Source organism: Staurois parvus, unplaced genomic scaffold (assembly GCF_062004578.1).
Source record: "Staurois parvus isolate SC_StPar_1 unplaced genomic scaffold, SC_StPar_1.0 ptg000258l, whole genome shotgun sequence".
NCBI classification, from domain to species: Eukaryota; Metazoa; Chordata; class Amphibia; order Anura; family Ranidae; genus Staurois; species Staurois parvus.
In genome coordinates, this window is record NW_028318054.1 from 5,998,455 (window position 1) to 6,070,543 (window position 72,089).

Here is a 72,089-nt window from a genome sequence, read left to right on the forward strand (position 1 = left end):
GGCCAATGTATGAAATAGACTACATGTACTATTTAATGAAGACATATTCAGCTTCTCCCTAGTGATTTGAAGTGTACTTTGCTCTCTTGCCCACTGATTGGTGAACAAACTGGCTACCTAAAGGGCAAAAGCACATAGTATAGTCATTGTCACAATGGGGAAAAATGCCTTTGTTGGTATTCATTGCTGCAGTGCACATGCCCATAGGAGGGGAGTGTCAAATATTGGGTTCACACTCATTTGTATATATTAAAGTGGTTCTAAGGGATTTTTTTTTTTTGTAATCTTAATACATTCTCTGCATTAAGATAAAAAAACCTTTCAATAGCATCTTCCCCAGCACCATCACCCCCCCCCCCCAAACTTGAGTCCATTTTCAATCCAGCACTGTCCTGTCTGCAACAGCTCTTCTTCCCTCTTCCCTCTCTCACAGGCTATGTGTCACATACCTGATGGAAGTCTGAACTGACAAGGTCAGCCTCTCTTGTATCTCCAACCCAGGCACCACTGAAGGTGGAACAGATGGTGCAGAGGGACAGGAGAAACACGAGTGCCTGTGGGTATTAATTGTAGAACTTGTGGCTAAAGGTGTTGCCTCGGTATATCATGCAAGGCATCTGGCCAGGAACAGAAGAGATGCTGGAACAGCCAGCTGAGGTTAAAGAGGCTCTCCACTGGAACTGCAAGATCTGGATGCGTGGCTTGCCGGAACTTCTGAAAAGCGTGAAGCCAGAACACACTGTGACAACCGGAATGGAAAGCCAGGACAAGCACTCGGCAGGACTGTAGAGCCGAACTGGAGCTGGAAAAGTAGTCAGAGTAATACCCAGGGTCAGCAAAAAGCAGGCGATGAGGTACCCGAACATCAGACAGGGACAAGGTCAGATGGAAGCCAGGATCAGAAACCGATGAGCAGAAGCATAAACAGAATCCAAGAGTGGGTCAATGGCAAGCCGGGTCGGTAACGGATACACACAGGATACAGTAGGACACAGGGAATTAGCTGAAGACCATCCAGCACTGACAGAGAGTAACAGCCTCCTTTAAATAGTCCGTCTGGCGCCAGAAACTGTGGGCACGCTCCCATGTGCATGCATTCTTGCGCGCATGCGCAGGCCTATGCTCATTTCTATTAGCAATGCACCCGTGCTCATTTCTATGCACTATATTGCGCACATGCGCATTTCTATGTGCCAGTCGCCGTACAGGAATTCCCTTACACTTTGCTGATAGCATACCATTGGATCCTGCTGCTGTCAATCAAATCCTGTGAGGAGGGAGTGAGGTCGGGGCTGAGCCGTGCTGTGTGTGCGTCTATAGACACACACAGCCCACCTCGGGAGCATGCCTGCAAGCATTTTTCTACGGGGGCACTTGGGAGGAGAGGAGAGCGTCGGCAGGGAAGGAGATTCAGAGCAGCTCTGTGCAAAACCATTGCACAGAGCAGGTATGTATAACATATTTTTTATTTTAGGAAAAATATTAGGTTTAGAACCGCTTTAATATTGATCTTGCAATTGGAGTGTCTAGAAATGTAAAGCTCTCCATGATTTTACTTACAGTAATTAATACGGATAAACTCTTCACCAAAGAAATTAAATAACTGATGTAAGCTGCAGTTACTTAAAGCAAAAAAAAATGCTAGTACAAAAAAACTGAAATTTGTGACTGTGCTATCCTAATAAACACCAAAAATATACCTCTACCTCACATATGCATCAAATTCCCATCAAACAGTGCGATCATAAATGATCAAATATAAATATACATATTACAATCAATTCATCAATGTAGAGGCTTTTTTCACATATTTTTTGCCTGTCCAGCTAATGTTCTATACTGGAAAAGTGTGCTTGACGTTATCATCTCCTCGGCACAGGGACACCTCACTCTTACGCCTTGGTATTGCCTGTTGGGCCTCACAGAAGACCTGACCAATACAGTGACCATAGGGACTCTTCTAAGCCTATTGCTTTTTTACACTAGGAAAGCTATTACCAGTGCTGGAAAAATTCCTCTCCCTCAGCCCACGGTCCACTTTTGGGTGCAAATAGTTAAGCCCAACCTTACTTTATACCAGGAAACTTATAGTAGCAGAGGTTGTCCCAAGAAATTTCAGAACGTTTGGAGAAGCTGGCTGGATAATCCCTCCACAACCACTTCTGTGTGTGCGGAATGCTTGTGTTTTCTTATGTTTTTGTACACTGTCAGTATCAAAACTATTTTTAAAAAGAGATGTTTACAAAAAAATCATCAAGATACTACATATAACAAGTGTTTTTAAGAAAAAATGTATTGTGTAAAATTCATCAAGTAGTATAATATTATAATGTGTGTGTACTGTTGCAAGAAAAAGTATGTGAACCCCTTGGGATTACGTGGAGTTTTGCATGAATTGGGCATAAAATGTGCTCTGAACATCATCTAAGTCACAACAATAGAAGAATACAGTCTACTGAACATAATACTACACAAACATTAGATGTTGCCATGGTTTAATTGCACATAACATGGACATCAAGGTGTAGAGTCCTCCAGAGTCTTGCAACTGTTCATAAACCTTCTATTCGGCCACCAATAACCAATGCTCACAAGCAGAAACGGCTGCATTGGGCAGAAAAATACATGAAGACTAATTTTCAAACAGTCCTGTTCACTGATGAGTGCCGTGCAACCCTGGATGGTCCAGATGGATAGAGTAGTGGATGGTTGGTGAACGGCCACCCTGTTCCAACAAGGCTGCGACGTCAGCAAGGTGGTAGTAGAGTCATGTTTTGGGCCGGAATCATGGGAACAGAGCTGGTCGGCCCCTTTAGGGTCCTCGAAGGTGTAAAGATGACCTCTGCAAAGTATGTGGAGTTTATGACTGACCACTTTCTTCCCTGGTACAGAAGGAATAACTATGCTTTCCGTAATAAAATCATTTTCATGCATGACAATGCACCATCTCATGCTGCAAAGAATACCTCTGCATCAATGGCTGCTATGGGGATAAAAGGAGAGAAAGTCATGGTGTGGCCTCCATCTTCCCCTGACCTCAATCCTATTGAGAACCTTTGGAGCATCCTCAAGCAAAAGATCTATGAGGGTGGGAGTCAGTTTACATCCAAACAGCACTCTGGGAGGCTATTCTGACATCTTGCAAACAAATTCAAGCAGAAACTGTCCAAAAACTCACAAGTTCAATGGATGCAAGACTTGTGAAGCTGCTATCAAATAAGGGGTCCTATGTTACAATGTAACGTGACCTGTTAAAATGTTTAAAAAGTCAAAATATTGTTAAACGTTTGATTGAAATAGCTTTTGATTTCAGTAAATATGCTGCAAACACAACAAATGACAATTTTCAGTTCTTTACAACCTATAAAGTGTTTTGAAACTTACTTTGCGTAATAATTTGGAACACTGCATTGTAAGTTTTTTATGTTTAAAAAAAATACTGTTATCATTAGGAGGTTTGTTCAATAAAATGTGAATTGTACTCTTAATAGTTGATAACATGAGAATTATGCTGACTGTTATTTACATCAATTATTTAGGTAAATGAGAAAAATATCATTTGCATAATAATTTGGAACAGGGTGTATATATATATACAATATTTGGGGGTGAAATTTTATGGGAAGAAAGTGTCAGCATTATTCCAAAATAATGGGGAAAAGAGTACGGATGGGCCCATGGAGGCTCCTGTTTCACAAAACAGAAATATATGAGCTGCCCAGTATAAAATGTTCCTCATGCCATATCTATTGAATACAGCCAAAGGGTTAATTCCAAAGTATTTGGAATAAAAAAAAATCCTAGTATAGAGAAATGGATTGTGAAAGTAGACTATATTTGTTACATGGAAGAAATAATACATACATATGAGGATACTTTGGGTAAGTTTGTAGAAGATTGTAGAAGATATAGACTTTTTTTGATTGTTGAATGATGTAATAGTAAATTGTTTGTAACTTGGAAAATAATAAAGAAAGAAAAAAAAATTATATTGTTGCATTGTATGATGTAACAAATGAATTTGGAAATATTTTTCATACTTATTTGTTGAATCTGTATCCCTGGGGGGCAGCCTAGAATGTCTCTGGTTTTTAATCTGTTGTAGTCAGCTACTGGGAACTGTAAATTGTGGCTGACAATCAGATTATCTTCAGGAAAGCCTATGTCAACATTAGATTGTTAGATAAGATGTCCCCAAACCTAACAGAAGCACAAAGTAACAAGTATACATTTAATATACACTGCTCAAAAAAATTAAAGGAACCCTTTTTAATCAGAGTATAGCATCAAATCAGTTAAACTCCTGGGATATTGATCTGGTCAGTTAAGTAGCAGAGGGGGTTGTTAATCAGTTTCAGCTGCTTTGGTGTTAATGAAATTAACAACAGGTGCACTAGATGGGCAACAATGAAATGACCCCCAAAACAGGAATGGTGGAGGCCACTGACATTTTTTTTCCTACTCATCTTTTCTGACTGTTTATCACTAGTTTGGCATTTGGCTAGGGTCAGTGCCATGAGGCAATACCTGGACCCTACAGAGGTTGCACAGGCAGTCCAAATGTTCCAGGATGGCACATCCATTGCCATTGCCAGAAGGTTTGCTGTGTCTCCCAGCACAGTCTCAAGAGCATGGAGGAGATTCCAGGAGACAGGCAGTTACTCTAGGAGAGCTGGACAGGGCCGTAGAAGGTCCTTAACCAATCAGCAGGACCAATATCTGCTCCGTTGTGCAAGGAGGAACAGGATGAGCACTGCCAGGGCCCTACTAATTGACCTCCAGCAGGCAACTGGATTGAATGTCTCTCACCAAACAATCAGAAACAGACTTCATGAGGGTGGCCTGAGGGTATGACGTCCTCTAGTTGGCCCTATGCTCACTGCCCTGTACCACAGAGCTCGATTGGCATTTGCCATTGAACACCACCATTGGTAGGTCCGCCACTGGTGCTCTTTACTTTTCACAGATGAGAGCAGGTTCACCCTGAGCACAGACGTGAAAGGGTCTGGAGAAGCCATGGAGAATGTTATTCTGCCGGTAACATCATTCAGCATGACCATGTTGGTGGTGGGTCAGTGATGGTCTGGGGTGGCATATTCATGGAGGGACACACAGACCTCTACAGGCTAGACAATGGCACCCTGACTGCCATTAGGTATCAGGATGAAATCCTTGGACCCATTGTTAGACCCTACACTGTGCAGTGGGTCCTGCATTCCTCCTGGTGCACTACAATGCCCAGTCTCATGTGGTGAGAGTATGCAGGCAGTTCCTGGAGAATAAAGGAATTGATACCATTGAATGGTCCCCATGCTCGCCTGACCTAAATCCAATAGAACACCTCTGGGATATCATCTTTCGGTCCATCCGAAGCTGCCAGACCAGGTTGTACCTCAGACTGTCCAGGAGCTCAGTGATGCCCTGGTCCAGATCTGGAAGGAAATACCCCAGGACACCATCCGTCTTCTCAATAGGAGCATGCCCCAACGTTGTCAGGCATGCATCCAAGCACGTGTAGGCCATAAAAACTACTGAGTACCATTTTGAGTTGCTGCAATGAAATTTCAGAAAAATGGACTAGCCTGCTGTATAATTTTTTCACTTTGATTTTTCATTTCCATTGGGCATCCTTACATTCATATGAAAAAATAAAATAACAGCGCAAAACATAGACCTCTACATAAAATCAAAAAAGTGCAAAAAAAATTTTTTGTAAAACAAAATACAATTTAAATGGTGCAGTCCATCAAATTCTTATATAAATAGTGAAATCCATCAAAATAAACTAAAGTTCAAAAATATTCAAAAATATATGTGCAAAAAAAGAAAAAAAAAAAAAGAAAGAAATCTTTTCACATTCTTCTTGTAAAGAAACTTCCACCTTCCACCCGTGAAAACCAATATCAAATGCACTCACCAGATATAGGTGAATAAAACGCCTTTTAGGAATTTTATGGGATCCTACACCCTCTTTCGTATCCACTCTATAGGAATCCTCTCCTCCAACATGGGCTCCACCATCCGACCAGGGAGAAAAAAATCTCAAATAGTGTGATATTGTAAGACACCATTTCATATGTGAAATCAAGGATTAAGGCCACTCACATTAATTTCACTTTAAAAAGGCATATTTATTAAGGCAAGCTTCTCTCCAGATGAACAGTAGATGCAAGGTAACCTCTCACAGAATCTCACATCACAGTCCCAGGTTCCAGCAGAAGCTCCACAGAGACCACACATATATAAATCCCACAAAGATGGCCGCTGGAACGCACCACTCAGCGTGCGCTCCACTCACCGGAAGTGACGTCGGACATGCAAAATAAAACCGGAAATGCGTCAACGCGTTTCGCCCCTCCCACAGGGCGTTCTCAAGACCTGTGGTCTTGAGAACGCCCTGTGGGAGGGGCGAAACGCGTTGACGCATTTCCGGTTTTATTTTGCATGTCCGACGTCACTTCCGGTGAGTGGAGCGCACGCTGAGTGGTGCGTTCCAGCGGCCATCTTTGTGGGATTTATATATGTGTGGTCTCTGTGGAGCTTCTGCTGGAACCTGGGACTGTGATGTGAGATTCTGTGAGAGGTTACCTTGCATCTACTGTTCATCTGGAGAGAAGCTTGCCTTAATAAATATGCCTTTTTAAAGTGAAATTAATGTGAGTGGCCTTAATCCTTGATTTCACATATGAAATGGTGTCTTACAATATCACACTATTTGAGATTTTTTTCTCCCTGGTCGGATGGTGGAGCCCATGTTGGAGGAGAGGATTCCTATAGAGTGGATACGAAAGAGGGTGTAGGATCCCATAAAATTCCTAAAAGGCGTTTTATTCACCTATATCTGGTGAGTGCATTTGATATTGGTTTTCACGGGTGGAAGGTGGAAGTTTCTTTACAAGAAGAATGTGAAAAGATTTCTTTCTTTTTTTTTCTTTTTTTGCACATATATTTTTGAATATTTTTGAACTTTAGTTTATTTTGATGGATTTCACTATTTATATAAGAATTTGATGGACTGCACCATTTAAATTGTATTTTGTTTTACAAAAAATTTTTTTTGCACTTTTTTGATTTTATGTAGAGGTCTATGTTTTGCGCTGTTATTTTATTTTTTCATATATTTGTGTTGTTCACATTGCACAGCAGCAGGATAGTACCTGTAGTAGAGTGTCTCACTAGGCGCAGGAAGATATCTTATAATCCTTACATTCATAACACATTACCCAGTCCATATCATAGATATCCAGCATGGTATTTTTCCCCATTGAGATCTGATGTGTTTTCTAAGTGTTCCTTTAATTTTTTTGAGCAGTCTATCATTATCCTTACTGGCTGATTTAATTTCTTAAGTTGGATGGAATTAAATTGCTGATGAATAGAATAGAAGCAATAAGCAGTGCTGGATTTCCCTGCAGGCACTTCTCTGCGTGATACCTGAGATTAACTAACACTTTAGTATATAGGAATGCTCTTCTAGAAATCTCATATCACCCCCCTTCCCCTCCTGGTGTATTTAGGAGCCGTGTGTTATTTCCGGCTACTGAAGCGAAGTGAAAATAAAGGATCACCTGAAGCCACAAAAGATCACTAAGCAATCATTGTCATTGTGTTACAGATAAAAGGGTCTAGTCCAGTGACACCGGGTGCGTCAGAGAGTAGGAAATTCCAGCTGGAGATTTACTGTAAAAGTGTAACAATGACACACCCTCTATGTAAAACAGATATGTTCACTGTATGGCTTAGAATGTTAATTAAAAGCTTATTTTCCATAATCCCATTTCACAAATTCCAAAATCTGTTTCCTATAATGATGGTTATACATTGAAAGCTCAGACTACTTGACAGAACTCAGGTTCCATGTTAAAGTGGCATGAAACCCAAAAAACTAAAATTATTATATACTGCAGCTTACCAATTGTTAGATGTGGTGACTGCATTAAGCTTGCCAGACACTAGACACTAGAAGAATTTTGTTCAAAAATGTCAAATCAGTGTTTTAGACTACAGTGACTGAAAATGAAGCAGGATGAAACATTTCTCTAACAAATTAATGAATGTGGTTTTCATTTGGTTAGTCCATTCACTCCAAGATCAAATGCTATAAGCAAATGGTTTTTGAAGTACTTTCAAACTACATTTTTCATATCGTTTACTACAATTTACAAAGCGCTTTACATACACTCGCTGGCCATTTTATTAGGTACACCTGTTCAATTGCTTAGCCAAAATAAATTGCTAATCAGCCAATCGCATGGCAGCAACTCAATTCATTTTGATATCTAGATGTGGTGGACAACTTGCTGAAATTCAAACTGAGCATCAGAATGGGGAAGAAAGGGAATTTTAGTGATTTTGAACTTGGTATGGTGGTTGGTGCCAGACGGGCTGGTCTGAGCATTTCAAAAACTGCTGATCTACTGGGATTTATACATGCAACTATCTCTACGGTTTACAGAGAATGGTCTGAAAAAAAGCAAACATCCAGTGAGCGGCAGTTGTGTGGACGAACATGCCTTGTTGATGTCAGAGGTCAGAGGAGAATGAGCAGACTGGTTTGTGATGATCAAAAGGCAACATATGTAAAGCGCTGCATAAATTGATGGCGCTATACAAGTACCTTAAATAAATAAATGACAGTAACTCAAATAACCACTGGTTACAACCAAGGTATGCAGAATACCATCTCTGAATGCACATGTCAAACCTTGAAGCAGATAGAGAACCTTGAAGCATAAGACCACACCGGGTGCCACTCTTGTCAGGTAAGAACAGGAAATGGAGACTAAAATTTGCACAGGCTCACCAAAATTGGACAATAGAAGGTTGGAAAAATGTTGGTTGTATGAGTCTTGGATTCAGCTGCGACATTCAGACGGTAGAGTCAGAATTTGACATAAACAACATGAACGCATGCGCCGGTATTGTCACCTGCTGCTGCTCTGTGGAATATCTCTTTAACGGTGAACGTTTAGGAGATAATAATTTTACTTACCTGTAGCTAAAAATATACAAAGCAACTTTACTGCCACTTTAACAGCTCATCTTCTTTCAGCTGTCAGTTTGTAAAAATATTTGGTGCAAGCCAACCTACGTTTGTGTAATGTACAGTAGTGATGGTCATCTACATTTAGTGGCTGATGTGCAAACTTAGCACTTAGTTCAATGTTAGCCCACTAGAGTGCGCACATGGGAAATCTCCAGAAAGCTGGAAGGGGGGCTCCAACGTTCCAATTGCCTAGGGGCTGCCAGGAGTTTAATTAGGCACTGGAAACCTGTCAAATGAGACTGCTGTCAGAATACAATAGTGTACCGAGAGAGATTCCTGCATCTACATCGCTTGAGTTGAAGCAGGGATTTCTATGTTTTTTTTTTTTCATTCAACCCACTGATTGAATGAAAAGACCTATATTTGTATATCTTGCTTTAGTGTGGTGCTGAACAGAACCATCGTGGCGCTATACATTATCTTAACCAGTTCAGCCCACTAATTCAAATGAGTTTTCCATCTGTATAGATGATAATCACCTATTATTACAACAAACCAGGATGTCTGTTGGCACCACTGGGCTGCAGCAGACATCCCCAGCAAATCAATCTCTGGAGAAAAGGCAGCTTGAATTATTTCAATAGACTATTGTTCTCTTGATTGGGGTGATAAGAGCGGCACCAGTAATATCTGAGAACACCTGCCAGCATGCCTACTTATGTGCTGCCTTGTCTAAAGCTGGCCATGCACTAGTAAAATTTAGTTGAAAAATGAGAAAAGATGTTAAATATTTCTTGAATGAACAAACTTCCACAGCGCCATGGTAGTTCATTGAGAACTACAAGCCTGCAGCCGCTAAGCAATGTGAATGAGGGACGCGGCTAGGTGGGCGGAGCACCACATCGCCATGTTTTTTTTACATTTGACAGAGAAAATACCCCGCTAGCTATCAAAGCTGGGGAGCAGGAGCTGGTGATATACTCTGAATATGCGTGTAACATGGACCTATCCTTTAATGAGGCAAGATAGCATTGAATGGTCTGGAGAACAACTTTTCAGAATTTCTGCGTGAACATTCAACAAAATTCTACTGGTTTATGGCCAGCTTAAGCCAAGGATGGGTAGAAATTCAGAAAAATTGTTTGTCAGGCCATGTGATAGCACCAACAGTGAGTCGACAAATTTCATTAGAAGATAAATTTTGTTAGATTTCCATGCCAATGATTTGAATTTTTGCATTTGATTTTTGAGATCCATGGAGGTGATGTAAAATTCATGCCTGTGACCCTACCACATATCCATACAGAAAACGAGCAAATCTTACTAACAGACAGTGGAAGTTCTCTTTCTGGATCAAACTTTACCTGCCACATTCACAGTACAATGAGTACAATTTTCCCCAAACAGAGGATTCCCCCATCCACCTTGAATGTGTAGATGGGGAATTCAGGTAATTTAATTTGTTTAACCTGCTGTTGAACAAATAAAAATGAATAATGTATAGGCTGGTTTAAGATACATTTTACAGGGGAAGTATAGAGGTTTTGTATATATTAGGTAGTTATTATGTAGCCTTCCATTCAGCCAGCAGATGAGGCTATTGGCTGTTTTTCCTGTTTTCCTCCATCTCAGTGTGTTTACAAAGCTCAATAACTCAACAGACTCAAATCATAAAGCTTTACCATAAGAATAATGATCTTTATTTTAGCTATGTGTCTCATTTTCAAATCTCTCCATACTCAACTGAAAATATCTCTTTTATTTTATCCTTATCATTATGAAAGAATGTGATTTGAGCCTAATGACTTGTTTTAAAGATGCCGGCTCCAGTGCTGTCATGCTGAGAATTTCTTCCTTGCCTGGTAATGTATTGACTGAAAAAAAGGCATGAAATTACCTTAGTGGGTGTCTTGTCTGCCTCTTCCTATCCAGGATCCTTCAGATGAAAAATCAAAGAAACTGCGGGGAACATTGTTGGCCGAACAGCAGCTGCATCCAATCAGATACAGTGTATTCTGAGAGCCACCACTGTCAATAGCCCAGAAGGGGTATTCATCCATCTGTGCTGTTTAGCGTGGATGCAGGAATCTGTTATATCTTCTCCATTCAGATGGTAAGGTTTCATGCATACTGGGCATTTGCCCAGCCCTCCTGAACGCCTTTCTCCTAGGAGGAGAAAAGCCGCATTAAAAACATGCCTAAAGTTGTGTTTTTGTAAGCGTGTGTAGGCGCATTAAACGCTTGGGTGTTCATTAATTGAATAATTTATTCTTGCCACTGAAATTAATTAATGCTCAAGATGTGCATAGCATGCATTTGAACGTGTTTATGTGCATTTAGGAATATCAAACATGTTTTCTGCCAAAAAAATATGTAAAAAACATTTTGCGCCGCTACTAGAAAAGATGGGACTATTGGGACAGCAGCACACACCTGGCTATACCACTAGCAAAAAACAACAAACAGAAAATTGATGTTGCGCTAAACAAATAATGAGATGAGAAGACAATAGATAATACACCATAATATAATCAGTAAATGGACGGAATATGGGAGTGAAGGGAAAGGTGAAATAATAAAGGTCCAAAATGAGGACCAAAAGGTGTAACAGACAATAAACCATGACAATAGGCAAAACGCATGGAAATGATCAGGGAAAAATAAAATATTAACTAAATCACAGTAATAGTGGGACATATGAGTCCGTCATAACATAAATGAAATACCATGAATACAACTGATGAGAAAGTGGAGCAAAATGTGAAAACTACAAAATGAAGTGCTTAAATATTAAAAGTGGACAAAGCACTTATCACAGAAGAATGACAATAACAACTCACAGTGAGGCCAAAAAATGTGACTATGCGACTAAAGGGTCATAACACAATGTGCATGAAAAGGCCATGTGACATAAAACGACTAATAAGTGACCATATAAATACCATAAATAAATGTGGCAAACATACCTTAGATTGTACGCTCCTTGAGGGTTAGGGACTGATGTGAATGTAAAATATATATGTAAAGCGCTGCGTAAATTGACAGCGCTATATAAGTACCTGTAATAATAATAATAATATATAGAGTGCAACTAATATAAAACAGAAAATGATAATACAAACGCACAGTGAAACCAAATTAATGTATTACTGTGCAGAGTAAAATACAATAACACAATAAAGAAATAAATAACATGTGACTAAAAAAATATCATAAATGCGGCATAAAGTCCATGTGCAAAAACGTCCAACAAAAATGCATCCGAAAAAAAAAAACAACAATGTGGATAGGTAAATGATTAGTGAATCCCACACCGACTAAAATGGCTCCTCACCTCCATGCCCAGACCCCAAGGGGCCAAAAGGCTTTCAGGACACTCACTGCAGGGGCCCTTTAAGTGGAATCCCAAACAACGATTTAGGGATGATATCTCCCTTACTGGTGGACCATATTGTTCAGCGGTGGTAATACCTTTAGACACGGAAATCAGCCAGCGCACAGAACTCCTGCCAGGGGTTCATTGGACCAAAAAAAGCAGCCAGCTCATAGCACTCCCAGGGAGACAAGAAAAAGTGCTTCCATAGTGTAATATTGTAAATGAATCAAATTTATTGTAAAGATAAATGCGCACTTACATGGGAACAGATCAAACGAGGCATCAATCACGTGCTGATATGGGTGTACTGGGTGTACCAATATGGCTGTGGCCGTTTGTGTCGGAAATGACGTCACCACATTCCGCTCTCCGACCTACGTGTTACATCACTGTCACGTGACTTCATCAGGGTGATGTTTTCTGCCAAACCGCTTCTGCTCCTGAACGCGCTGGAGTTCTTTTTTCTGTCTCTAAACGCCCCGCCTTTAAGTGTGTGTAAATATCTATAGGCTAACATTGAGGGGCATTTAGAGTTTAAAAAAAAAAGTCAAATGCTCCTAAAAGTGGCGTTTTTAACACTCATTTTACATGAAGCCTAACATTGTATAGCTAGCATTATACTTTGTCTATACGCTTGATTCCAGTCTCCCTAATCAGGATGCCAGCTCTGAGTTTTCTCCTTTTTAAATACATGAAATAGAAGACATGAAAGAGCGGTGTCATTACCACTTTGCCATGCATTTTTCTGCACTTCACGATCCATTCCAAAAACAGTGAAAGCGAAAACACATGGTGACACGTATTAGCACAACATGCATACATATTATAAATCACAGCCAATATGTGGAGCTTCCCATTTTTCCAACACAGTAAGGTAAAACACTTTGTAACACATAGTTAACACTTCCACCAGTGTCCATTTATTATGGTACTGGGAAGTTGGCTGTAAATCACAAGCAGCATCTCACCATGTTGAATGGGTCTTTTGTGATGAGTACTTCTATAATCCTTGGCTTGCAGCTGTGAATGTGTCTGTCCCCTGTCTGATTTGTGCTAAAGATGCTGCCATTTTCATGCAAATTGCCTTCATAGCATAGGAGACCATTTACTGCAAATGCTAATATTATTTCCTAGCAGGCTTACAGTATATCATGCCATGTTACAAGAAGACAAGCATTTGTAAAATTGTTTGATAGACTAGAATATATATCTGTGGAGCATCACAACACCTAGCATTTAAAACAGAGGAGTAGCTTGAAGCTTGCCGGCCCTAAGGCAAAACTTGACTTGCCAACCCCCTCCCCCTTACTATGCCCCGCCGCTTCCACTGCTTGCTTGTCCCATCACCCTGTGTAGGTAAAGCAGGAAACTCAGAGGGCCCGGGAAAGGTCTGGTGACACTGCAAGCGGTTTTCCCCAGCAACACAGTGTAAATCAGGGGTAGGCAATAATTTAACTAACAAGGCCTAACTAAATAGTGAAGAAAACCTAAAAGAATATAATAAAACAAATGTTGTTAAAAAATAAAATTAGCCTACCTTAAAAGTGGACAGTGTCAGTCAGTAGGGCAATGGACAGTGTCAGTAGGGCAGTGGACTGTGTGGACGGTGTCAGTAGGACAGTGGACTGTGTGTGGACAGTGTCAGTAGAGCAGTGGATGGTGACAGTAGAGTAGTGGACACTGTCACTAGGGCAGTGAACAGTGTCAGTAGGGCAGTGGACGGTATCAGTAGGCAGTGGACTGTGTGTGGACAGTGTCAGTAGAGCAGTGGATGGTGACAGTAGAGTAGTGGACACTGTCACTAGGGCAGTGAACAGTGTCAGTAGGGCAGTGGACGGTATCAGTAGGCAGTGGACTGTGTGTGGACAGTGTCAGTAGGGCAGTGAACAGTTTCGGTAGGGCAGTGGACGGTATCAGTAGGCAGTGGACTTTGTGTGAACAGTGTCAGTAGGGCAGTGGACGGTATCAGTAGGCAGTGAACTGTGTGTGGACAGTGTCAGTAGGGCAGTGAACAGTGTCAGTAGGGCAGTGGACAGTATCAGTAGGGCAGTGAACAGTGTCAGTAGGGCAGTGGACGGTATCAGTAGGCAGTGGACTGTGTGTGGACAGTGTCAGTAGGGCAGTGGACGGTATCAGTAGGCAGTGAACTGTGTGTGGACAGTGTCAGTAGGGCAGTGAACAGTTTCAGTAGGGCAGTGGACGGTATCAGTAGGCAGTGGACTGTGTGTGGACAGTGTCAGTAGGGCAGTGGACGGTATCAGTAGGCAGTGAACTGTATGTGGACAGTGTCAGTAGGGCAGTGAACAGTGTCAGTAGGGCAGTGGACGGTATCAGTAGGGCAGTGAACAGTGTCAGTAGGGCAGTGGATGGTATCAGTAGGCAGTGGACTGTGTGTGGACAGTGTCAGTATGGCAGTGAACAGTGTCAGTAGTGCAGTGGACGGTATCAGTAGGGCAGTGGACTGTGTGTGGACAGTGTCGGTAGGGCAGTGGATGCTATCAGTAGGGCAGATGACAGTGTTAGAGCGGTAGACAGTGTCAGTGGGGCAGTGGATGGTGTCAGTCCGTAGAGCAGAGGATGGTGTCAGTAGGGCAGATGATGGTGCCAGTAGGGCAGTGGACGGTGTCAGTCAGTAGTGCAGTGGATGGTGTCAGTAGTTTTATTTGTTTATTTTTATTTTGTTTTTTTATTATTTTTTAAATGGGGAACCCCTTGGAGGGATAGAGAGAGACACCTGAAGCTGGCGGCCAGATGGAAAAACAAAAGGGCACAGTGCCTGTGAAAAGCCGATGCAGCTGCCGCACTAGTAGATGGAGAAATTCCCACTGGCACTGCATGGCACTGAGATGGGGAGCACACATGGGGGGCCCAGGCAACAAGAGGAACAGGGACAGGGTGGGCAGCGGTGGCATTTACTAGACCTGCTCAACTGCATTTTCCTGCAGCAGCTGAAAGCTGGCGTCTCCTCTTACCTCTCCTGCTGGCTTTCAACTGCTGCAGGAAAATGCAGCCGATCAGGTCTAGTAAATGCCAAAGCTGCCCATCCTGTCCCTGTTCCTCTTGTTGCCTGGGCCACCCTGAAGCATGAGTGGGGTTGCCAGTGTGATCCCTGCTAACCCTATTGCTATGCTCATTATTAAAAAAAAGTGGTTGATGACATTATCAGTGTGTACAACCAGGTGTTTACATGCCCTCTAGCACTTCATATATATATATATATATATATATATATATATATATATATATATCTATCTCATGCATGTAAAGCCCAACTACAGCAAGTTTCACATTTTTTTGGGGAGTAGGGGAGGGAGTGGGGAAGGGCTAGTTTCCTTTATCAAGTTTTTATTGACATCTGTGTCCATACTGGGGCTTGCTATCATCCCCAATCCATCAATCTTTCCTCCGACAAGGTTTTCATATGAATTTCTATTCATATTGTAAATGTGTGCTATGGCCCCATTCATTACCATACAGTAAGTAAGCTCTAATCCAAGGAACTATTGGAGGCTACCATGAGTATGGCTTACCCATAGGAATAAATATGGCCGTGACAAACAGGAGGGACCAGATAGGATCATTTGAAAGGAAAAATCACTAAGGGCTCATTCAGACGAATGCTGAAACCCCTCCTGCATTCTGAGTTGCTGTTTTCTACGGCTGCATCCACATTGGATCTGCACACAGGCAGCCTACAGAAGTGGATACTGATGTAGCAACTGCACGGACACAGCCGTTTGTCAAACTTTGACACGCGTCCAGGATGCACGGATCCAAACACACTGTGCATATTCAAATTTGTGCACCTTCTCCTACATGCATGTCAAATTTTGTGTCTGTGCAGCCACTGCATCTGCATCCACTTTTGTATGCTGCCTGGGCACAGCTCCATGATGGATGCAGATACAGAATATAATGGCTCAGCGTGCAGAAAGGGTTTTAGCATCCATCCGAATGAGCCCTTAATCAGGGAGGTAAGCATTATCCCAAACAGGTTGCATTCAGGGAGGTTAGAAATTTAATGAAGGATAATTTCACTAAAGTTGAAGTCTTTTAATCACAGACATTTTCCCATTTGAATTGTATAGTGCAGGTGAGCTACTGGATCTACAGTAGTTCTGGTTCTATAGCACTGCTATGGCAATGTCCCCTTAAATGTCTATTTAACTACATTATTTAATTGGATATATTCTGCATTATGCTGAGTTGTGGTGGCCCAAAGAGGAATTATTTTGACATAGATGGCCAGCTTGAACATACTGTATATTGTCATATTAGAAAAACAAGAATGCTATATGTTTACTAGAAGTGTGTTAGGTGTATAAAAATTTTCGGGATTAACTGAGCATATAAGACGCTAATATGTGGTCACGCCCTGTAGCACCTGTCTGGATTCGTATGGTGTTTTAATTTGAGCACTAACATTTTTTTAATTTTATATTATTCCTCTCCTCCCATTTATCAAGATTCACTTCAAAGTCTGGAGATAGGTGCAAAGAAAATAACAATTATTCTGAAAGGATGGTAGAAAAAAAATTGTATTCTGGTATCACTGTGGTTTTTAGCCCTGTGTAGGTTCAGATTAGATTGACTTGACGTTTATACAGGACTTGCTTTAGTTGAATTTGTCAGGCAAACAGGTCAGGCTTGCCATACATGGGTCGATTTTTGTTTGAAATAAAGAGAATTTTCTATCCTTTACCTTGAATTTGTTCTCAACACTACAGTGTCAAAAACAGTTATCAAATTGTCACCATTAAAAGAGAAGTATTGGTTGAACTGGATGCCTTTTTTCAAGCAGACTGACTATGTACCTAATTATTTATTTATTTATTATAGGTACTTATATAGCGCCGTCAATTTACGCAGCGCTTTACATATATATTGCACATTCACATCAGTCCCTAACCCTCAAGGGGTGTACAATCTAAGGTACCTATGTAACTGTATGTATGTGTGGGCAGAAGAAAAAAAAAATTATACTCACCTAGGTGGAGAACTACCTGTGATCCATAAGAGAAGTACCCCACATGGAAGAAAAATATATTTGAAATATATATTAAAAATATTCTTCCCAACTCTATTGCCATATATTTAAAATACCACAATTTTGGCCATATTCAATATATTTCAAAATATATTTCAATAAATATATATATGTATACTGCATGTTGAAATGCGTTTTTATTACAAAATATATGAAAAATATTTTTAGAAATAGATTTCAAATATACTGCATATCGTTAAAAATACAAATCTACATTTTTGGAATGCATTTACAAATATATGCAAAAATATATGTTAAAGTTACTTTTTTATATGTTAAAAAAAATCTTAAGAATATATTTTAAAAAATATATTTTAAAAATATATATTTTTAAATATAGTCTTCAGATTGTTTTCGACATTTCACAGTCATCTAATTGTCACCATTAAAAGAGAAGTATTGGTTAAACTGGATGTGTTTTTTCAACCAGACTAACTATGTACCTATGTATGTGTGAGCAGAAGAAAAAAAAAGACCATTATACTCACCTAGGTGGAGAGTTAGCTGCACTCCTGGGATACATAGGAGAAGTACAGCCAAACAATCTTTAGAAGATTGATCGTCGTTTCAAAGGCAATTGTATACTAACTAAATTCCAACCATGTTTGGCAAGCCTTAAGCACCGTACACACAATGAAAATATCAGACGAATGATCGTGCGTTTTATTTTGCATGCTAATTTAATACCAAAAGTGAAGAGGTTAATAAAGTTACGTAAATTCTTGTACAACAGAATTAAAATATGAAAGTGATGTAATGTATTGTATTTTCAGACAAAAACTGAACTGATTAAAAATCGTACAATCTGGTATCGTACAAGAAAAATGTTTGCTTGTCCCTTCGAATAATTTCAGACGAAAGCTGTGTGCTAACAATCAGATTATCCTATGATCGATTCGAAAGCGGTATTTTTCAAATGATTTTCTGACCGTGTGTACTAGGCTTTAGTACAAAAAGGGTGGGGGAAGCACATTAAGTGAAACTGATACTTTGCCATTAATGACCAGGATAAATCACAACATACAGTGGGAAGTGCCATACTTCAAAGAACAAAAAGGCTGAAATCCTTTGCAGTGCATTAAGGCAGCCCATTCACTATAAGTATAACATCAAAAAACATACCTAACCCATTTTGTAGAAAAGCTGTGTACCACACTGCTTGGTAAAGCGTTGTGGTGTGATGCTGTGTGCATCATCCACAGGGTGCCATTTACAACGAAAGGCAACTCAATGCATTTCTGTAGGGTGCATCAAGTCTGAATGGGTCCAAACTGAATTTACACAGCTGAATTTGCATGCAGGCTAAGGCATAAAATCCAGAGGTAGACTATCCACAATCCCTAAACATAGTTTCTGTTCAACAAAGTAGTACATATTTAAGATGGTAAGATAAAATGTTTTTGGTAATTTTTCAGGGACATTGCCTGAGGCTCCCATCTCTGGTTGCATTCTTACCTGACAACCATTTTGATACAGCTGAACAATGATACCTGCATAAGGTTACTGTTATCTCATGATCACTCCATGACCCTCTGAATAGGAGTTGGTGAAAATAGCAATTACTGTAGTGTTTCTTCAGGCAAATTACAAAGCTAAAACCAGACAAAGGATATCCTTTTTTTTACTGCTGGCTTTTAAGCAGCTCAGACCTTGGTGGAACAGACTACTCAAGATTTTTCTTCTTAAGCTGTTTATAGACATTAGAGAATGTATGCCCAAACCAGATTTTTTTAAGGTTGGATAGGGGAATGTTCACATGTTTGAAGGTACCCCCATGACTTTGACTGACATTCATGCACAGGTAAAATTGATCGACCACAATACATTTTTTCAGCCAATCACTATTGTTTCTCCCAAAACAGTGCATATACAGTTGCAAGAAAAAGTATGTGAACCCCTTGGGATTACGTGGAGTTTTGCATGAATTGGGCATAAAATGTGCTCTGAACATCATCTAAGTCACAACAATTGAAGAACACAGTCTGCTGAACATAATACTACACAAACATTACATGTTGCCATGGTTTAATTGCACATAACATGTAAACATTCACAGTGCAGGGAGGAAAAAGTATGTGAGGCCCTAGCTTAATGACTTCTCCCAGAGCTAATTGGAGCCAGGAGTGAGCCAACCTTGACTCCAATCTGTGTGATGATATTGGATGTGTTGCTGACAGCTGTCCTGCCCTTAGAAAACACACACCTGTTTTGGGTTTACTGGTTTCAAGAAGCACTGTCTGATGTGAACCATGCCTCGCAGAAAAGAGCTCTCAGAAGACCTACCATCAAGAATTGTTGACTTGCATGAAGCTGGAAAGGGTTACAAAAGTATCTCCTTGAGCCTTGATGTTCATGTGTCCACAGTAAGACAGACTGTCTACAAATGGAGAAAGTTTAGCACTGTTGCTACTCTCCCTAGGCGTGGTCGTCCTGTAAAAATGACTGCAAGAGTACAGCGCAGAATGCTGCATGAGGTAAAGAAGAATCCCAGAGTGTCAGCTAAAGACCTACAGAAATCTCTGGCACATGCTAACATTTTTGTTGACACATCTACAATAAGGAAAACATTAAACAAGAATGGAGTACATGGGAGGACACCACGGAGGAAGCCATTGCTGTCCAAAAAGAATATTGCAGCACGTTTGAAGTTTGCAAAAGAGCACCTGTATGTTCCACAGCACTACTGGCAAAATATACTGTGGACAGATGAAACCAAGATTGAGTTGTTTGGGAAGAACACACAACACTATGTGTGGAGAAAAAAAGGCACAGCACACCAACATCAAACCTCATCCCCACTGTAAAACATGGCGGAGGGAGCATCATGGTTTGAGGCTGCTTTGCTGCCTCAGGGCCTGGACGGATTGTTGTCATTGATGGGAAAATGAATTCCAGAGTTTATCAAGACATTTTGCAGGAAAACATATGACCATCTGTCCGCCAACTGAAGCTCTGCAGAGGATGGGTGATGCAACAGGACAATGACCCAAAGAATACAAGTAATTCAACAAAACAATGGCTGCAACAGCACAGAATACGCCTTCTGGAGTGGCCCAGTCAGAGTCCTGACCTCAACCCCATTGAAATGCTGTGGCATGACCTTAAGAGAGCGATTCACACCAGACATCCCAAGAATATTGCTACACTGAAACAGTTTTGTGAAGAGGAGTGGTCCAAAATGACTCCAGATCGTTGTGCAGGCCTGATCTGCAACTACAGGAAACGTTTGGTTGAGGTTATTGCTGCCAAAGGAGGGTCAACCAGTTATTAAGTCCAAAGGTTCACATACTTTTTCCTCCCTGCACTGTGAATGTTTACATGTTATGTGCAATTAAACCATAGCAACATCTAATGTTTGTGTAGTATTATGTTCAGCAGACTGTGTTCTTCTATTGTTGTGACTTAGATGATGTTCAGAGCACATTTTATGCCCAATTCATGCAAAACTCCACGTAATCCCAAGGGGTTCATATACTTTTTCTTGCAACTGTATACCCAATCCCAGCACATTTCCATAAAGATCTTTTCTTCTTTCTTAGAATGTTTCTTCAGTTACTGGGTTATGCATGCATGGTTGGCTGTAATGTAATGTTTGTCTGTGGGTTTAGCAACACGTGGCCCAAACTGAATCAGATCTGATGTTCCAGGTTGAAGGCCATAGCTGACAGATGTTGGAAAACCAGGTGCCTGAAGAAGAGTATTTCTTGCCTGATGACAGATTTTGGAAAATCAGGCACCTGAAGAAGAATATTTATTTCCTGATGACAGATGTTAGAAAACCAGGCGCCTGAAGAAGAGTATTTCTTGCCTGATGACAGATTTTGGAAAACCAGGCACCTGAAGAAGAGTATTTATTTCCTGATGACAGATGTTGGAAAACCAGGCACCTGAAGAAGAGTATTTCTTGCCTGATGACAGATGTTGGAAAACGAGGTACCTGAAGAAGAGTACGGTATTTCTTGCCTGATGATAGATGTTGGAAAACCAGGCACCTGAAGAGGAGTATTTCTTGCCTGATGATAGATGTTGGAAAACCAGGCACCTGAAGAAGAATATTTCTTGCCTGAAGACAGATGTTGGAAAACCAGGCACCTGAAGAAGAGTATTTTTTGTCTGATGACAGATGTTGGAAAACCAGGCACCTGAAGAGGAACATTTCTTGCCTGATGACAGATGTTGGAAAACCAGGCACCTGAAGAAGAGTATTTTTTGTCTGATGACAGATGTTGGAAAACTAGGCACCTGAAGAAAAAGTATTTCTTGCCTGATGACAGATGTTGGAAAACCAGGCACCTGAAGAAGAGTATTTCTTGCCTGATGACAGATGTTGGAAAACCAGGCACCAGAAGAGGAGTAATTCTTGCCTGATGACAGATGTTGGAAAACCAGGCACCTGAAGAGGAACATTTCTTGCCTGATGACAGATGTTGGAAAACCAGGCACCTGAAGAGGAGTATTTCTTGCCTGATGACGAATGTTGGAAAACCAGGCACCTGAAGAAGAGTATTTCTTGCCTGAAACGTAATGTGTTGTTATGGATCAATGATAATATGATAAAAAGAACAATCCCAGTTAGTAGGCTGATTCTCCTGGATTTTTGTGCAAGTGTTATTGGATAATCGTTAGTTGCTATTGTCAGGAATGGACTTGCCAGTAATGGTGGGACTCACCTGCCTTGTGGGCTGCAGTACCAGGGCTGGCCAGCGGGTGCTCTCAGCAATCAGAGACTCAACCCTGCAGCCAGCCAAAACACCTGAGGCTGATTACGGAGGTGTATTTAAGGGATGGCCAGACCTACAGTCTGTGCCTTGGTGTGTGTTTTTCCATGGGCCCCTGTAACCTGCGTTCCTGTTCCTGTTCCTGCCTCTGCCTCTGCCTCTGCCTGACTTGTTGCCGACCCGGCCTGATCCTGACCTCTGCTGACTTCTCCTGTTTTGATCCCTGGCTTGTGACCCTGACCATTCTCTCCGCCTGCTCCTCCTGTACCTACCTGCCCGATAGTTATCGACCCGGCCTGCCTGATTACGTTGTGCTCTATATGTGTATGTACCTGTGTATCTATATCAGTTTAGGTTTGGGTTTGTTTCACCTTGTTGTATGTATTTGTGTTAGCTTAGCTTGGGGTTTGGTGCACTGCGTTTATGTTTGTATTGTTAGTCTTTAATAAATTGTCTTATTTATAACATATCTGAAGCTTGCGTTTCCCTGTGTCAGTCCACACACTTCTGGTCACACCCGGAGCCCTGACAGCTATGCTGCTGCTGCACTTGCTACCCAACACAAAGGTTTTTCAACCTCTCCAATATAAGCATCAGGATCAATTACAGAACAGAGGCAAGGTTTGAAACCATCATTTATTTTTTTAAGGGTAAAGCTAACCCCCAAAGAAGCCACTGTTGCTTGGGTTCCTTGTTCTCTGTGCTAGTGACCCTCTGGCACAGCACCACACTCTCTGACACACCGCAGCTGAAGAGAGAATATTTATTTGTTCGATACACTCAGCATATCATAAAACAGAATGGCATCAACAGTGAACAATAACCCATACCAATGTTGTGTAGCACCGCTAATAACTGGAGGACCACTGCAACTGTACCCTGGGACTGAGAGGGGGTCCTAACTTATGCCTGGTACACATGTTAAGTTTTTCTTGTTCAACCCAATGGGCTGAATGAAAAAAAAGCTGAAGAGGTCTCTGTACTATGCCCTCACCCGCGCCAGAACACACCAGTCAGCGCTCACAGCCATTGGCTGTAAGTGCTTATCGGATGATGATTGGCAGCTGGTTTTCCAGCACACTCATTCGACAGAAGCAGGAAGTGAGATTGGCTTCTGTCGGACAAGCAGCTGTACACATGGGCTGAAAGTTGGCCGGTTTCTACCGTTATGGCTGATTTTGGTCGACATTCGGCCCTTGAGTATGGGGCTCAAGTGTAGGCAGTGGAAGCTAAAGGTCTATCAGTCTTTCCAAATCCCTCCCACTTGCCCTTGTATTTGTAATCGCTGGGCCCAAATTTTCAGCGATGGAGAACTCAGATTTGAGTGGCTTACTGCTGGAGTCCATGGGACAGTTGCAACATTTGCTGGCTTTGAGCCAACGATGTGGAGAAGTTTGAAACTCATTTTGCACAATTTCCTAACATACATAGAGTGGAGCCATTGTGTTTATGTCTTCTCTCCTTTTACCTGAGCGTAATGGATGCCTGGCGATGCTTTCTAAAGTAAACCGTGATGCGTGCCACCCATACTACTAATACTCTCCTTCGTTCTCCCTCCCCCTTACCCTCATGGGAGAAAGATGCTTCACAATTTGTGGATTCCAGTTGATTTCTGTATAACTGTTTTTAATGAGAAAACTTGAGGGTTTCATCATGGATATCTTTCACGTTTTCCTGAGGAAGGTCAGTCGAAATGTGTTGAGTTTACATGTGGATCATTTTGGACCCCAATATCTGTGTAAAATCCCATAATAGACATTTTTAACCAATTCAATACTGGGCACTTTTACTTCCTGCCCAGGCCAATTTTCAGCTTTCAGTGTTGTCGCACTTTGAATTACAATTGCGACACTGTACCCATATGACATTTTTATAATTTTTTCACACAAATAGAGCTTTCTTTTGGTGGTATTTAATCACCACTAAGTTTTTTTGTTTTTTGCTAAATAAGACAAAAAACACCTGAAACTTTTAAAAAAAAAACACACTGTTTCTGTTATAAAATTATGTAAATAAATAACATTTCTTCATAAATTTAGGTCAAAATGTATTCTGCTACATTTCTTTGGTGAAAATAATAATATTAATTAAATTTGTATTTTTTTTCAAATGTTTCTATTATTTTTTTTATTTTTTATAAAAAAAATTTCTTTTTTTTAACTATTTTATTTTTTAGCACACTGTGACCAAAGCAATACAATGTTACCATAGTAACACTGAACTACTCTGGGCAAGTGATCAGGGTTTTTTTTTTTTAACACATTATGATTGCTAACACCAATGTATTTCATTGATATTTGCAATCATTGTTACTGAATGAAACTGATTCCTTCAGTCTTTTGTTGTGATTAGCTGTGATTGGGCAAAGCTGATCACATGATAAAGATGGGCTGTGATTGGCCCTGTCTGTATCATGTGACTGCCTTGACCAGTCAACATAATTGCATACAATGGATGGCATGACAGGAAGCCATCCATTGTATACAATTGACATGTGATCTGCTGTGATTGGTCACAGCAGTCACATTACACTGGCAACAGGCCAGTGTAGTGATATGTCATTGGCTGTGTCCCGTGGACACAGCTGGTGACAGATCGCGCCGCTGCGCGCCCCGCAAGCGATTCGTTTTGACAGGACGTCATATGACACCCAGTCACAACGATGAGTGTCCCACCCAACCGTCAATCTGCTATAGGCCGGAAGGGAATGTGTTAAATAACAACAAATTATTTGTGTGGCACTACAAAACACCTCCCCATTTTTCCGTAACTCCTAAAGTTATGAGTGCTATAAGTGACTCTCTTACATAAATCTTACATAATGTGTTAAAAAAACTGAAAAATAAAATAAAAGATTGTGCCAACTACCTTCATATGTGCTATTAAACACCTCCCCCTTCAATGTTCTAACTACCTATTGCCTCAATATTCCACATATAAACCACCTTCTTTGTATACATATAAATAATGTACATGCTACAACACAGTTCTTTCCTTTACTTGTAAACAACTATCCCTATGCAATGTATATATAGCATCCCCTGTGCAATAAATACAATGTGGAAAATAATGATAAGTCCTTATCAAAAGTGCTTAAAGGCGTAGTCCATAAAAAGTGCTCATGGAATGAAGTGCTGTATTCCTCCGTCTGTGACACCTGTGCTCCCCTCCTTGAGCTGCACTCACTGGAGTTCTAGGACCCCTTTATTGCAAGCGGGTAATGTGCACTCTATTCATCCTCCAGGGCAGCGGTTCTCAACCTGGGGGTCGCGACCCCTTTGGGGGTCGAACGACCATTTCCCAGGGGTCGCCTAAGACCATCGGAAAACACATATTTCCGATGGTCTTAGGAACCGAGACACCGCTGCTGTCTCCGGCGATGTGTGGGCGGGATGATATGCTGCCCCTGTCACCGCCTCCTCGCCGCTGATTGGCCACCGGAACTGTAGCTCAGGAGAGGCACACAGGCGGCCAATCACCGGCGAGAAGGTGGAGCTTGGAGAGGAGGAGCCGAGCGGCAGCGTGCGGAGATCGAAGAAGATCGAGGGAGCTGCAGGAACGAGTGAAGAGAGAGGCCAGAGAAGGAAGACAGCTGACAGGTAAGTGCAAATTTTGCTGCTGCAGCCAGGTATGCTGCCTGTAGATGGGAGAGGGAGAGAGCGAGCCCAGGCTGGAGCAGGGGTCAGCAAGGTAAGTATCATTGGTGTCAGTGGGAGGAATAGTGCCCCATCATTTGTGTCACTAATACCAATGATGGGGCACTATTCCTCCCCCCACTGACACCAACGATGGGGCACTATTCCTCCCCCCACTGACACCAACGATGGGGCACTATTCCTCCCCCCACTGACACCAACGATGAGACAGTATTCCTCCCCTCACTGACACCAACGATGGGGCACTATTCCTCCCCCCACTGACACCAACGATGGGGCACTATTCCCCCCACTGACACCAACGATGGGGCACTATTCCTCCCCCCACTGACACCAACGATGGGGCACTATTCCTCCCCCCACTGACACCAACGATGGGGCACTATTCCTCCCACTAACGCCAATGATGGGGCACTATTCCTCCCACTGATACCAATGATGGGGCACTATTCCTCCCACTGACACCAATGATGGGGCACTATTCCTCCCACTCATACCAATGATGGGGCATTATTCCTCCCACTCATACCAATGATGGGGCACTATTCCTCCCACTCATACCAATGATGGGGCACTATTCCTCCCACTCATACCAATGATGGGGCACTATTCCTCCCACTCATACCAATGATGGGGCACTATTCCTTCCACTGACACCAATGATGGGGCACTATTCCTCCCACTGATACTAATGATGGGGCACTATTCCTCCCACTGACACCAATGATGGGGCACTATTCCTCCCACTGACACCAATGATGGGGCACTATTCCTCCCACTCATACCAATGATGGGGCACTATTCCTCCCATTGATACCAATGATGGGGCACTATTCCTCCCACTCATACCAATGATGGGGCACTATTCCTTCCACTGACACCAATGATGGGGCACTATTCCTCCCACTGATACTAATGATGGGGCACTATTCCTCCCACTGACACCAATGATGGGGCACTATTCCTCCCACTGATACCAATGATGGGGTACTATTCCTCCCACTCATACCAATGATGGGGCACTATTCCTCCCACTGATACCAATGATGGGGCACTATTCCCCCCACTGATACCAATGATGGGGCACTATTCCCCCCACTGACACCAATGATGGGACACTATTCCTCCCACTGACACCAATGATGGGACACTATTCCTCCCACTGACACCAATGATGGGACACTATTCCTCCCACTGACGCCAATGATGGGACACTATTCCTCCCACTGACGCCAATGATGGGGCACTATTCCTCCCACTGACGCCAATGATGAGGCACTATTCCTCCCACTGACGCCAATGATTGGGCACTATTCCTCCCACTGACGCCAATGATTGGGCACTATTCCTCCCACTGACACCAATGATGGAGCACTATTCCTCCCACTGACACCAATGATGGGGCACTATTCCTCCCACTGACACCAATGATGGGACACTATTCCTCCCACTGACACCAATGATGGGGCACTATTCCTCCCACTGATACCAACGATGGGACACTATTCATCCCACTGACATCAGTGATGGGGCGCTAGTCCTCCCACTGCAAAATTACAGTTATGAAGTAGCAACGAAAATAATTTTATGGTTGGGGGTCACCACAACATGAGGAACTGTATTAAGGGGTCGCGGCATTAGAAAGGTTGAGAACCACTGCTCCAGGGTGTCCTCCTTAGATCATCCATGTCCCCTTTCAATGTGTACTTGTCCTGTGCCAAATCACCTCCTTTCTATTCTAATCTACCAATTTTGTGCTGAGGGAACCAGAGTGCAAGACTCCAAATAGTGTTATACTGTTTATTAAAACTCCACAAACTCACAGAAATGCACTTACATTTAAACCAAACAACTTCTTTACGTGGTTCCAGGATGCTCCTGCATTCCACGGACCGGAAGTATGGCACCTGAAGTGACACAAAGGCAGGGACATTTTTTAATGCCGTTGCTCTTTTATTTGTATGTTTTGTATTTTTTCTATAAATAGACTTTATAATTTTATATATGTAGTGTTTCTCTTTATCTATATCCCTCTAAAAAAGTCCCATGGCTACACATGCATTGATGGATCCCACAACACAGGGCATGAGTACCCTAACTGTATCCTAAAAGTAAGTGGCACTATCACTTCAAGGATTGGCCAGGAAGTTGTGGCCAGAGGCCTCTCATAACTGAACTGTGACTTTGCCTCTTCCTACACTCCAGTGCCACTATGCGGTGACACTATCTTACAAAACCAGTGATGTTAGTTAGTGGTGAGTCAGGACCTGGCGGTGGCGTTCTTTCAAAGAGCCCATGATGTCTTTCTCTATATCTGACATTGTGGTGAAGTCCCCAACAGGCAGATCTCTGACACACAGCAGTCCACTCAGATGGTTGCCTCTCCTTTTCCTCCACAAGACTTCTTCAAGCCCAGGTTTCTCTCCACATTTCCGTTTCCTCCTACTCAGCTCCAAGCATTTCTATGACTTGTGGACCACCCAGTTCATGGTAGTGCAGGGTGGCAGAAGTATTAACACCGTGCTGAGAGGCAGAGTAGCTCTACACAAGCAAGTACTACAGTAAACATTCTAAGTTGCCCTTAGAATAACAGAATATAAAATCCTTATTAGTAGTTCTGGCTTTATATCAACCGCTTCCTGTCTGCCCTATAGCAGAAATACTGCTACACGGCGAAACGTGTGCGCAAAATCACGTATATATACATGATTTTGCATTTCTGGGTAGGGGGCGTGCGCAATCCCTACCCGCACCGTTGTTCGTGGCCGGCTGTCAATCACTGGGTCTCAGATGGTAATTACTCACTGGCACCCAGTGATTTCCGAAGATCTCTGATGGGGAGGAGGACTGTTTTGTTTACTAACAGTTCTCCTCCCCATCAGCTTGGGCATACTGCTCTGGATGACTGTGCACAGCACTGCCATCCAGAGCCGTGTGATTACAATGAAGCACACTGACACGGCCCCCTAGTAAAACACTCCCTACACAAAGTTAACCCTTTGATCGCCCTCATGTTAACCCATTCCTGCCCAGTGCCATTAGTACAATGTCAGTGCTCTTTTTTTTTAGCACTGATCACTGTATTGGTGTCAATGGAGATGTCAGTGACACCAAGTCAGTTCCCCCCCAGTCAGAAAATCTGCACCACTCCCACAGTCCCGCTATAAGTCACTGATCGCTGCCATTACTAGTAAAAAATAATTAAGGAAAATCCCGGTGTATAAACCGTCATTTGTAAACACTGTAACTGTCACATAAACCAGTTAATTTACACGTATTGCGATGTTTTTTTAGCAAAGATGTAGCAGAATACATTTTGGGGTAAATTTATGAAGAAATTCGATTTTTAAAAATTTTTTACTGGACATGTTTAATAGCAAAAAGTCAGAAATATTGTTTTTTTTCAAAATTGTCAGACTTTTTTTATAGCGCAAAAAATAAAAAACACACAGGCGATCAAATACCACCAAAAGTGAGCTCAATTTGTGGGAAGAAAGGATGGAAATTTCATTTGGGTGCAGCGTTGCAAGACCGCGCAATTGTCAAAGTAACGCAGCGGCGTAATGCAAAAATGGCCTGGTCAGGAAGGGGGGTAAATCCTCTGGAGGGTAAGTGGTTAAAGAGAACCTCTCTCAAGGAAAAGAACAATTGTTCATTCAGCATTTCACAATTGGATAAAATTGCACATTTTTGTCAAGTCTTTCAGTGCTGACAATAATGTTACGAATGACAGTTTGATACAGTTTAGGGGGTCATTCACACTAGATGTGCTGGGGTGCAATTGAGCTCATTCCCAAGGCATGGCAACCAAAAAATAATGGTTCCCCATGAATGTACTTGACACCAGCACGTTGTGTTTGCCCGGTGTTTCAAAACTATAGCATACACTACTTATTTCAGCACAACACGTTCAAATGCACACAAACACAATGCACTGCAAGGCAAAATAACCGCAGCCCGACCACCCTATAGCAGAACTACTGCTACAGTGTGGCAGGGTTGCGCAAAATCACATGTATAGTGATTTGTATTTTTGGGTAGGGGGCGCACATGCCGCATACGCGCCCTACCTGCACCATGATTGGTGGCTACAGCTATTGATCACTGGGTCCCGGCCGGAGAATCCCCGCCGACACCCGGCGATCGATGAGTATTACTGATGGGGGAAAGGTCTGTATGTAAACAATACAGATCTCTCCCCTGTCAGCTCCAGCACACTGCTTTGTGTTTCTCTGCATAGCATGCCTCCCTAGTAAAACACAGCACATAGTAAAACACACACAGCACACAGTTAGCCCTTTGATTGCCCAAGATGTTAACCCCTTCCTGCCCAGTGTCATTAATACAGTGTTGGTGCTTTTTATTAGCACTGATCACTGTATTAGTGTCACTGGGGATGTCAGTGACAGTTAACCAGTTCCCCCCCCCCAGTGTCAGAATGCCCGCTGCAGTCCCACAGTCCCGCTATAAGTCACTGATTGCCGCCATTACTAGTATGAAAAAAAATTAAAATTCCAGTATATATACCGCCCTTTGTTGATGCTATAACTTTTACGTAAACCAATTAATTTACACGTATTGTGATTTTTTTTTAGCAAAAACACGTAGCAGAATACATTTTGGCCTAAATTTATGACTTTTTTCCCCCACATTTTTGGTCTTTTTTTTGTTTATAGCGCAAAAACAAAAACAAAAATCAAATACCACCAAAAGAAAGCTCTACTTGTGGAAAAAAAAGGAAATTAATTTATGTACAGTGTTGGATGAGCACGCAATTGTCAGTTAAAGTAACTGACAACCGTATCGCAAATAATGGCCTGGTCAGGAAGGGGGATAAATCCTCTGGAGGGCAAGTGGTTAAAGCAAACAATGAAAAAAAAAAATCAAATACAATGCATGCTGACACATTGCAAAAAACTCAATATGCATGCATTAACAAATGTGTTGTGATATGAATAAGCTCTAATACTAAATGCAGCCTGGCAAAAAAAAAACCAAAAAACCTCTTAATTACACACTGCATGTTTATAGCAATTTCCTAATGTGTCAAAGATTTAAAGTGTCTGATTAAATGAAAATCGTACAATCTGGTATCGTACGAGAAAATTTTTTGTGCTTGTCCCTTATTTCAGACAAAAGCTGTGCACTAACAATCAGATTTTCGTACGATTGCTTCGAAAACGGTATTTTTCGTACGATTTTCTGATCGTGAGTGTACTAGGCTTGATAGTCATTGATAGAATGAATTTAAACAATCTACCCTACAGTACAGCTATATATACATATATACATATACATAGATAAAGACATGCAGACACAGTGTCCTTCCAGTTCTACTCCACCCACAAATAGCTTTATCTGTCAGAAATGTATGTGAAGAGCAGCGTCTGGCTTACATAACACTGGAGCCACACAGATACAAACAGTGACACAGCAGTTTGGTAGCTTGGGCAGAAATGTAAAGCAATACTTATCCTACATGTTCAGTATTCATTTTAGGGCTCATGTGCATGGGACGTTTGGAAAACACTTCTGAATGATGGAAACTGACTGCTGGAAAACGTAGGTTAACGTCTGTTTAGTTGCGTTTGCATACCACGTTTATGCGCGTTTGCGTTTAGAAGCATTTTTTAACCACTTCCCGACCGGCCGTTGTATATAAACGGCCGGACGGTGGCACTGCAGGGTCGGGTGGCCGTCTATAAACGGCCTCCCCGCACCCTGCTTGTGCGCGCTCCCTGGGAGCGTGCAGCACCGCGATCCGGTGCCCGCTGTGTCCTCCGGACACAGTGAAACACCGATCGTCGGACGGGACCTCTGTACGAGGTCCCGATCATGTGATCACTGATTGGCCAATCAGTGATCACATGCAAAGTAGTAAGCAAGATGTCACTTCTGACATCATTGCTTACTATGTGTGAAATCTGTGAATGATCACAGAGGTCACATGGTACAAGGCTATTTACAACAGCCTTGTACCATGTGACAAGCTGTGACCAATCACAGCTCACTCAGTTCTTTTCAATGAGTGCAAGAATGCACACAGAGAGAAAGAGAAATGATTGCTTTTACATCCTATATGGGTGTAAAAGCAATCAGTGTAAAAAAAAAAAAAAAAAATCTTCATCACCCCTCACAAGTAGTACAGTGTCACCATGGTGACACTGTACTGCTAGGGTGACAGTATGTAACAAAAAAAATAAAATAAAAATAATAATATAAAAAAATAAAATAAAAATGTAAAACAAAATGTTTAAAAATTATAATTTTTGCTTATAAACTAATTTGGATTTTTTTTTTTTTACTAAAAAGATAACGGAATAAATTTTGGCTAAGATTTATGATGAAATATTATTTATTTGCAAAATTTTATAAAAAAAACACTTTTTTTCAAAATTTTTGGACATTTCATTTACATAGCAAAAAAAATACAAATCCCAGTGGTGAATAAATACCACCAAAATAAAGTTTTATCTATCTAAAAAAAAATGGTAAAAAATTCATTTGGGTACAGTGTTGCATGACCGCGCAATTGTCATTCAAAGTGTGATAGCGCTAAAAGCTGAAAATTGCCCTGGTCAGGAAGGGGGTAAAAGTGTCCGGTCTGGAAGTGGTTAAGGATAACATCAGGAGACCTTCCAAAATGCCAATAATGCACTGAAAAACAGTAAAAAATGTACTATTTCAGACATTTTGAGAGAAATAGAGAGAGCAGAAGCAGAGAGAGCAGTATGTGTTGAGATGACCTGTCTTTTCTGGTTGTATTCACTATGGATCCCATCATGAGCATAATGCGGCGCGTTCTACCATTTTTTCCTTCACGCAAAACCTGGAAGTGACTGCACTGGTGTACCAGGTCCATTTGAATACATGGAAAACGCTTTGCATGCATTTCTGATGATGAAAAAAGGTTCTGGACAGCATTTGGATATGGAACTGTTAAAAAACGCTTCTAAACACAAACGCTTATAAACGTGGTTAGCCACATTTACAAACGTTTGGCATTTGAAACGCTGATAAAATCTACTCCTGAACGCAAGTTTGGTGCGTTAAAAAAAAACGACTGTAAACCCAACTAGCTATAAAGGATTGTAAACGACATAGTGTACATGGACACATAGGAAGACATTAGGGAGAGTTCAGGGGCTGCTGAAAAAAACGTAGAAAAGCTCCTGAACGTGAGTTTATCAGCTGTAATGTACATGAGCCCACGGGCGGACTGACCATTTGGAAACTCGGGCACTGCCCGAGGGCCCGGGGTCAGTAGGGGGCCCCATGAGATGCCCCTGGTACCTTTTCCCTAGGTTTTTTTGAGTTTGGGCAAGGACACAGGGGCCCCATGATCCCCTATTGCCCGGGGGCCCCATGACTTGTCAGTCCACCCCTGCATGAGCCCTTAGTGAATTTCAACAGTATGATTTAAAAGAGCATTTTACCTTACCTCATTTATCAGTCTTAACGTAAACATGTCACAAAGATGTAATTTACGGCCATCTAAAAAAGTTATTTTTTTCCAAAGAAAACTGTTGACCTTTTCAACATATTTGAACAGACAAAGCATAGATCTTCATTCGAACAGTGCCTACAGATATAATAAAATACTTGAACAAATAACACGGAAAATGGACACATCTTCATTTTAGAATCTAAACTGACTAATGTGCAGATTTATCACATGGAAAAAGTAAGTACAATCCCACATTTACCATAGCATGAAATCCATTAAAATAGAATCAGGTGCTCTAGATTGGGTACTAATCATTAGAACCTCCTTTGGAAGTATGCAAATGGAACTTCTTATTTAAAGTGTTACTAAACCCACAACAGTAATATCAGTCTGTATATGCAGTAAAGCATGCTTGTTATACTCACTGTGGTACCTAAGGGGTTAATCCTCGGCATTGTGTAAAAAGGCTCTGATCCTCCCCTTCTTCTACTGTCCCCAATCCATCTATTAATAGTACAGAGCTCTAAGAGTCACTCTGCACATACTCAGTTTAGTGTGTATTGCCAGAGAGTTTTTTCCCTTTGGGAGGGTGCATGTGATCAGCACAGGGCCAATCAGCACTCTCCAGACAGAGGGTCAGGGTCAGGGGTGGACTGACAACTCATGGGGCCCCCGGGCGATAGGGGATCATGGGGCCCGTGTGTCCTTGCCCAAACTCAAAAAAGCCTATGAAAATGGTACCAGGGGCATCTCATGGGACCCCCTACTGACCCCGGGCCCTCGGGCAGTGCCCGAGTTCCAAATGGTCAGTCCGCCCCTGGTCAGGGTCATGCAGCCTCACAGGACAGTCAGAGGAGAATGAAAACTCCTCCTACAAGCTTTAACCAGTTGTTAGCCGGACACTGATAGAAGTCACAAGACTGCTCTAACTGCTGATGAGAAAAGGTATTTAGCAGTTTATATTTACTAAAATAACTACATTTCCATATTCTGTGTACTGTGGGAGACTGAATATAGTGAATGAAGAGTCCATGGTTTAGTAACACGTTAAACCACAGATATCTAGGGTCTGGTGCTCTTTACTATTGATGTTTGTGGTATCATTATAACAAGAGCTCCCTAGGTCGCCAGGGAAAAAAAAAGATTGAAGATGCCTAGGAGTCTGATAAGGTATTTCCAAAGATTACCAAGTTATTTAAAGAGTAACTCCACTTTTGCTGACAAAAAAAATCTTCCCCTCTAGATGATCTATTTACATTGCAAAGATTTACCAAACTTTGTTGCAGATTCCTACCTTTTGATATTCTGAATATATAGCTGCTTGTCTGTTTCCATGTGCAGAGCGAATCTGTATAGGGGTGGTTTCGTAATTGTCAATCAGCTGCTGTACCTGCAGGGCTCTAATGAGGAAAATGACAGGGTCTGCATCCCTTTTAATTGTGATTTTTTCCCTTGAGAGTCTCTCACCAAAATTGACATTTTTTTGTTGCAGGGGATACCAAAAATCTGACTTGTATCTTAGTACAGACTTCTGGGAAATCAGTAAGTAAATCAATCAAGCAGAAATGACATTTCAGGGGGGGGGGCTTTCTGTACAGCATCTGTGTACATAATGCCTCCAGGTTGCCTTATTGCATTGCATTTTAGAGAGGACTACAGTGCTGCAGATGAAAAAGGAAATGTAATTGTTAATAAAATTCAAATACAATATGCCTTGTGTTGCAAGTGTATGTGCCATATTAGTTTTTTTATGTATATCATTTTTTCCCATGAAAGTGGAATTGCCCTTTAAACATCTGGTATCAGAGCATGCATCAACAGTCAGAAAGAGATTGCACCTTTTTAAATGGGATGGTGTGCCAGGAAAACGCTATTGTCCAAAAAAGAACATTAGAGCAAGAATACAGTCTGGCATTAAAAATATAGGCACATACCAGGACTTCTGGAACAATGTACTGTGGACTGACGAATCAAAGATAGCGTTGTTTGTCCTCATTTCCAGTAAATGTGTTTGACACAGACAGAATTTCAACAGAAACATTTCAACATGTTATCATTGAGTGTTTTGCTCTTTTATGGCCTGGGCCACTTGCAGCCATCAAGTCAATTATGACTTCTGCATCTTATCAAAGAGTGATGAAGGCCATTTGCCCGAAAGATTAAGTTGAACCAGAAATGGATTTTTCAACACTATAATGATCTGAAGCACATTAGCAAATCTACCAAGAAATGGCCTCAAACAGAGGAGCTTGAGGGTTGTGGACTGGCCTAGTTAAAGTCCTGATTTGAATTTCATTGAAATGTTGTAGGGGAATTTGAAATAGGCAGCTAATGCTAGGAAACTTACAAACAGGCTACAAGTGAAGGAATTTTCCATGGAGGATTGATCAAAAATTGCAGTCAATGTTGGAGACTGGGGCCAATTTATACATACAAGTCATCTTTGCTAACGGGGGCAGTACTAAATTCTGAAGCTAAGGGTTTACATACTTTTTCCATAGTAAAACATTACATTCATTGATATTTTTGTTGAATGAGTTAAAAAAAAAAGTTAACTTTCCTTGTGTTTTTATTAACATATATCATCTTTATCTGTAGGCATTGCTTGAATGAAGACTTGATGTTTGCCTGTACAAATATGTTCAGCAGTTTCTATTGGGTGTACTTTTTAAACATGACTATATAATTTACCATCCAACCGGAGAGCATCCAAAGGTTTTCTAGTTTTAAACCATCCAGTTTCTGTTACTCCTTGTATCCTTGCAAGCTGTTATATTGTATATTATCTATAATACTGTAGCATGCATATTTTAGAGAAAGGTGCTATATTCAAGCGATCTCCAGTAAGATGTGCTGCAGACACTTTTCTCTTTTTCTTAAAAGGTCACAAATATGGACAACTCATACCATGCAAATTATGAAAAAATGCAATGTATAGGATATCTTCAGTTTAAACCAGATTTCACTCTGTCCTCTTACTTTAAAGTGAAGTCACCAATTTCCTGCATGCAATGAATAAGGGGTACCAGTGAGATCTGACGTTCAGCACACACAACTTACTCCACTAGTGAGTTCACAACTGTAGTATGAATACTTCACTTCCCAGTATCCATGCCACCAGCAAGATCATTTGCTGGCTCTGCTTTTTCATCAACTTTTCTGTTCTCATATTTTACTGTATCTCTAGCAGATCATAGATTATCCATTCTTCAGTAAAAGCACAGTGCCTCATACCTCTCTGTTACAAAGTTTCTCTTACCTCTCTATAAACTTCAGTATTACCTGCAGAATCTTCTGTATAACCTGCAGTCGGAACTGCATGCAATTACAAATGCCCTTCTGTACTACACACAGTGATGTTTCTAAATAATACAAGCAGTGCCTTATGTCACTGTGTTATATGCAGTGCCCTATCAGTGGTGTATTTTGGTTTTGTGCTGCCCTAGGCAAGACTAAAATCAGGCACCCCCCCCGGATCTAAATTCGCCCCACCCTTTCATCTGCAAACTCCACCCCTTCCTCTTTAGGCTCCACCTCTTCATATTAGAGCTCCGCCCACTGACAGCGATGGGGCGCTATTCCTCCCACTGACAACGATGGGGCGCTATTCCTCCCACTGACACCAATGATGGGGCACGATTCCTCCCACTGACACTAATGATGGGGCACTATTCCTCACACTGACACTAATGATGGGACACTATTCCTCCCCCTGACACCAATGATGGAGCCCCGTCATTAGTGTCAGTGTGTGAGGAATAGTGCCCCATCATTAGTGTCAGTGTGTGAGGAATAGTGCCCCATCATTAGTGTCAGTGTGAGGAATAGTACTCCATCATTAGTGTCAGTGGGAGGAATAGTGCCCCATCATTGGTGTCAGTGGGAGGAATCGTGCCCCATCATTGGTGTCAGTGGGAGGAATCTTGCCCCATCATTGGTGTCAGGGAGAGGAATAGTGCCCCATCATTGGTGTCAGGGGGAGGAATAGTGCCCCATCATTGGTGTCAGGGGGAGGAATAGTGCCCCATCATTGGTATCAGTGGGAGGAAGTGCCCCATCATTAGTGTCAGTGGGAGTAATAGTGCCCCATCATTGGTGTCAGTGGGAAGAATAGTGCCCCATCTTTGGTGTCAGTGGGAGGAATAGTGCCCCATCATTGGCATCAGTGGGAGGAATAGTGCCCCATCATTGGTGTCAGGGGGAGGAATAGTGCCCCATCATTGGTGTCAGTGGGAGGAATCTTGCCCCATCATTGGTGTCAGGGAGAGGAATAGTGCCCCATCATTGGTGTCAGGGGGAGGAATAGTGCCCCATCATTGGTGTCAGGGGGAGGAATAGTGCCCCATCATTGGTGTCAGGGGGAGGAATAGTGCCCCATCATTGGTATCAGTGGGAGGAAGTGCCCCATCATTAGTGTCAGTGGGAGTAATAGTGCCCCATCATTGGTGTCAGTGGGAAGAATAGTGCCCCATCTTTGGTGTCAGTGGGAGGAATAGTGCCCCATCATTGGCATCAGTGGGAGGAATAGTGCCCCATCATTGGTGTCAGGGGGAGGAATAGTGCCCCATCATTGGTGTCAGGGGGAGGAATAGTGCCCCATCATTGGTATCAGTGGGAGGAAGTGCCCCATCATTAGTGTCAGTGGGAGTAATAGTGCCCCATCATTGGTGTCAGTGGGAAGAATAGTGCCCCATCTTTGGTGTCAGTGGGAGGAATAGTGCCCCATCATTGGTGTCAGTGGGAGGAAAAGTGCCCCCTCATTGGTGTCAGTGACACCAATGAAGGGGCACTATTCCTCCCACAGTGACACTAATGATGGGGCACTATTCCTCCCACTGACACCAATTATACTTACATCGCTGTGCTGACCCCTGCTCCAGCCTAAGCTCCCTCCTTTAGGCACAGACACTTACCTATCAGCTGTCTTCCTTCTCCAGCCACTCTCCTCCTCTTCACCGGCTCCAGCTGCTTGCTCACTCCATCTTCAAGCTTCGCACTGCCGCTCAGCTCCTCCTCTCCAAGCTCCGCCTCCTCGCCTGTGACTGGCTGCCTGTGCGCCTTTTCTGAGCTACAGATCTGGCGGGCAATCACGGGCGAAGAGGTGGAGCTTGCAGAGGGAGGGACATGCTGCCATAGGCTGCCCAGTGATCCCAGGGGTGTGGCCAGATTCGAGGGGCAGCTTGTTATCCCTCCCACATCGCGATCAAGATCCAAGAAGATGAAGACACCGGACGGACACCCTCTGCACCCTTCCTCCAGCAGCGCCTTGTGGACCGGATCGACGTGGGACACGGAGTCACGAACACAAATAAGACACAGCAGCCCCTGTCCCTTTCCCATGGAAGTGTCCCTTTTGTGGGAAAGGGGGGGGCAGCGCTGCCGCCCCCCGAAAAGTGCCACCCTAGGCAAATGCCTTGTTTGCCTCGCGGCAAATACGCCCCTGTACCCAATGCCTCTGATCAAAATACAGTGCCGTGAGACATGAACATGTTGCCATGTTGGAAAAGTTGCTTAAATTTGCATATTGGAATAGAAGTTGGTCTGGTAAAGAGTATAGTATGACAGGGACAAAGTTATTCCTAAGTAGATAAGAGAAGTGACCCACAGAAAGAAATAATTATGTTTTAGGGGTTTTATGGTCTTGGAGGTAAGAGAAACACAGCAGTGGCTTTCTCCCTCCCCACAGGGCAGATTGATAGCAGCGGGAGCCATTGGCTTTTGCTGCTGTCAATCAAACCCTATGATGAGGAAGGGGGGAGGGGGGCCAGGTCTTGCTGTCTGTGTCTATAGACCTTCCTATGGGGGCACCCACCAAAGAGGAAGAGCCAGGAGCAATAGCAGGGTATTGATTAAACTGGAAATATGAATGAGCCAAATAGCGTGTTATAATAAATACTTCCTAAGCTCACATGCATTCAGTATTGCTTGATAGTTTGGGTCACCAGACAATAACAAGATATACTTCCAATTTTTAGTATCCTTTGAAAAAATGTTTGCTGTTTCTAAATTCTGACCTCCTAGGGGCTACAATGAATATAACCTCAGTAGTCAGATGTGCCTGCTTTTTTACAGGAATATTTTCCAGCTTTTTGCAAATCTCCCTTTAAACATCATTCATTCAGCCTTTACGTAGCCTGGGCTGCTGTTAACACTTAGGGGTTTATTTACTAAAGCTGGAGAGTCCAAAATCAGACTCCCTTCTGCATAGAAACCAATCAGCTTCTAACCTCAGCTTGTTCAATGAAGCTTTGGCAATGAAACCTGGAAGCTGATTGGTTTCTATGCAGAAGGGAGTCTGATTTTGGACTCTCCAGCTTTAGTAAATAAACCCCTTAGAGAGAACTGGGCAGGTCCTTAGACACCAACAGCTTGCTTAAAGATAGTCCACTGTCTCCATAGTTGTCATTCTCAGATGTATATATACCCAACTATGACTATCCATAACCATATCATTGCACCTCAAATAATTCTCATAGATTGAGTTAATGTTCATTGCATATCAGATGAAATACAGATACTGTTTTCTTAGCCAGCGGGTTTCCATCTCAGATATCCTGCTGCTTCCACTAAATGAGGTGTTAATTAAAATTCCTTGTTAGAAGGCCTGATTTTCAGCCAGTTGCAAACTGACAGGTTCATTATTATTTTCCCTCTGATGAGCTGGTATAGAGGAGGTGTCTGCAGTGTGCCTCCTCCATCCCTCTCCATAGTCTAACACAAACACAATGTGATCATTCATATTTAGGGATGCTGCGGATGCCAGAAAGGGTGAACCTAAGGGTGCTCAGATCATGCCAGTGGGTACAAACGATCTCTGATATTTATGATCACCTTTAGAAAAGCTAAAAAATTCTGTGCTGTCTGCACAAACTAATAAGATTCTAACTGTCATTTTCTTCAACGCATAAGAAGAAAGCAAGCATTAGACATTTTTATAATACATTTTTAATTAATTAATTTTTTTAGATCCATTATTTTTAAGACTTACTACAATGCTTAATCACATTTTTTTAAAACCTATTCTTGTACAAATCTCAGATTCATAGAAAACTATACTGAGACAACACAGGCCTAAAAAGGAGATATATTATTTCTGGGAATTGCTTCATTTACCCTATTTAGTGCATGCTAGGCAAGATACTTATTATCTCTGATGGCATGCAAATTTACCAAAATAATATGTGTTGCGCTAAAAATGATGTACAAAACAGCAAATATAAATAATCTAATTATACATGACCAAAGTCACAATAATAATCTAGCAATTAAGTGCAAATATATAAAGTGCAGAAATATAAAACAAATAGCCAATGAAGTAGAAAAATATATAAAACAAGATAGTGTTAATGTGCATTAAATATGAAACCAGTAGTCCAACAAAGAAATCATAAAGTGACGAATCCAAAAGGTGAAGTATATATATATAACAGTCCCCTTGAGGGTATATGATCCAAACACAGTAATCTTCTTGAACTTCACCATTCCCAGATTCTCAGCACCATTATATAAATAAAATGCAGGCTTACCAGATGTACTGATCCCCTTATGCAGAGCGGTTAGTAAGTGCTTCGGTTATTAAACCAAAAAACAAAACTTCTAGATAAATCCAGCCACTGATAATTCAAATCACCACTCCTCAGATGAAAGCCAATTGTAGTTGCATAAGAACAGAAAATTCACCTCTCATAGGGCAGATGGTTAAAAACACCATTTAATAGCTAAGAATCACACTTACAAGCATAAAAATCATAAAGGCAAATAATATAGTCACCAAACGGCATCAAAGTTCACAGTTTCCAGAAGAAAAGAAATGTTCCAACTTTTTATGAATCAGCTGAAACAATTCTTTGCCATCGGAAAATGTCTAATTCAACAGGTTCCTATACATTGTGGTTTACTACAGTTCATGATCATGTGTACATGTACTGTATAATGAGGTTACTATCTTTCTGCCTGTGTATGACTATAAAAACTGCCTCTAGATATTAGATCATCCAACCCTAAACCTTAGTATGTCTGTAGGCCTTCCAAATATGACCTGACTGAAGCTTGCTTGAGTGTTATCAGGAAAAAAGTAAAAAATTAATTCTATTAAATTCCTATTTTTCCTATACAATTATGATCAAAATGTAAAATCCCTCCTAGATAGGTGCTAGGATTAAGTTACATATAGTGCTGGCTCACTGTGTTCACTGGAGTTGTGTGTATTTTTGTCAGGTAAATTTAGCTTGCCTCATTGCGCGTGACTGAAATTGATTAGTTAGATCTGCTATCAATCTGATAACTCCCTCTGTTTTCCAGAAATCAGTAGAATCTTCTGGATTATAGGTGTGGAGCTATGTAGATGGCAGCATTAATATTTATATAGTCCTGGCCAATCCCAGGGAGCTGGGCCTTGAAGGATGCTGAGTAAGTGCTATACTGCTATGTGCTTGCTGTTCATGAGGCCAAAAGTGAGCCACTTGAGGGCCTGGATGCTGAAACTACTGAGAGCTGAGTGAGGGTATCACTAGAAGAAAGCATTATTTGGAAGTTGGAAGGAGGCAACCAGCTGTCCCTGGACCTTTCGTGAGTACAGACGGCTGAGAGCTCTTAGAGACTTTTTGGGCTGCTGCCACCCCACCCTTCGCATCCCTTTCTCAACCAGGGTGCCATGGCACCCTGGGGTGCCTTGAGATTTCTGGAGGGATGCCTTGAGGTTTCTGCAGGGATGCCTTGGCAAAATGTCTAAAAGTTGCCCAAAACTTGTATACAAGCCAGCGAGTGGAACAAGCCTGCCTTTTAGTTACACAAAGTCACAGGTTTTCATTGCGCACCATTTACGACCTTCTAGCCACCTGACAACCAATGGCATCATCAGCTGATAAGGAGGTTGCCAGCTGCCTACACAGCATCCTAGTTTGACCTTCCCCATCAGTGCTGGGGCCACATTACGTACTTAGTCTAGCCAGTGATATGTAATGGCAACTGGAAGATCTGCTATAAATTTGCGCAATGGTTTTGGCTAAAGAAAGTGGGTAGTCACTCCTGTATTCCATTGAACAAGCACTCCTGGCACTGGCATTTTCTCAAGAAACACAATAGCATTCATTTAGAAAAATCCATACTAGGTGATTGATTTTTTTCCTCTGAGAGGTTGTCTGCAAAGTAAGTAACACTTTAATGTGAGATTCTATTAATTGATAAACATCCATATGCCTTTTTTTTCCATGTGGTGTATCATGGGCCTTGGCAAAAATGTCCAAACCTGATACTGACAGACCTAGGCAATTTAAGCCACATGATGAAGTGATCTGAAAGGCTAGATACCATAGGCAGCTGAAATTATGTGCAATTTTGCCTCTTTTTGGGCTCTTTCACACTTGTTTGTGGATTACTGTCCTTGACTAGTGTCCCACGGAGTCTGCCTGGCCAATACCTTCTTGCTGCTTCTGAACTTTTACTGCCCCTCTGCATGAAGAAAAAGCATTGGCTAGGCTACTTAGGTGGAGGCAATCTTAATGTCGCTGCGACACACAGCCACAATCGAAATGCAAAATTAACAGTGGGTCAGCAGCCAACCAGACACTGTGTAATCCCTATGGGTCAGGTCATCACACAGGCATTTGCATGCGGTCTCGGCGATCTCTCCCCTACACTGAAGCCACCACTGAAGAGATCATGTGACCCGATTGAATAGGTAAGTATGGACATTTTTCCTTTTACAGGTTAGATAGAATAGGCTTAGAATGGGGGGTGGGAGTAGATTTAAGCTTAGTTAGGTTTTGACTTGCCTTTCCACTTTTGGACGCCATGGACGTTTCTCAGTTTCCAGGCAGAAAGAACGATAAAAATGTAGGCACGGCACAGGACAAAGCACTAGGGACAAAATGTATGTGAAATGGTTTGATACAGTAATGTTTTACTATGTGATTTTAGTGTATTTAGTGAATGTCACTTTTCGACATTTACAAATTTCCCGCTGGTTACGTCCCCCGTACATTCTGACGTCGCAGGGAATGGAACCCGGAAGACAGATGCCGGCATCAGCCAGAGGAGATGGCCGGGGACGCTGCAGGAGGGACATCGCAGGAGCGCAGGACAAGGTAAGTGCAGAAGGGATCCCAGAGCAACGCTGCAGTGTATTTCCGAGTGTAGCTCGGGGTTACCGCTTGTGGTGCTGAAACTTTACCCCGAGCTACACTCGGGAATACCGCCAGGGAGGTTAAAATATGCCCATTTCTGCTGTATCTTTCTGCCATGAGCTGGTAAAAATGTTCTGTCTGGAACATATTGATGCACATTCATGTGCATAAGGCATATGTGAATAATTTCATTCCTTTGGCTAGAATATTCATTTGTTCTAACCACAAGGTGAAATTACATGCACATTTATGTGCATATATGCATGTTTATGCATGCATATGCGTACATTATGCCAGCAGGCTTCTCTCTGAACGCAGGTTAGAAACATGTTTCTTATGCCCCTAAAAGTTGCTCTAAAATACGAATATAAACAACACAATGTATATGGACACATGTAACCATGTACTAATGCTGACCGGTATTGAGAGGCATTTAAAAAAGCTTCAAAAAGTGGCATTTTATTTCTGCTTGTTTGCATATAACCTAAAATACAACCAGATTCACAGTTTATGCAAATGCACAGTTGTTTCTTTATATGTTCAGAGAGTATAAATACATTTACCTTTCTTTGTTTTGTAGCACTACCCCCTTAGGAGATGCTGAGTTTTTGGGTCCCCCTATAGTCCTGCACAGCCAGGCAACACTCATTTTCTTTGGAACTTGCACACTGGAGACAGTAAACAGTCCTTGAGCTTGTTTTTTTAGTTTTAAGGGGTATTGAACTTGGATGTGGTTGAGGGGTGTAGGGGATACCCAAGGAACTGTGAACTTGAGGACAAATCTCCTTAGCAACTAAGTACAAGTCCATAGACAAATAGTCTCTCCTTGAAGAACTCTCCAGCCCTTCTGGTGTACCACCTCAGACCCCAGATAAATTCTCCTCTTCACCCAGCTGCCTGGGGGGAATCCCTGGACAAGGGGTCCCAGAAACTGCCACTGTAGTAAAGCAGCCCCAGACGAGAAGCTAGTTTGGTTTGCCACCTGACGGCCCTCTCTCCTTATCCAGCCAAGGGGATCAGGATTACTCAGTCCTCTCCTGTAAGCTTGTTGGGTTTGTGGCTGCCTTCAAGCCTTATGCTGGGCTGGCTCCATCCCTGCTTCTCAGGCTGTCCTCTCTCAGGGGACAATTCAGACTGAGAGATCCTCCTTCCATGATCCTGCCTGCCCCCTCTCAGGCTCCACACTCCAGCCTTCCCACATCATCTTCAATCCAACACTGACTACTTCCTGGTCAGGCTCTCTCATACTTAAGGGCTGTTCTGACCCCATGCCAAGCTCCTCCTCACCCCCACCCACTGCCTTCTAGAAACTTCACAAGCTTTTATAGCAGGGGGAGGTATCAGGGAACTGACCTTCAGAGCCCTCAACCCTGACCCAGAGTAGCTTGTCTGACTTATCCCAGGCTGACTCATACCAGACTGCTGTCCAGTCTCTAACTGAAAAACCTAGCTAGCTCCCCTAGAGGGGCACCAGTTGTGTTTTTGTCTGGTAAATATAAAATACAAGGAGTGAATATTTAATAATTTTTTTTTCTAGCTGGAAGGTGAAATTAAGCATCTGTTCACATATTTACTAGGGTACCTTTCCTGAAAAGCCTAGTATTTACAGAACAGAATATGTGACGCTCAAAATATACAGTACTTACAGTGGTGTTGATTTACTAAAGTAAAATAAATGTTCAGGAAAAAATGCCTATCAGGTGGGCTACACCTTCTCTGCCATACAGGTGGTCCTCGCTCGAGGGGGCCAGTGAGTTCTGAGTTTTCCTCCTTTCCAGGTTTACAAGTAGGCCCCATCTCACTAGGCTTCCTGGAAGCCTTCTTCCTCCAGCCGCACATCTTCCTGCTCCACACTTCTCTCTAACACCACACTCCTGCTACTGATCATGCTCCAAACCTTTTAACAGGTACCCAGCCCCTTCCCAAGCCTCTTGTTGGGGATTGGCTGAGTTCCCTCAAGAGTGCAACCAAGCACTCCTCAGATACACCCACTGCCTCCAAGGCCTTGCTCCAAAAGCCACAGAGCAGGGGGAAATTCAAGAGGGGCTGGCCTGCAGAGTCTCTCCAGTCCTAACCAGAATCTGACTCCTCTGGCTATCTCACCTGAGCTGCTAATCAACTCCTAACTAAAAATTAGGGTCTAGCCCCCCTAGCTAAACTAGAAAGGTGCTACATTCTTTAATTATTGATGCTGTGTTCCAAGTTGAAGGTATGCTATTGTGTTTTGCAGAGGCTATTTTGCAATGCTAGCACATTTCTCCATATGATTGATGAACAGTTTGGAATTGACAGTTACAGTGAATCAGCAGATTGTGAATGCAAGGAGGAGTTTACCGTTTTATCACCCTTTTTCCAGATTATCCACTGAGGAGGAAACCTTTCTTAATTTACATGAATGCTGCTTTGTTCATAAGACTCGTTTATTAACAATTTAATTCTCATTTAGAAGGAACCTGTTTTCCATGTACGGTATGTGCTAATTTATTCCTTTTGGATTAATCTTTTATCCATTTTGTTTCCTAATTACCCAGTGTAGAGGAAACCTGCTTCTTCACAATATATATGTATCACTGATTCATCTCAAAGGCAGAAGATAAAAGGAAAAACCAGGATAATAGCTACTAGGAAAAAATGAACAAGATTGTAGCATTTAATCATAAACACAAGTGCACTAAAATTGCTTTTGGATAAAACGGATGGACTGATTTTAGTAATCCATGTTTTGTACAGATGTAATCAAATTTCCCTAGCTAGTGGGATCTTCAAAAACCTCAGTTCAATACACCAGCGTGACACATGATTTGCAAAGTTAAACAACCGACTGGATAAAAATCCCCCATTTGTTTCTTGACCAAGCTTTAAAATGTGCACTTTATCCGGAAAGGTCACTAATTCCCAAAACTGTGTTCCAAGACATGCTCAACAAGACAACCTTTTAGCCATGATGTCCCATAAAGTCTTTTGAAGTTAAATGCAATTTTACTATAAAGCATTCTTTTGTTTCCTATCACACTGATGTGCATCCTTTTTTTCACGATAATAATCTCTTAATGAATTATTGCTTGTGTGACACAAAGACATTGTTTTCAACTTAACCTGTAGCTTGACCGCTCATCTCGCTTCTGCAGTGCCAATTATATTACAATGGAACATGACATTTAAGGGGTTGAAGCCTGCGTTTTATTCCAGCTTCCCTTCATTTGACATCATAAAGTCAATTCTAATTGAAACAGTAATGATACTGCTTGAAGGTCAGTTACTCATATTGCTAACAACACTAGCTTCCTGTTCAGTCATTCGTCAAACATTCTGGAATATGACTGGCGATTAATAATTACAATGTGTGTGTGGTTTTTGATATATTTAAACAATGAGCCTTGATTGGACAAGTAATGATTTCCCAAATGTTTCTGCTGGGTGGAGATGCATTATAATTTTGCTAGGTAACAGGGATAAAGGCGTGATCAATTAGTTATTTATAGGAGTTAGCAAGAAGAGTTTCTCATTAATTTATGCTCGGCACTTTGGGCTGTAGTTTGAGTTACACCTAACTGTGAAGCTCTTTCAAAGACTGATTCATACAGGCAGTATATGTAAATTGAACAAAGAAGCAAGTTACAACATTTGAAGATAGAGATGTATGTTTTTATTATGCTGAAAGTGCCTAACTTCAAAGGGGACATACAGATTCTGTGTAGGGATTGCAATTATTTATGTAGATGAGGGTAACCATTAGACATGTGCGATTTGTTTTGTTTTGATTTATTTATCAGACAAAAATTTAGTTTTCAGAGATTCAGATATAGTCAAATTTCTAAATGGACATAGAAAAGAATGGAAAAGAATCCAAAAAAAGTTACAAAAAAAAACCAATGCATTAGTTTCATTCATCTCATTCCGATTTTCAAATTTGGTCGATAATATTGAATTGATTGTGAAGCACTGGTTGTTAAGGAGCTGGTGACTGCCTCGTCCTTAACAACTATGATTCCCCACTGTCAGCAGAATGTAAACAAACAAGTGCCTGCACAAAAAAAAAAAAATAACAGCGTGGGGGTTCCTCCAATCCATACTAGGCTCTTCAGGTCTGATATGGGTTTGAAGGGAAACCTCAATGCAGAATTTTAAAATTAATGGCGTGGGGTACCCCCAAAATCCATATCAGACCCTTATCGAGCATGCAGCCAGGAAAGAGGGATGATGAACGAGTGCCCCTTTTCCTCCTGAACCATACCAGGCCACATGCCCTCAACATGGGGGGGGCTTTGTACCCCCCAAAGCACCTTAGCCCCATGATGATGGGGACAAGGGCCTCTTCCCCACAACCGTGGGCGGTGGTTTTTGGGGTCTGTGGGCAAGGGACTTATGGGAATCTGGAAGTCCCCTTTAACAAGGGAGCCCCCAGATCCCGAACACCCCCCAAAGTGAATGAGTATGGAGTACATAGTATCCCTACTCATTCACCAAAAAAGTGTCAAAAGTAAATAAAAACACAAACATAGTTTTTGACAAGTCCTTTATTGAAGAAACCCCCAAAAATAAATGTCCCCTGAAGTAGACCCAATGTCAATCACAATGAACACTGACGCACACAAAAGAAAAAAAAGCCTCCCTCCGAATATGACTTGTTCTGTTCAGGGACACACACCAAATGACAGGTAAACATGCGGGTGACACCGCCCCCATGTCTACCTGTTATTGGGCAAGTTTATTTCCACGGGACTCATCATTTGCTAAATGACAGGTAGACACAGGGGCGGGGTCACCGCCTCATGTATGCCTGTCATTCGGCAAATGACGTGATGTATACCCCATACTCATGGAGGGGGTGGGATCTGGGGGTCCCTTTTTAAAGGAGGCTTCCAGATTCTGATAAGCCCCTGCCTGCAGACCCCTTCCTCAAAACACCCTCCCATGTTGAAGGCATATGGCCTAATATAATTCAGGAGTAGAGGGAGCTTGCTCATCCCCCTCCTTTCTTGTCTTGCTGGGCTGAATGCTCGGATAAGGGTTTGGATTTTGGGGAGGACCCAATGCCATTTACAAAAAAAAATATTTTGGTGTGTGGTTTCCCCTAAAATTCATACCAGACCTAAGTGTTTTATATGGATTTTTTGGGGGACCCCATGCTATTTAAAAAAAAAAAATTGGCATGGGGTTCCCCTCAAAATCCATACCAGACCCGAAGGGCTTGGTATGCATTGTGAGGGGAAACTCCTACACTGTTTTTTAAAAAATGTATTTAATAATGTCGACACTTGTTTGTTTACATTCTGTTGTCAGTGGGGAATCTTGCTGACAGCAGAGTCATCGTTGTTAAGGACACAACGGCTGCTCTCTCCTTAAGTAGGGGCTCCCCCCCCCCAGTAATGCTTACCTAGGTGGATGCAGCACCAGTCCAATACTGCATCTGTCCCCTGCTGGCTCTAAGTGTGAGAAAGTGAATACATGACTGCTGATAGCTGAGTTTTCACAGCCGCTCTGAGCAGAAAGTGGTGACTGTCAGTCACCGCTGTCTGCTCTGTTCCCCCCCAACGCCCACTGGAGCACTGGGCTGTGGAGGGAAAGGGAGCGGATGGCTCAGGCTCTCAGCAGATTGCTAACAAGCTTAGCCAGGTACTGCTCCAGACTCTGGGGTGGATCCTGACTTTAAAGTCGGGATCTTTCCCCAGCCTGGAGTGATGTCAACTGACAGCGGGCTTCAGCCCGCTATCAGCTGAAAACGGGTCACAGGAGTGCAGAACGAACTGCACTCCTGTGATGCACCGTGGAAGTACAGCCAAAAGAGCTTTGGCTGTACTTCTCCTTTAACAATTAGCTATTCTTCACAGTGAATTTAGATTGGATTCAAAAACGTTGAATCTTTCCTATGCAAACGAATATACGAAATGAATACCGAAGATACGGAACAAATCTCAAAAAAGAATCTTCTCAACATAACGAATATGGCAAAATAAAATTCTTCAATTAACAAATTAAACAAAAACAAAACAAAATGAAAATTTCAGCTATGCACATGTCTAGCAACCATATTTTCTCATTACATATGCAGAATGTGGTTCCTGCTTTGCAGGGCTACTCAGTGGCTGTATGTTACTGCTCATTCTCATGAAGTAAAGGTGGCCATAGATTACCTTTTTTTCCTGCAACTCCTGGTACAGGATCTGGGAAGAATCCATTTACAGATGCATTGAAGGAGCACGGAAATAGGATGCTGGTGTTCGTAGAATCAATAAAGCAACACTTTATTAAAACAAAGCACACTTACAGAGTTAAAACTCCAAATCCAGCATTGATGGCAGCCATGGAATGTATCACATCAGCATTAATACTTGTAGGCAGGGCCGATCTGACAAGACCATGTGTGTCAAACTGCCAAAGACCAAAAGAAAAATGATGGACCAACGGCGTCTACAGTCACTAAACATAACCAAAGGATGCCAAGTGTGACATTAGAGGATGAATGGGCTGCAACACATTTCAGGGGCTGTCATCCTTCAGCTATGTTTTGTGGCTTAGATGTGGTCCTTCCTTCTTTTGGTGGTCTATGGAGGTTTGACACACATGCTGCTGTTTGATTGGCATTGGCTAGTGTGAAACTAGCCTTAAGCTTGTCATACATGATATTTTATTGTTCATCCAGTGGGTTAAACAAAATAATAAAAAAAAAAGAGCCAGTTTCCCCATCCGCACATTTTATATGGATGGGGGAATCCTTCCTGCTGAGCCTTTGTAACCTGGCAGCCTTCCCAGCTGCCATAATATAATGATTAGTGTCTCTCTGAGCCTGTCAGCTTCCTGAGTGAGGAAGACGACAGGCTCAGAGAGGTACGCTGACAATGGAGCCATCGAGGGCAGGATAGGGACAGCGAAAGGGCCAGATGTGGCCCTGGGGCCGCAATGTGCCCAGGTCTGCCATACAGACCCTGCTGGACTGGCTGAATTTCGATTCATGTATGGCGGGCTTTAAAAAGCTGTAGTGTCTGCAACAACACATAGTTGCTTCCGCAGAATTCAGAGGGTTAAGTGCACAAAGAACTTTTAAATACGATGAAGCATATAGATGATGTTGTTTATTCAGTGCAGGTACTACAAAAAGGTTGCATCTCAAATTGACAGCTTTATGAAAGGTTTGAAAAGAAAAACAATGATGGCTTTCAGAAAATACAATAAAGTGAAGGCAGTATGGGAAACTGGCAATTATTTATTATTTATTTCCCATAACTGTAACACCAACATATTACATAGTGCTTTACAAGGCATATAGAACCATTTGCGTCAATCCCTCTTGGGATTGATGGGCTAACAATTTAATTATTTACCTCTCACAATAGAGACAATTTGTAATAAAAGCGATGTATCTTACTATTGTTTTTGGGCTGTGAAATTAAAGTACAACTTCACTTTAGTTAAGGTGAGTATTTAATAGCAATGAGGTATACTGATGAAAGGGGTTTAAAGGGACAATTTCACAAAAAGTGAAGTTGACTTTTAACCACTTGACTGCTAAAGAGATGCCCTATGCATTTTACCTGTCAAAGGGTTAAATCAAGTTCACTTGTTTTAAAAATTGATCAGCAGACTTTGCTCTATGAGTTGGAAGTAATCTGGATGGCTGTAAAGGTGTCCAATCACTTCTAAAGACACCCAAAGTGCCAAATGAATATCTGTGTGCATGCTAAAGTGTATCGTGATCTGCCCACAGAAGGCCATGGTTGTTCTGGATGGGACATAATTGACTGCATAGGCTAAACTGGTGATAGGCGAATCATAATTTTGTGATCCATAGATACCCTCCCCCCTTCTCTTTTATTCCTGTGTCAGGACTGTGGGGAATTTTTTTTTCTTTTTCTCTTTCCCCCAGGTCATCTTCATTATTTTTAATGTAATCTTTGTATTTGTAAAGATATTTGTTCATGATGTTGTATATTATTTTGAGTTTTTTGTTCCTTCCAGCTGTCCATTTTCAAGCATGAATCCTGAGGAAGCAAATATTGAGAAACGCCTTGATTTTACACACTTGTTATATATTGTTGTGATCTATGAAAATTGTATGATATGCTACAACTGGACTTATTCGTTATATATTTTTAATGAGATATTTTTTTTAATGTAATCTTTGTATTTGTAAATATATTTGTTCATGATGTTGTATATTATTTTGAGTTTTTTCTTCCTTTCAGCTGTCCATTTTCAAGCATGAATCCTGAGGAAGCAAATATTGAGAAACGCCTTGATTTTACACACTTGTTATATATTGTTGTGATCTATGAAAATTGTATGATATGCTACAACTGGACTTATTCGTTACATATTTTTAATGAGATATAATTCTCTTTTAACTGAATGAGATAATAAATATATGGTTTTATAAACTTTTGCTTTTTTCATGTCTCCTATTGTTAGGCACATGTAAAGTTCCTTTGGAAGCGTGAAATCCATACCCTGTAATAGATGTGGTGACCCGATTTCTTTTCTCTATGCATACATAAGCAATTTTCTTTCCTTCCACCAGTGTTGATTCCTCCCACAGCTTTACTGTGTTCTGCTGGTGGGGAGCCTTTGCCGCCAACAGAACACATTGCTTACTGCTGGTGGCTATATTGCATACAAAAAATTCAACAGGCTGGTTGTACTCAATGGATTGCCTCATACAGATTGTACAATAAGATTGTATAGTGTATGGCCAGGTTAAACGGGCAGCACAGTGGCTAAATGGTTAGCACTTCTGCCTGGCAGTACTAGGGTTGTTGGTTTGAATCCCAGCAATGGCACCACCTGCTTGGAGTTTGCATGTTTTCCCTGTGCCTGTGTGGGTTTCCTCCGGGTACTCCGGTTTCCTCCCACACTCCAAAGACATGCTGGAAGGTGAATTGGATCATGTCTAAATTGTCCCTAGTATGTGTATGTATGAATGTGAGTTAGGGACCTTAGATTGTATGCCCCTTGAGGGTTAGGGACTGATGTGAATGTACAATATGTATGTGTAAAGTGCTGCGCAAATTGATGGCTCTATATAAGTACCTGAAATAAATAAATAATAAAGATGTGTTTTAAGCCCAACTCCAGGAAACCTGAAAATTGCAAGTGTTAACTACTCCATTAGGTCAAGAAGGCATGGAAAAGTAGGTTTACTTACCTGAACCTCTGCTCCTCCGCATTGCTAGACTGGCCCCTGCTGTCTTTTCCCTCCATGCTTCAGCGGCCTAAGGTCCTAAGATCATCAAGACCAGTGCAGGGTCTATAGCTCTTCATTGGACGTGAGGTTGCTGAGAAACTGCCAGGGAATGGGGGAATGGAGGATTGGGTAAGTATAAGTGCCCAACTGCAAGAGAAAGTTTTCAGATGTACCGGAGTTGAGCTTTAAATAACATTGACTGGGGTTAATATGTTGATAGTTGAGTTATGAAAATACTGACATTTTGTTAAACTTGAAAAAGGCTTGCATTTCATTAATCTGCACCATCGCTGGCTATCAGTGTTAGCAAATAAGCTTTCATATCAACTGACCTATTGGAACGCCACACAGCCTTCCACCCAAAGACACAAATGTAAACTGATATTTCCTGTAAGCAAAGGTACATTTGTCTTCGGAAAGTGTTCAGTTGTTAATGCCTTTTCAAACAGTTTCTAGGTCAGCTAGCAGGCGCTTGTCTGTTTGATCTATTGATATCTGCTTCCTCTAACTGAAGCTTCTGTTTGCAGGTGTCTTTGGGGAGCCACAGCCTTTCACACACTAACTTGTTTTTCTTTTTTCTTATCGTTCACAATATGCACACACTGGTGCTCGAAGTAAACTTGATGCCCTAGAAATGAGCATGCACTGAGATATTACCATGGACTGAAGGTGCACGACACCTATGGACAGAACAGGATAAAACGTACGGCTTATTTACTGCACAGTAAAGCCTAAGTTTAGTAAAAAAAAAGAAAAAGAATAAAAGTAAAAAAAATCAACATGATGATGTCCCTGCTGTCACTTGGATTAGTAGAACTCTTCCTTCTCTGATCCTCTCCTAGCCCCACCACCATAATCTTCTGCAGGAGTTAGCAGAGCTGAAGAATCTATACCCAACCTTTCTGCTCACCTCCATTCATAGAAGACATATTATCACTTCGATAAAATAAAATGCTATGAATGGAGAAGGAGGATCTTTCAATCATTTGCCTGTTTTTCATTCATAGATTGATTTTCATTCACTTATATACATTATATTGCCAAAAGTATTGGGACGCCTGCCTTTACATGTACATGAATTTTACTGACATCCCAGTCTTAGTCCTTAGGGTTCAATGTTGAGTTGGCCCACCCTTTGCAGCTATAACAGCTTCAGCTCTTCTGAGAAGGCTGTCCACAAGGTTTAGGAGTGTGTCTATGAGAATGTTTGACCATTCTTCCAGAAGTGCATTTGTGAGGTCAGGCACTGATGTTGGACGAGAAGGCCTGGCTCGCAGTCTCTGCGATAATTTATCCGAAAGGTGTTTGGGATCGCGTTGAGGTCAGGACTCTGTGAAGGCCAGTCAAGTTCCTCCACCCCAAACTCGGTCATTCATGTTTTTATGGACCTTGCTTTGTGTGCTGGTGCACGGTCATGTTGAAACAGGATGGGGCCATCCCCAAACCGTTCCCACAAAGTGGGGAGCATGAAATTGTCCAAAATGTCTTGGTATGCTGATTTCTTAAGAGTTTCCTTCACTGGAACTAAGAGGCCAAGCCCAATCCCTGAAAAACAACCCCACACCATAATCCCCCCCTCCACCAAACTTTACACTTGGCACAATGCAGTCAGGCAAGTATTGTTCTCCTGGCAACCACCAAACCCATACAGGTCCATCTGATTGCCAGACAGAGAAGTGTGATTGGTCACTCCAGAGAACACATCTCCACTGCTCTAGAGTCCAGTGGTGGCATGCTTTACACCACTGCATTCGATACTTTGCACTGCACTTGGTGAGATAAGGCTTGGGTGCAGCTGCTTGGCCATGGAAACCAATTCCATGAAGCTCTCTACACACTGTTGTTGTGCTAATCTGGAGACCACACAAAGTTTGGAGGACTCTAGTCATTGACTCTGCAGACAGTTGCCGACTTCTGCACACTGTGCTCTTCAGCATGCGCTGACCCCGCTCTGTCATTTTATGCGGCCTACCACTTCCTGGCTGAGTTGCTGTTGTTCCCAGTTGCTTCCACTTTGTTATAATACAATTATATTATAATTGGAATATTTAGTAGCAAGGAAATTTCACGCATGGACTTATTTGTACAGGTGGCAACCTATCACGGTACCACGCTTGAATTCACTTTTGGCAATATAGTGTATATGGCTACACACACCACTAAGAGCTTGGCAAATGTTAGGAATATCAGGAATGTCCATTGGCAAATCTTTTTAGAGCTCTAGTGTACAAGATCTTGAAAGGAGTTAAAGTAGAACTTTACCTTAGAAGGGAAGTTCCACCATATGTCCTCCTCCCCCCAACTTTCACTTCCAGTTGGAAAGAACCAGCCCGGGTGAGAACTGCACTGGATTCTTGGAGAGGTAAGTGTCCTTTTATTAAAAGTCAGCAGCTACAAATTAATTTTTTTTTTTCAAACAGGCTGAAGATCCTCTTTAAGTACCTAAAGTCTAAGACCTTCCTTAGAGGCTTTTGGTAGGAGCATGTACTATCCATTGGCTAATTTGGAAAGAATTTATTTGCAAATTATGGTGGAAAATAAGTATTTGGTCACCTACAAACAAGCAAGATTTCTGGCTCTCACAGACCTGTACCTTCTTCTTTAAGAGGCTCCTCTGTCCTGCACTCATTACCTGTATCAATGGCACCTGTTTGAACTTGTTATCAGTATAAAAGACACCTGTCCACAACCTCAAACAGTCACACTCCAAACTCCACTATGGTGAAGACCAAAGAGCTGTCGAAGGACACCAGAAACAAAATTGTAGACCTGCACCAGGCTGGGAAGACTGAATCTGCAACAGGCAAGCAGCTTGGTGTGAACAAATCAACTGTGGGAGCAATAATTAGAAAATGGAAGACATACAAGACCACTGATAATCTCCCTCGATCTGGGGCTCCACGCAAGATCTCACCCCGTGGGGTCAAAATTATCACAAGAATGGTGAGCAAAAATCCCAGGACCACACGGGGGGACCAAAGAATGACCTGCAGAGAGCTGGGACCAACGTAACAAAGGTTACCATCAGTAACACACTACGCCGTCAGGGACTCAGATCCTGCAGTGCCAGACGTGTCCCCCTGCTTAAGCCAGTACATGTCCGGGCCCGTCTGAAGTTTGCTAGAGAGCATTTGGATGATCCAGAAGAGGATTGGGAGAATGTCATATGGTCAGATGAAACCAAAATAGAGCTGTTTGGTAGAAACACAACTCGTCGTGTTTGGAGGAGAGAGAATGTTGAGTTGCATCCAAAGAACACCGTACCTACTGTGAAGCATGGGGGTGGCAACATCACGCTTTGGGGCTGTTTCTCCACAAAGGGACCAGGACGACTGATCCATGTACAGGACAGAATGAATGGGGCCATGTATCGTGAGATTTTGAGTGCAAACCTCCTTCCATCAGCAAGGGCATTGAAGATGAAACGTGGCTGGGTCTTCCAAAATGACAATGATCCCAAACATACCGCCTGGGCAACAAAGTAGTGGCTTCGTAAGAAGCATTTCAAGGTCCTGGAGTGGCCCAGCCAGTCTCCAGATCTCAACCCCATAGAAAACCTTTGGAGGGAGTTGAAAGTCCGTGTTGCCCAGCGACAGCCCCAAAACATCACTGCTCTAGAGGAGATCTGCATGGAGGAATGGGCCAACATACCAGCAACAGTGTGTGCCAACCTTGTGAAGACTTACAGGAAACGTTTGACCTCTGTCATTGCCAACAAAGGATATATAACAAAGTATTGAGATGAACTTTTGATATTGACCAAATACTTATTTTCCACCATAATTTGCAAATAAATTCTTTCCAAATCAGCCAATTCGATTGTCTGGATTTTTTTTCTCATTTTGTCTCTCATAGTTGAGGTCTACCTATGATGCCAATTACAGGCCTCTCTCATCTTTTTAAGTGGGAGAACTTGCACAATTGGTGGCTGACTAAATACTTTTTTTGCCCCACTGTATATGTATATGTATGGATTTATATGGATGTCATGTACTTCCCCAGGTCCACCTGTGTTCCTAAGCATACTATGCAGAGGGGCTCATAGGAATCATTTGTTTTTTTAGTGAAAAAAAAGTACCCACAGCAACCCTTTCTATGTGCAATACACACTTTGTATTTGGCTGTATGTATTGAAAAGATGTATAGTGCATTGCTGCATGCAGTTGGATAAGTTAAACACACTATGGGGCTGATTTACTAAAGGTAAATATACAGTGCACTGCAAGAAACTCTGAAATGAGGCAAAGCTCTGCTGATTTCTTTCATCCAATAATATGCAAGCAAAAATGTTGTTTTTTAATTTTCCTTGCATGTTCCCCTCAGATCTAGAGCAACTGCACTTTCAACCCCTATATCTTTTAATTCAGATACTATGTATATGTAGCTCTATCGCCTTAGGGACTGCTAAGGATTTGGGTCCCCTATAGTCCTGCATAGCCAGACAATCTGCATTCTCCACGCAAGCTTGCATCCAGAGTCAGAAATCAGTCCTTGAGCTTTGTTGTTAGGGTTTTTTAAGGGGATTTTGAAAGGAAATAGGATAAGGGGGATATAGGATACCCAAAGGAACCGGCAACCTAGCACAAACGTCCTGGAATTATTCACCAGATATTGAGACTCTCATTCCTCACCTAAATGCCTGGCTGAGTCTGGTTTCCAAATGTGACAGAAGAGTCGGCCTTTTTGCAGCTATTGAAGGTCATACTAAGTTCAGAATTCCTGTTTTCACTGTACTTGTTCCAAGTCCATAATTTAGAAAATACTGAAGGCACTGGATCAGTTGGACAACAAGGTGATTGGCATTTTGAAAAGGAGAGGTCTGAAATGGTGGTCTCCATATTTTACTAATTACAGGGTTTTTTTAAGTGTTACCTTTTTTATACATGTTTGTCACGGTATAGAGGCCCTGCTGATTATAAATTTCTGCTCAATCCTCTCATTAATGTCCCCAATTATTGATTCCCTCATTAATCCCTTGTGGCCAGATGAAACCCATCCTCAATTAATGTCCCTCTCTCATGTGCCAAATGTTCCCAAACTCAATTAACGTATCTCCTTTCCTGGCATCCTGCTTTATGGCCCCAAAATGCTGCTTTATAACCCAAACTCAATTAACGTGTCTCCTTTCTTTATCTTGCTTTATGTCTCCAAAATGCTGCTTTGTAGCCCAAATTTAATTAACATATCTCCTTTCTTGGCATCCTGCTTTATGGCCCCAAAATGCAGCCTTAGTGTCTCCTCCATGTTGTCCTGCCACCAGAGATAGCAAGATTCAAACCTCTCTGCAGAGAGGTGCGAACCTCCTACGGGGATGTTCCGGGCCAGGGCGTCATACTGACGCCTCCCAGACCTGTCATCTGCAGCGCAGGCACGAAGAGTTCCCGCGCTTGAGGATGTCCCTGGACAAAGGTCGCACTCACGAGAAGCGCGGCCCGTGTCCAGGGGGCGTGCCTCTTGGCCGAGCGACGAGGCATGTCGGCCCCGGCCTGCCCACAGTTGCCAGGACGACCGGAGAGCCTCCCACATCAGCTTAACAAGGCTGATGCCGGGCTCTCCGGCCGTTCCATTCTATTCCGCTGTTCATTCACGGAGGGAGCCCAGCTACGGCAGGACCCTCGTGACCAGACTCTGCTGAGACCCCCCAAGTCTAGGGGGGAGATCGCCGGCCAGCCACCTGAGACCCCAGCTAAGGGGATTGCCTGCCAGCCACCTGAGACCCCAGCTAAGGGGATTGCGTGCCAGCCAAGCCTAGGGGAGAGACCGCCTGTTAGCTGTTGGAGTCCTCCAAGCCTAGGAGAGGGACTACTCGCCTCCTCCAGACCCCAACAGGTACCTGTGTCCTGTTACCTTACCCCTGGGAGACTGGGCACCCTGTCAGATCTGTGAGCGTATATCTCCCCCTGTTTTACCTGAACTGTTCCTGTGATTGCCCCTTGTTGGATTATAATCTGCACAGAGACTTTTCCTTTGCCCTTGGTGCTGGACTATAAGAGCTTTAGCCCCCTTCTTGCTGTCCCCCCTAGTGGCGAGACCACCCTTCCGGCAATCCCCCCATTGAGTGAATGTCATTTTTTTTCTCAATAAATCTTTGTGTGTTTGCCATCTGCTCTGTGTGTTCTGTCCTGCCTACCCTCCGTCACAATGTTATTTTAGAGGTTAGGGATGGGGAAGGGAATAGGGTTAAGTGTTAGGGTATGGTAAAGGCTAAACATTAGGGGTATGGGTGCACAGGTCTCAAACCATTCTCTGTATACTGTGACTTGTGATGAATTAATGTTATCCAGGGTGGAGAAACTTAGACTTCATGCTGGTTGGGGCACACCTGAATGATGACATCCTATTGTACAAGCTCCTGTATATATTTATTATATACAATGTTAGAATGTGCTATTAGGTGAAGCATGCTGTCTGCTTTATAGGCACAGCTATAGACTTCCAAAGAAATTAAAAGAGAGATGATGAGAGATGGTTTCACATTTCTTGGACTACAGCGACATAGCTCCTGAGTCCCTACTGTCCCTCATTTGGAAGGACTGTCCCTCTTTTGGGACCAAATCCTTCTGTACCTCATGCAGCCTCAGTTGTATCCTTATTTGTTCTGATGTGTGCATCTCTATACAAAATGTACTATTTTACTACCATAAGTGTTATGCTGCACTACTTTTTTTATCCAACCTCTATATTGTTACATTTGTTTATTGTAAAGCCAATAAAAAGAAAAAAAAGAGATCAAAAAGTGGTTTTGTGGTTAAGGTTCAATTCACACTACTGCGATGTGATATTGCCGTGATTTCCAGTGTGACTTTGATGTGACTTGGTTGCATTTTTCCATGGGGCCTAGTTGCACTGTAAATCGCATCAAAGTAGCACAGGAACCTTTTTCAAAATCTCGTTTTGCTGAGTTGCACTAATGTGAATGGGCATCTTGAATATAATGTGATTTCCCTTGTCATGTGATTTTGTTTGACTCAAATCGCACTAGTGCTTAGCCAATCATGTTCTGCATATTAGACCTTTGTGGTCTGTTTAACAGGAGCTGTGGTAGGGATGCCTATATACTGTGTGCTAAAAGGTGTCTCTCTTTATTGGGAGGTATGCAGTAATTCCTCTGACTGCTATCAACATCTGCTGAAAATGCTTTCCCTATATTTTATTTGCTGAATGTAGCCACACATATCCAAAAGGGGAATCAAAAAATGTATCATAGTTTGTTAATTTTGGGGCTTGGTCCCCCCTTCCCCCTTCCCACCATTACCACCATGTCCATTTCTTTTAATGGGCTTTCCCGGATGTGGCAAAGAAGCCCAAGTATGATTTTGAGCTTTGAGCATTTCTTGGCGTGTCTTGCTTGCTTTGCTTGGAGTATCATTAACAATGAACAGTACATAAGGGTGATTTGTTTTTTTTGCCACCTTTGTGAATATGCACAAAAATGTGAGATTGTCCACACTTTCACGCACTACACAGATATAAATGCAGGCTTATGTATACACATAACGAGGTGCCTAAAAATGACCGGTTATTGGATTTCCTTCTCCTATTCTGTGCTAAAAGAATTAGATTGGTTGATATGGATAACAAGAACAGTTTTGACTTGAAACATAAAAAAAAGTTCAATGTTGCATGCATGTTCTGGAATTTCGGTTTATAGGTAGGTATACAGGGGTTAAAAAAAAATGTTGTGTCCGGTAAAACCTGGTCCATCCCTGACATTTATTCTCCACTGGAATAGCTAGCAGGAAATCCATACAATTAGCCCACATGAGGGAACAAAGAACATCAGAGTTTGCATAAGCTATTTATGCAAAAAGCCTCGAAAAAACATCAGCAATCACTTTTGCTGTTAATCCTGGGAGCTTGTGTGGTGCATCTGATATGCTTAACTGGATGTTGTCAGTGATTTTCATTAAATATATAAATATATACATGCTTCATTTTGCACCAGCTGGCTGGAAACACAAATAGAGCCATGTAAATTATGCACAATGAAGTGTGGGCTGTTTAATGAAAGCACACAATTCGTATAGCTGAGCATCATCATCTTGACCTGTCTCCTTGCTCGGTATGAAATGGTGTGGGCTGCTGAGTGTCTCTCATCAAACTCTGTGCCACGTTAAATACGTTCTGCCATTTTAAATCCTTTTACTTGACAGTGCAGAGAAAGGAATAGATTTAGGGCTGGGAACAAAGGCCTTTCCAGGGAGGAGATTAATAGACATTTTGATGCCTTTCTGCTTATGTTAACATATGACATTGATTATCATTTTGTTATCTGGGACTGCATGTCCCTGAGTGACAGGGAGACAGACACCAAACACTAACAGAATCACATCTTAAAGGGAAAGGATATTTTCAATGAGCACATATTTTGAGTGTGTATTTCAGTGTTGTGGTCATGTGGTGGTCCGTGAGCGGAATGAAAGATGAAGGCCAATTGAGCACCTTGGGGTGATCACTGAAAAAATAAAAAGGAGAGGTGGGAGAATCCTTTTAGTTTAGTACGTATTTAGAACTAATAATTATAATAATGATGATTTGGGTTGAAGTGCTCAAAATCGTAACTTACATTCGGTGAGATTGAAGTCACCCTGTGGGGTAAGACATGCAACCTTCCTAATGTGCATATGGAGAATATTCCAGTATCCATGCAGGATAGAGCTGGTTACTCCCAAAGTCTCAGGGAGGCTAGTCCTAGGTCCTGAGAAGGTCATCAGGGGAGATATTTAGCTTGTTGTTTGAGAAGAAACAGAAACTCATCAGTAGTTCAAGCCCATGGGAATGTATGGTGTGATGTGTCTGGAAAGGGTTCTAGGTTATCATATTGATTGAGCATCATATTTCTTTATTTCACCAGATGTCTTTTGTAGCTCACACTTGTTTGTTTCCCAGTTTAAAGGTGATACACAGATATTTTTTTCTTGTTCTTCTCCGGAACATGTCGATTTAGAGCTTGACCTTTAGGCTTCTTTCACATTAGCCTCACTACTGACTTGCGATCTGAGGTATTCATGTTGTCAGAAGGGCTTGGCCCATAGTTGGTGGTATGCTGCCTCTCTTACACCTGTTTGAAGAGGGCTTTCACACTGAGATACCTTTTCATAGCACTGCAACCACTCCTATTGGACACAATTGTGATGCAGCCCTATTCACCTCTATAGGGCATGGTCACAGGTGGCATCACCTACCTAATGTGTCATGCTCTATTCTCTTGTGTACGGGGCTGTCAGGGGGCCAGTGCTTGGATTACCAGGTAGCTGAGGTGAGTTAAAAACTGGCATCATCTTCCTGTTCTTGCCACCTGACAGAGCTCATGTGAAAGGGGCCTTAAAGTAATATTTAATATAATTTTCACTTTTTTACATACTTGCTCTTCCATATTTTAGTGAAGTCAGTAGAGGGAGCTCAATATTCCACTCACCTTCACTCAGCCCTCTTGCTGTCAGCACATGGTTTACTTGTTTGTAAAATATATCGGCATGAGGAAGATGTAAATACTTACTTTCTTGAAAAGTTGCTGCTTCACTGCTCACTGTTTGCAAGCATACAGCTGGTTGGACGGATCGGATACCTGTTTCCCCTGCTGCTTACTGTGGTTCCTCCAGTTTGTGAGTACATCCTGTAGAGGTATACGAGCTGGCAGAAGAAACCATAGTAGGCAGGGAGGAGCAACATACCTGAACGCATGTGAATATTTGTCACGGACTAGGAATGAGGTTTAGTTTTGCTGCTACCATGAGTTGAAGGCAAATCCTTTTGCTTCAAGATTCATGGTCCAAGCAAATTAATTAATTATTATTATTATTCTTGATATACAGGATTTATATAGCGCCAACAGTTTGCGCAGTGCTTTACAAAATGAAGGTAGACATTACAGTTACAATACAATTTGGTACAAGAGGAAACAGAGGGCCCTGCTAATTCGCCTGAGAGATTTTTTTTACACCATAATTCACTACATGATCTTTGAACTATGGCTAGCAGGCTTAGGAAAGCCAATAAGGAGGCTTTTGGTTATATCAGCCCCCTCACTGTTAAAGGAGGGGAAAGCCTAAGGCTGCCATAGTGTCAGTACATTGTAGGGAAAAGATAGGGAAAGTAAGGAAAGCTAACAAACTGTGTAGGTGGTGATCGGGAGCAGTTAGGAAACTATACTTTAATTCTGATAAAGAGAAAATGTGTATACGAGCGCACCTAATTGCAGCAGCTATACATCAGGTTACCATACACCATGAAAATACCATAAGTCAAAAAATGTAGCGCTACAAAAACACAAATATACCAATGAAGACAGATAGGTGATTCACATGAGTAAATGTCTAAATAAATAAATATGACAGTTCATAAAAGGGGTGACTTTTAGTGATTTCTTCTCTGTCCTGCACTGCTGGTGCTCAGGCGTTGTGCAAAATAGTGCTGAGAGAATGCACACTCACCAGAACACCCAGGAAAATGAGCGTTTAGTAATTATATATTCCCCTTTAGAGACATCAGCCGGTCAGGATAGGATAGTGTACTAGCCTCCCTCACGAGCTCCTGGAGGAATCTGTGTGGTCCCTTGATAGGTAGCCTGTGGACTTCTCCCTGAGGACCGCATACGTTCCTTACCCAGTGATGGCTGCAAATGAATACTCCCCAAGGGAGTCAAAACAAGGACGCCTCCATAGTGTAGTAGGTGATAACAGAGGTTTTATTACATCTAGCATCGAAAGTACACAGCGGTGTATACAAAAACGGACTGACCGTCCAGTGGTAAAGATGGCCGCCGGAGCTCCACGATGCTCCGGCGGCGTGACGTCACGGCGTTCCTGGCTCCTCCTACGCGTTTCGTGCACACGCACGTCGTCTGGGGGGATTTGCCAATGAACACCGAGCCGTGCGTCGTACATTTATATGCTAAGCGCATGCGCAGTAGAAAGGGCGCCATATTCTAGAAGTGCGACCTGAGGACACCCGGATATCGATATGGGCGCCATTTTTCATTAGTTCCATTGCTTATACATACCGTTACAATAGCAGCACGTAAAGCCGGCCAGCTGTCATTATTAATAACAGCATTACACCCCCTTAATGGTCTCACTTCGGTGTTAGATCAAACTGCCAATTTCATATATGTTAGGTAAGTGCCTTCCAATTGACCAAATTAAAGGGCAAGACGAATCAATACAATACGTGTAGCGCTAGCATATAAACCACTTCATAAAAAATCCATGTGCATGTAATATTCATAAAACAGAAAATCTGCTAATAGGCAACAAGACAATGGGCATACATAAGTCCATACTAAAAATATACATAAAATTGTACATAATGCAAGTAGCTATATCCTTTTAATTGTTATCAGTGCCAATCAGTGACACTAGAACTATAAACCTAAAACTGAACCAAGGAACAGTACAATAAAATGATAATATCATCATATCCTATTCTCTCGACATGACGATAAACCATACATAAAAAACAATAAAAAGAGAGGGTCCATAGAGTTTAGCTGTTATTGATAAAACAATTTAGATCTATGTCTATATTGTGGCCTTTAGGGTGTAAAGTCTGCAGCTCATATATCCAGCGTGTTTCGAGCTGTGAGACTCCACGCAGTTTATTTACCCCTCTCCAATGGGGTTGTACCATGTCTATCCCAACAAACTGTAAAGATGATGGGTCATTTTTGTGTTTACATTTAAAGTGATAAGACAATGAGTGATCTTTATACCCCTTTTTAATGTTGTTAATATGTTCTCTCAGTCTATCACGTAGGCGTCTGGTAGTACGTCCCACATACTGGAGTTTACAAGAACATTCAAGAAGATATACCACATTTTTACTGTAGCAGGTTATGCATTTATCTAATTTATACGTTCTACCTGTGGTATTTGAAGAAAAAGAAAATAGTTTCTGTTTCCTTACGTTATTCGTCGTACAAATAACGCACTTGTTACAAGGAAAGAAACCTGTTATGTTTGGTGCAAACGAGATCTTCTCTGGGGGGACACTGTCTTGCCCTTTTTTGACCACATATTCTATACAGCATAGAGCCATTAAGCACATTATTAATAAAAATTGGAATGTCTTATTGGCGGATCCCATCCTTTCCAAAATTCTGCCGGCTAAACCGGAAGTCATATATAAAAAAGCTACAGCATTAAGACACCGGTTAGCACCTAACGTTATCAACCCCCCAGAGAAGATCTCGTTTGCACCAAACATAACAGGTTTCTTTCCTTGTAACAAGTGCGTTATTTGTACGACGAATAACGTAAGGAAACAGAAACTATTTTCTTTTTCTTCAAATACCACAGGTAGAACGTATAAATTAGATAAATGCATAACCTGCTACAGTAAAAATGTGGTATATCTTCTTGAATGTTCTTGTAAACTCCAGTATGTGGGACGTACTACCAGACGCCTACGTGATAGACTGAGAGAACATATTAACAACATTAAAAAGGGGTATAAAGATCACTCATTGTCTTATCACTTTAAATGTAAACACAAAAATGACCCATCATCTTTACAGTTTGTTGGGATAGACATGGTACAACCCCATTGGAGAGGGGTAAATAAACTGCGTGGAGTCTCACAGCTCGAAACACGCTGGATATATGAGCTGCAGACTTTACACCCTAAAGGCCACAATATAGACATAGATCTAAATTGTTTTATCAATAACAGCTAAACTCTATGGACCCTCTCTTTTTATTGTTTTTTATGTATGGTTTATCGTCATGTCGAGAGAATAGGATATGATGATATTATCATTTTATTGTACTGTTCCTTGGTTCAGTTTTAGGTTTATAGTTCTAGTGTCACTGATTGGCACTGATAACAATTAAAAGGATATAGCTACTTGCATTATGTACAATTTTATGTATATTTTTAGTATGGACTTATGTATGCCCATTGTCTTGTTGCCTATTAGCAGATTTTCTGTTTTATGAATATTACATGCACATGGATTTTTTATGAAGTGGTTTATATGCTAGCGCTACACGTATTGTATTGATTCGTCTTGCCCTTTAATTTGGTCAATTGGAAGGCACTTACCTAACATATATGAAATTGGCAGTTTGATCTAACACCGAAGTGAGACCATTAAGGGGGTGTAATGCTGTTATTAATAATGACAGCTGGCCGGCTTTACGTGCTGCTATTGTAACGGTATGTATAAGCAATGGAACTAATGAAAAATGGCGCCCATATCGATATCCGGGTGTCCTCAGGTCGCACTTCTAGAATATGGCGCCCTTTCTACTGCGCATGCGCTTAGCATATAAATGTACGACGCACGGCTCGGTGTTCATTGGCAAATCCCCCCAGACGACGTGCGTGTGCACGAAACGCGTAGGAGGAGCCAGGAACGCCGTGACGTCACGCCGCCGGAGCATCGTGGAGCTCCGGCGGCCATCTTTACCACTGGACGGTCAGTCCGTTTTTGTATACACCGCTGTGTACTTTCGATGCTAGATGTAATAAAACCTCTGTTATCACCTACTACACTATGGAGGCGTCCTTGTTTTGACTCCCTTGGGGAGTATTCATTTGCAGCCATCACTGGGTAAGGAACGTATGCGGTCCTCAGGGAGAAGTCCACAGGCTACCTATCAAGGGACCACACAGATTCCTCCAGGAGCTCGTGAGGGAGGCTAGTACACTATCCTATCCTGACCGGCTGATGTCTCTAAAGGGGAATATATAATTACTAAACGCTCATTTTCCTGGGTGTTCTGGTGAGTGTGCATTCTCTCAGCACTATTTTGCACAACGCCTGAGCACCAGCAGTGCAGGACAGAGAAGAAATCACTAAAAGTCACCCCTTTTATGAACTGTCATATTTATTTATTTAGACATTTACTCATGTGAATCACCTATCTGTCTTCATTGGTATATTTGTGTTTTTGTAGCGCTACATTTTTTGACTTATGGTATACTTTAATTCTGATAGTTAGATTTTTAGGAAATAAAACTGTTTGCTTTTTTTCTACTACTGCAGGCTTTCTGTTTCTAATTTTATTTAGCAGTTGATTTGATGTTAGCGGTTACTGTCCAGGCAACTGAACAAAAGAAAGGCAATTAATTTACACATCCATAATAAACAGCATGGATGCAGGAATCTCCACTGCTGGCCATTGTATTAATCTGATAAGATGCAGTCACTATTTGTCTTACAATTCAATCTGGCTCAGTTAATTTTTAAATCTACTTCTGTCAAATCAGGTGGTGCTTCCAGGATCCCTCAAGGTTCTAATTTTGACCAATTTTAGCTGGCATTTGAGCCATCTATGGTATGTATTAGACCTGCAGGCAGTTGCAGCACAGCCTGCATGCAATCTATAACTACTCACTTCAGAAAAAAAAACTTTTATCACACCCGAGCCCTACCACTACCACCAGCTTATCTAAAACAAAATGGCACCATCTAGATCCCTGGTGCCCAACCTGTGGCCTGATGACCGCATGCAGCCCTTTGTTATGGGATGTGCAGTCCTCAGACCTAAGTGGTTAGTGGGAACATTGGTTAGGGTAAAAGCATTGATCTCTAGCCTCATGGAACATATTCCCAGTTTCACAAAAAATGTAAATAAAAGACTACAGACCCCCAGCAGCAGCTACAAAGCTCCTCCCCAGATCAAGGAAGCAGCTGGAGCAGGCTATTAAATTACCTTACTTGAGCTTGGCGACAGATGTTGCTGGCTGTGGCTCAGTCTGGCTGGGTCGGTTGGTTCCCCCGCTCACTCTGCTGGCCTCTCTGCTCCACTGCTCCAAGGTGGCTGGCTCACCTCTGGAATCCACAGTCCTTTGCTCCGACTCATGACACCCATGCTCTAATTAAGACTCAGGCCTCTGGCCACCCCACTCGCTCTGGGTCTCTTTCCTCTTCTGGCTGGACTATCAGTATCCATCCTTGCTCCTCTTGCTCCCAGTTGGGTCCCTGCAGCAGTCGCTGACTCTGATAGTTTGAGCGGCTCAAGACATCACCAGATGGCATGATCACACTTGGCTGGCCACGCCCCCTCTCAGCACTGACCAATCCGTGTTTGGACAGGCAGCACCTGAATTCCTGGTGGCGGCGAGGAGGTAGGGGATGAATGACATTGTTTGATTCACCATTGGGCGGCTTGGGACATTGTCAAATTATCCATGACAGAGGTCAATTTGCGGGACTCTGCCCAGGACAATCGCAGAGTGAGACATGGGTCGGATTTTTGGGACTGTCCCAGGCAATTAAGCACTGTTGGCAACTATGCAACTTGAATGTTTCATTATTAGTATTTAAAAGAAGGAGATTAGAGAAGAATTGGGAAGTATGCAGAAGACAGAAAATAAATTGGAGAACAAATTGGAGAACAAGAGAACATGGTATTTATGTTTCTAACAGCATGATATATTTTCTGATTGTGTGATTTACTGTACATTTAAATTGACCACTGACATGGCATAACAGTTGTCAGATCTGACCTTTTTCAGCTATATTGTGTATAATCCCATTTGGGCTAAAGTAAATGCCTGTCAGCCAGCTGTGCTTAGGGCCGGTGTTGATAGGTTTGTGTTCAATGATGTCAGTCTGATATCAATTTAATCATTCAGAATTCATTGACAGGTACATATGAGCTGCAGTTGGGCTCCTTTTTGACTTGATCCAAGTGGGTTTTGCATTCTCATAGACTTGTGTGGGTATGCAAAACCCATCTGTCACAAACAAAAGACCAACGACGTAGGCTCTTTGGAAAGACATCAATTTTCTAGTGTGCTGCTACTGAAAGTTCAAACATTCATTGTGTGTGGCTCAGTGGCAGTTGAATCAGTCTTATTAACTGAATATTTACTATTGATGAATGAACTTTTAAAAGTTGCTTCACCATCGGTTTGACTAGGTTAGCGGCAATGTCTACGGATCACTTTAGTGATTCAGTTAAATAAGAAGCTATTTTCAACTGGGTGTTTTCCTGCCTTTAAACTGCCAGCATATCCAGGGTGTTTTCCTGCCTTTTAACAGATCCAGCATAAGTGTTACAAAACCAGGGCTGAACTTTTAAAGCATATGTAATCACAGTCACTAAATTCACATACATACATTCATGTCAGTTCAAAAGTTATTTTCAATATTTTTAAATCTGCAGCTTTCATTAAAGTGTTCCTAAACTCCGAACCCTGCATTCACTATATCTGGTCTCCCACAGTACAGAGAACATGGAAATGCAATTGTTTTAGTAAATATAAACTACTAAAAACCTTTTCTCATCAGCAGTTAGAGCAGTCTTGTGACTTCTATCAGTGTCCAGCAGAGCACTGGTTACAGCTTCTAGGAGGAGTTTTCATTCTCCCCTGATTGTCCCATGAGACTGCAGGACCCCTGACCCTCTGTCTGGACAGCGCTAATTGGCCAATATATGCAATATAAACCAAACTGAGCATGTGCAGCTTGCCCCCAAGGCTCTGTTCTATCAGCAGATGGATTTGGGACAGTAGAAGAAGGGAAGGATCAGGGAAGACAGGATCAAACAGCCTTTATACACAATGCAGAGGATTAACTCCTTAGGTTCCCCAGTGAGTATAACAAGCATGCTTTACATCATATACAGACTGATTTTACTGTTGTGGGTTTAGTAACACTTTAAATATGAATTCCAAATATGGTAATTTTCACATAATAAAAATAAACATTAAAAAAAAATGCCATACCCGAAATTCAGGTTTAAACAACTTTCACACTGATTTATGGTTTAAAAAAGCAGAAGAAAAACGTGATCATATATTCCTATGGAACTCTTCACACTGATCCTTTGAGGGTCCGGTGCATTTTTTTAAAATCCTGCTTGCTGCAATTTTGGTGCAGGTTTGGTGTGGTTAAAAAAAAACACGCAAAAAATGCACTTCCCTATTAAAATTAATGGAAAAGGCATCAAAAACACACCAGTGTTACATTTTTGGTGTGGTTTTTGCATCACATGTCTTGTGGTCAAAATGCACCTCAAACATGGTAAAAATGCAGCAAAAATGTATATATGTTTTTGCTGCAGATCAGTGTGAAAGTAGACTAAGTATTTACATCTACTTTAACCCCCTGAAACCGACCGTATGCAAATGAGCTGCCTCGCAGAACTGGGCTTTTTGCACGCCTATCTTTGTGCTGGGAGCACGCCGCATGGCACACTTCTGGCACAAAGACTGGGGTGTCCCTGAAAGCCTAAAGTTCAGTTTTAACGATCGGGACCCGGACCTCCCGATTCTGGGTCACCTGATCACTGTGATAGCCTCTGATTGGCTATCACAGTATTCAGTCACTGTGAAGCCCGCCCGCCTGCCTTGTTTTCTCTGTCTGAATAGAGGAGAGAGATACATTGTATCTCTCTCTCTGTCTTTTCAGAGAGAAATGTATAAAAAAAAAAAATATAAATAATAATAAAAAAATAAACAAAAATACCTAGATCAAGGTTTGATCTAGGTCTGTAGTAGGGTTAGTGTTTGGGTCAAAGTCAGGATCAAAGGTCAGGGTCAGTTTTTTTTTAATCAGGATTTTTTTTAATTTTTAAATTAGTATCAGTGGCAGCGGCAGGATAAAAAAAAAACAAATTGCGCACTATTGTTTCCGGGCCGTGCTACGGTTACAAGCAACAACTAACATATACACATATTGCTGAGATCGTCAGGAGCAGGATAAATTACTTTAGGTTGTTCTTTTGTAGTAGATTATGGTACTAGCAAGAAATATACAGCTAAATTTAAAAAAAATAGGTTTTTTTTACAGTTTTGGGCCAGTTTTCCTTTGGTAATAAAAAATCAGGAGATAACCATTACCATATACCACAAAATGAAAGCCCAATTTGTCCTGAAAAAAACAGTATAATCCACCTGGATGCACAGAGTACCGTATTTTCCGGCGTATAAGACGACTTTTTACCCCTTGAAAATCCTCTCAAAAGTCGGGGGTCGTCTTGTACGCCGGTATACGGCATACTGACACTTTTTAGGGGGGCGGCACGGTGCCGCCGCCGCCCCCCCTTCCAACGGAAGGGACACTAAGTACAGGGGTGGGCAGGGGCTGCTGTTTCTTACCTGGATCCGGTCCCACGGCGATCCGGTCCAGGAAGCGCGGCTGCTCCTTCAGTTCGGCAACTGGATGTTAGCGTGGCTGCTTGGCTCCGCCTCCTCACCGATGATTGGCCGCCAGAACTGTAGCTCAGGAAAGGAACACAGGCGAGGGGGCGGAGCCGAGCAGCCCCGCGAAAATCGAGTGAAGGAGTGGTCGGTAAGTGTGCAGTGTAGAGGTGCTGCTGCAACCACATATGCTGGCTGCAGCAGCACCATACTAGAACATCGGTCAGCAAGTGTAATTGGTGTCAGTGGAATAGTGCCCCATCATTGGTGTCACTGATACTAATGATGGGGCATTATTCCTCCCACTGACACCAACGATGGGGCACTATTCCTCCCCCACTGACACCAACGATGGGGCACTATTCCTCCCCCACTGACACCAATGATGGGGCACTATTCCTCCCCCCCACTGACACCAACGATGGGGCACTATTCCTCCCCCCCCACTGACACCAATGATGGGGCACTATTCCACCCCCCACTGACACCAATGATGGGGCACTATTCCACCCCCCACTGACACCAATGATGGGGCACTATTCCACCCCCCACTGACACCAATGATGGGACACTATTCCTCCCACTGACACCAATGTTGGGGCACTATTCCTGCCACTGATACCAATGATGGGGCACGATTCCTCTCACTGACACCAATGATGGGATGCTATTCCTCCCACTGACACCAATGATGGGGTGCTATTCCTCCCACTGACACCAATGATGGGGCACGATTCGTCGCTCTGACACCAATAATGGGGCACTATTCCTCCCACTAATACCAATGATGGGGCACTATTCCTTCCACTAATACCAATGATGGAGCACTATTCCTTCCACTAATACAATGATGGGGCACTATTCCTCCCACTGACACCAATGATGGGGCACTATTCCTCCTACTGACACCAATGATGGGGCACTATTCCTCCCACTGACACCGATGATGGGGTACTATTCCTCCCACTGGTGTGTGTTGGAAGAGGGGTAGTCTTATATGGCGAGTATAGCCCAAACACTACATTTTAACAGGAAAAGTAGGGGGTCGTCTTATACGCCGGAAAATACGGTATTTGTGAATATACAGTTGCAAGAAAAAGTATGTGAACCCCTTGGGATTACGTGGAGTTTTGCATGAATTGACCATAAAATGTGCTCTGAACGTCATCTAAGTCACAACAATAGAAGAACACAGTCTGCTGAACATAATACTACACAAACATTAGATGTTGCCATGGTTTAATTGCACATAACATGTAAACATTCACAGTGCAGGGAGGAAAAAGTATGTGAGGCCCTAGCTTAATGACTTCTCCCAGAGCTAATTGGAGCCAGGAGTGAGCCAACCTTGACTCCAATCAGTGTGATGATATTGGATGTGTTGCTGACAGCTGTCCTGCCCTTAAAAAACACACACCTGTTTTAGGTTTACTGGTTTCAAGAAGCACTGTCTGATGTGAACCA

The 72,089-nt window shown here is 42.2% G+C and overlaps 1 long non-coding RNA gene across 1 annotated transcript; it reads left to right on the forward strand.

The window, feature by feature from the left end:
* Positions 1-31,279: 31,279 nt before the first annotated feature.
* Positions 31,280-51,729, forward strand: LOC149459470 (uncharacterized). Its single transcript, XR_016313267.1, has 3 exons — positions 31,280-31,345; positions 34,723-34,772; positions 51,311-51,729. It is a non-coding gene; the product is annotated as an uncharacterized LOC149459470 (long non-coding RNA).
* The last annotated feature ends 20,360 nt before the right edge of the window (positions 51,730-72,089 follow it).